This window comes from Callorhinchus milii, unplaced genomic scaffold, assembly GCF_018977255.1.
Source record: "Callorhinchus milii isolate IMCB2004 unplaced genomic scaffold, IMCB_Cmil_1.0 Scaffold31, whole genome shotgun sequence".
Taxonomy (NCBI): Eukaryota; Metazoa; Chordata; class Chondrichthyes; order Chimaeriformes; family Callorhinchidae; genus Callorhinchus; species Callorhinchus milii.
In genome coordinates, this window is record NW_024704772.1 from 2408019 (window position 1) to 2480107 (window position 72089).

General features: G+C 44.7%; 1 protein-coding gene and 1 non-coding gene across 5 annotated transcripts; both read right to left on the reverse strand.

Moving 5' to 3' along the window:
• Positions 1 to 8129: 8129 nt before the first annotated feature.
• LOC103189451 (kinesin-like protein KIF18A) lies at positions 8130 to 40309 on the reverse strand. Of its 4 annotated transcripts, none has more exons than XM_042345021.1 (18): positions 40190 to 40309; positions 37787 to 38179; positions 36090 to 36247; positions 35192 to 35296; positions 33897 to 34007; positions 33027 to 33224; positions 32008 to 32184; positions 29914 to 29988; positions 28202 to 28320; positions 23303 to 23465; positions 22745 to 22909; positions 22115 to 22236; positions 21176 to 21417; positions 12602 to 13226; positions 11632 to 11742; positions 10921 to 11003; positions 9357 to 9411; positions 9080 to 9195 (listed from the first exon to the last, which is right to left on the reverse strand). In XM_042345021.1, exons 2-18 carry the CDS (start codon positions 38109 to 38111, stop codon positions 9153 to 9155), a joined length of 2877 nt encoding a protein of 958 aa, XP_042200955.1. In that variant the 5' UTR covers positions 38112 to 38179; positions 40190 to 40309; the 3' UTR covers positions 9080 to 9152. The 4 variants fall into 4 exon arrangements, with proteins under 4 accessions (XP_042200954.1, XP_042200953.1, XP_042200955.1 ...); XM_042345022.1 differs by having other exon boundaries at positions 9144 to 9192; XM_042345020.1 differs by lacking the exon at positions 9357 to 9411 and having other exon boundaries at positions 8130 to 9192.
• trnat-cgu lies at positions 19968 to 20039 on the reverse strand. Its single transcript has one exon. It is a non-coding gene; the product is annotated as a tRNA-Thr (tRNA).
• Positions 40310 to 72089: the final 31780 nt, after the last annotated feature.

The window sequence follows — 72089 nt, forward strand, 5'->3', positions numbered from 1 at the left end:
TCCTGTGAAGCGCTTTGAGACGTCTCGAAGACGTGATAAGGCGCTGTATCAAATGCCGGGATTATTATATTATTGCCGATGATAATTAGGCGCTCGCCTCGCAATCGAGAGAACACGAATTCAATTCAAGGGCAGGGCAGGGCGAAACCTTAGGCAAGTTTCCTTACTCCACACTCCTCTGTTTACCTAGCAGTAAATTGAATCCCGGTTTTTAGTTGATTGGCGTATCGTTTTCCGGGGTTAATAATCCCTCCCCCCCACCCCCCAAAAAAAAATATGTTCACCCAATCCATGACTGTTTGTGGCTGTCACTGTGCCCAATTGGCTGCCGCGTTTCACCCACAAAATACACCGTCAGTTCATAAGGTACAGTATACTCCGTGAAGCGCTTTGAGACGTCTCAACGCCGTGATAAGGCGCTGTATCAAATGCAAAGATTATTATTAACACTTGTGAGCAAGCTCCCGGCAGCTGATTAACAAGGCCCGCGATTCACATGCCAAAATAATCTGCTGGATGTTCCCCTCAACCCAGCGCTGTGTGACTGTTTCCTGACTCGCTCTGCACGCTGGCCTTTGTACTATTCTGCATAAGCCACTGGAGTCATTCACCCTCCAGCAAAGGCCTAACCCCTTTTACTCTCCGTCTTTCTCCCTCCCTACCCTCCGGTCTCGAACGTTCAATAAACATAAAGGGGAGGGGGTGATAGAGGCATCTCTTAACTTACCAACCCGCTTTGGAGCGTTCCTCTTCCACAAAGTAATCTTTCCTTTGCTCAGAGATGGTGTGCGTCCCAAAACTTTGTCTGACTGTAAAGCATCACGGTGTGGGCCGACGCAGAGAAGCCCCTGTTGACTGACAAAGGTTGCCTAAAGGTTTCTGAACTGTGCAGCTGAAGGGATCGATAGCCCAGCACTGTCTGCCCACGCCAGGCACCCAGAGTTCCTGTCATTCCCATTTACCGTCAAGTCCTGTTGGGGAAGGGAAATGGTGCAATTTATCCACTTACACAGAACTCGCAAGCCCACATCGATTTGTGTTCATACATTGCTGCGGTGAACTCAAATCATTTGTCACAATATTTTTTTGTCCGACAGAAATACTTTGTACGTCTGATTCGTCGCCAGTGCGAAGTGTAAAGCCCTCCCAACCCCAGCGCGGACCAACAGATTTGTCACAGTGCAGTGAGTGGTGAGAGTGGAGTAGAATCCTTGCATTTGATACAGCGCCTGATCACGTCTTTGAGACGTCTCAAAGCGATTCGCAGAATATATTGCAAAGTGAATTGACTGTATATTTTGTGGGCGAAACGCGGCAGCCAATCGCGCACGGCAGTATTCCACAGACAGTCGTGGATTGAGTGATCACGTTATTATTATTATTTTTTTTGAAGGGATTATTATCCACGGGAAAGCGATCCATCAATTGAATAACAACCGGGTTCCTATTCACTGCTAGGTAAGCAGAGGCAAGTGGTGTAAGGAAACTTGCCAAACATTTCAATAATAGGACATACCAACCCAATGTAGCACAACATGAGTAGCATTTTAGACTGAATACAATGCAATTTATGATTCAGCAATTACACCCTGGATCTATTTGCAGTGTACACGTCCTGGAATGTCAGTCATTCATCCAGCAATTAGCCATTTTCTTGGTGGGTTCAAATAACTCCATGTCCTTACCCCACCCTCCTCTGCCTCTCCCGCCCACCCTTCTCGACCATTATTGCCCAAGCTCTCAGTTATTATTTCCCTTCTCTGCAACTCTCTCACAGAATTCTGCCCCCCTCCCTGATTTCAAACATCTTCTACAAAAACCTTCCATTACGCTTCCAATCATCTTTGACGTATCTCCCACCTTGTTTGGGTTCCAAAGCACCTGATGTTCCTGAGATGGTAAAAGCTCCCAGCGTTAGCTACGCGCCAACTGCATTCAAGGAGTTTCTGGCCTGCTGTCCCTCAAGGCGCTTGGGAGATTAAATGCATACGCTTTGAAATGTTTAACCCACACAACAGGGCCTACAACTCTGCCGGGCTGTTGTCTAAGTTCTCTGGAGCCATGTGATAGCTGGGAGGCACGGCCCGTCAACATAAAAATGAATCACTGCATCGCAGCACAATGCTACTGTGCTGGAACGTATTCAAGCACATCCTGATCACGAATTGTTTTCAGTCTCTGAGAGCGAGAGACAGAGATTACCCTTTTGCGCGCAGAGAGCAGCTACTGACTTGTTCTGCACGCGCTTTGTTTCATTGTTCTCTTTCAGTGGGTTAATCCAGACGCCAAAGGCCGACTCAGATTCGGCGGGGATTTGAAACGGCCCGCGTGTGCCCTTTCCATTGCAACGAGTCAACAAATCAATGCGTTTTTTTCTTTACATAAAAGAAATGGTTATTAAGAAATGCTTCTCCACAAACACTACTGGTTGCAGAGTGGGATGGACCAATTTATGACATGAAGATGACATGTAGATCTACCCTCATTCTTCAGATATAATCTGCCTTGTGACTCACTCTCTTGACTTTTCCTTGTTTTTTTTTTCCCCACCAGATCGGGTTAGGAAAAGGTAAAGCAATCCGATCACATCACAGGCTGATCTAAGACTGATCGGTATGCAGTTTCCGGTCAAACAACAAGCTGGATCCTAAAAGATAGACAACCATAACTTTTATAATAATAACCCTTGTATTTGATATAGCACCTTATCACGTCTATTCGCGTCACAGAATATACTGTAAAATGAATTGACTGTGTATTTTGTGGGCGAAACGCAGCAGCCAATTGTGTACAGTGGCGTCTCACAAACAGTCGTGGATTGAGTGACCAAGTAACTATTATTTTATTTATTTATTTTCGAAGGGATTATGACACCCGGAAAAGCGATCCGCCAATCGACTAACAACTGAGTTCCCAACTTACTGCTAGGTAAACAGAAGCGTGTGTGGAGCAAGGAAACTTGCCCGATATTTCGCCCTGCCCGGGAATCAAACCCAGGACTCTCGCTTGCGCAGTGAGCCCTCTAACTACTCAGCTACACGAGTCCATAATCCACAGATCATGGCTGATCTGTACTTCAACTCCAATTACCTGCCCTTGCCCCAGATCCCTTGACCTAACAAATAGTACCTGAACCAGCTGGTACAGGGGAAGATTTTTATGAATCATTTTGTCGCACTCAGCTGCGAACTCTTAGAAAGAACCATCCACCCACAGCATGAGACGCATGTGTGACCTCTTGAGCAGGCTTATGTTCCACTAATGCAACATATCCGATGTCTTGCTTTCACTTCGTTATAATCTGATCACAACAACGAACGGGCAAAAAAAAAAAATGACAGTTTTGAAACCCTACTGAGCTCTGGGTTAATGGATGTCGAGCGAGGCTAACACGATATTGGAACCAGATGTTTGCAAAACAAGGCAATGTCCACAAGGCTTCATTGTCTAACCCATCAGTCCCTAAAGACTGGTGTGGATCATTTTATTGATTTCTTTTTAAACTGGGAAAACAAAGGCCTTTAAGGAATAATAGCTAAGTCAAGTGGTGGCAAGTAATAATAAGCCTTGCATTTGATATCGCGCCTTGTCACTTCATTGAGACGTCTCAAAGCGCTTCCCAGAATATACTGTAAAGTGAATTGACTGTATATCTTGTGGGTGTAAAGCGACAGCCAATGCACACAGCAGCATCCCACAAACAGTCATGGATTGGGTGAGCAAATGATTATTATTTATTTATGAAGGAATTACCCCCGGAAATGCGATCCGCCAATTGACTAACAACTGGATTCCTAGTTACTCCGAAACAGAGGCGTTCAGAGTAAGGAAACTTGCCTAAGGTTTTAACCTGCCTGGGAATCGAACCCGGATCCATCGTGTTCCTGATGGAGAAATATATAATAATAATAATAATAATAATAATAATAATGAGCCAAAGAACCACCTTTGCCCAAATGCCTTGTGTCAGACCACACACTGGACACTGCGGCAATAATAATAATGATCCTTGAATTTGATATCGCTGCTTATCACGAGGCGTCTCAAAGCGCCTCATAGTATATATTGTAAAGTAAATTGATTATTTTCTGGGCGAAATGGGCAGCCAATTGCGCACAGCAGCGTCCCACGAACAGTCGTGGATTGAGTGACTAATTTTCACACATTTTATCTTGAAGGAATTATTATGCCCGGAAAAGCGACCCACCAATTGACTAACAGCGGGGTTCCTACTTACTGCGAGGTTAACAGAGGTGTGGGGTGTCAGGACGCCTGGGATTGGAACCCAGATCCTTTCACTTGGGAGACGAGCGCTCAAACCACTACGCTACAGGACTCCTGATTTTTAACTGTGCACAGATGTGATTAGGTACTGAACAGGTAAAGTATTCACATTCTAACAACTCTGTCATGACGTTTCTTCTAACCTCCCTCTGTTTCCTCTCGGTGCTAATCAATTCATGTCTGTTGTCGCTCAGGCGGTGAAAATTCTCGATTTGGAGGGCATTAAAAATGCAATTTACATTTCGATTTACAAATTCGAATTTACGGTAAGATGGGAATTTAGTGAACAAACAATCTTGTCCTTTTTTGGACTAAAAAAAAGGGATTGAAGCAAAGGCAAGAAAATTGAATGACGCAGGTAAAAATAATCCTTGCATTTGATTTTTAGCGCCTTATCACGTCTTCGACTCGCCTCAAAGCGCTTCACGGAATACACCGTAAAGTGAATCAACTGTACATTTTGTGAACAAAACGGCTAAAACGTGAACAACTTTGACTTCTAGAACAGGAAATAAACGCGCAAACGTATTGGCTTCAGAATCGTTGCGCACGTTGAAACGTTTTTCGAGACGCTGCTCTGTGTGAACTTACGTGAGGTTGTTGTTGATGCCTGGGAGGGCGGGAGGGGAGGGGTGCCTGACAAAAACCCAACCGCAACTCCATCCAACCATCATCTCCATCGACCGCCCTCTGTGCTAATTTCCACTCTTTGCAACCGCTCTCCTTTTGTGCCAGGAAATGGGTTTCGATGAGGCCACATCGTTGGCGACAGCTGCAACCTCTGGTTCTTCGGCTGAGAGGATGGATCCCTTCTGCACATGGCTTGAGCTCCTTTGAAGGATCACTGATGAGAGAGAAAGGGCAACGGCCGAACATTGGCAGCAAAGTGTGCGGCGTCAACATCGTGAGAATTAAACTGCCCCAGACCTCCGCGCAACATGTCATTTGGGGAACAGTTCACAAGTGGTTGGTTTGACAGACGCACTAAGTCAAAGCAAACCAAACCCTACAACTTTTGTATTGCTGTTAAGTAGCTGTTTTGCAACGACGGAACGTTATCTTGACGCTCCGTTGGCTTTACCGCACCGCGGGGTCCGCATAGAACAGTGAATAGAGATAAAAATAATAATCCTTGCATTTTGATATAGCGCCTTATCACATCTTCGAGACGTCTCAAAGCGCTTCAACAGAATATATGGTAAAGTGAATTGACTGTATATTTTGTGGGCCAAACGCAGCGGCCAATTGCGCGCAACAGTCGTGGATTGAGTGACCAATTTATTATTATTTTTTTGAAGGAATTACTACCCCCGGAAAGGGAATGCGCCAATCGACTAACAACCAGGTTCCTACTTACTGCGCGTGTGTGTGTGTGGTGCGTGTGGGAGTCAGGATCTTAGCTCTGCCCGGGAATCGAACCGAGGTATGTCATTTGCGAGACGATTGCTCTAATCTCTGAGCTACGGGACTCTCGGAGATGGGATGAAACTCAGTTTATTATTATTTAGTTTGGCGGATTTTTTTTTAATGCAACACATGCAACAAACTGTAATTCATCATTGCTTTGATATTCTAAGTAGTTAACCTTGTGCTTGAACACAAAAAGTCAGTGTCCAACGTGGCACAAAGGGCTCGTAAAAATACGTTCACTGATATCACTTCATGAAATTCGGAGACTAAGAGGAATACTTGTAAAATCTCCAGGAATTTACAACCGCCAACGGAAACCGAGGCAGTGAAACATTCTCAGGCTCGCTATGTACAATAAAATGATCGTTATGCCGGGGAGTGAAGCACTTGAAATGACCCGACCTTGGTTTCTCTGCCTACCCACAATTGGTAGGTTGCGTTCTTGGCTAAGAGCTCAGCGCTGCTCTGAGGTTCAGAGGAAGCCAGAGCACTTATGTATCACTACCTCCTGTACTGACCCCCACAACAATGGGTGTCGCCAATGCGTGTGGGATTCAGTTACCTCGGTCTGAGCTCCAGATGTCAGGGTGGAGTTCCTTCGGCTATTCCCTCGCTTTGTGAAGGCGGGCAAAGATAGCGCGGTCAAAACAGTGTCGACCCAACAGCTGTCCATAAGGATTTCCAGATAGAGACTCCATCATGCAGTGAGAGTTCAACAACCCATTCATTATATTAATAATCCTTGCGTTTAGTATAGCGCCTGATCATATCTTCGCGATGTCTCAAAAGCTCTTCATGGAATATATTTTAAAGCGAACTGACTGCATATTTTGTGGGCGAACTACAGCAGCCAATTGCACACAGCGGTGCCCCACAAACAGTTGTGGATTGAGTGATTGTTATTGTTTTATTTAATTCATTGGCCTTATACAAACCTTTCCTGCTTAGCCATTCAGTTGTATTTACTTCAGCACTCTCCACAGAGCACCATTAAGCATAAAACAACTTTTAAGGTCAGCTCAGCAAATAGGATAACTTGACTGTTTGCATTTCATGGCTGCTGCTCTCCCAACAGATCAAAAAAATCATTCACATTTCTTCCAGTGTTGCGTCGACGGGGTTTGCTCTTAAGCTCTCCCTTTCTCCAACTACTATGCAGCGTGCTGTTGCAAGACCAAACTGTGAGCTTGCACGGACAGCTTGTAAAATTGTGAGCGCACCTAATGAAACATTGCAATTCAAGCCGTTACAAACAAGCTTCATGTAACTGCCTTCAAGGTAACGAGGTGAATCAGAAGTCTCCGGAGACAAGATAAAAACAAAAACAAACAAAAAGATTCCAGGGCCAACAGCCCGTTGTGAGAATACTGGCATCTGTACAGAACACGTGGGATAAATGACCGCAAAGCTCAGAGTTTGACTGAGTCACAATGGCTCCATTTGCACACCTTACACATGTATAAAGACAAAATCTCCATTTGTTAATAACGCCTGCATTTGTTATAGCACCTCATCACGTCTTCTAGACGTCGCAAAGTGCTCCACAGAATGTACTGTAAAGTGAATTGAAACACAGAATGAGATGTACATCTCAACGATTACGACCGTTGTTACAAGCTGCTTCAAACTCCTGATCTAAAAAGCTCATTTCAGACATCCATATTTTTAAAAGAAAGTTTAATAACAAAATAGTACAGCTCTGGTTACACACTTAACATTTACAACAGTCTAATAAGACAACGGGTCTGGCTGCACGGCTAACACATATACATGTTTAAGAAGAAATAACAGCTCCAGTTATACTTCAACAGAACGTTTAAAAAACAGACCTTATAAGTCACTGATCTGTGTCTAAAGATCAGTCAATAGTCAGTGTACAGGACTTTAAGTGTTGTCAGACTACTCCAAACAATTGTATTCTCTTTTGCACTTTTCTTTTTGAATTGTCACGGCAGGTGCTGCATTTGTTGCAACGTCTGAAAAGGAACTCCTACTATGACGTGTGGGTATATGGTGGTCTTGGCTTATCCATTCGCCCTCACAGCACAGTTTGCAAGGAGCGGTAGTAAATCAAAATACCGAGGGGAGAACACGCGAGCTAACAATTTATACGCTGTACGCCTGCCAACTGTAAATAAAATCCAGTTATCTTCTTATCCAGTGTTCTCAGAATTTAAATGAGTGAACCGAACTGCTGGAGTCATGGACGAAACCCGCTCGAAAAGCAGGAGGCATGATTTTTTATTTTAAAAAATCTGAACAAAACAATAATCCTTGCGTTTGTGACAGCGCCTGATCACTTCTTTGAAACGTCTCAAAGCGCTTCACAGAATATACCGTAAAGTGAATGGACTGTGTATATTCATAGGCAAACGCATTGGCCAATTTGAACACAGGGAAGTCAAAGTGAATGATCAATTTTATGGGGTGGGGGGCGCTGTTAACCAGGACACCGGGAGAAATTCCCTTTTTCTTTTCTTTTCTCTTCTCGACAGTGTCACAGGATTGTTAGCAGGCAGACAGGATTGTGGTTTAGTGTCTCATCCTTGGCATCTCTAGCAGTGCGAGGCCCAGTACTTCATTGGAGGGTCTGTCAGCCTAGGCAGTCAGTAAGTAAGTAGTACGCAGCATCTGCTGCCACTGTTATTACAAACAGTAACTATTGCTACGCAATCTGGAGTTGGCAGTGGTTGGAAATGACAGCCTTGCTTGCGCTCATTGGCAACTTGCCTTGAGGCCCAATGGGAGTCTATCCCATAGGATTTTTTTTTTTTTTTCCTTTGCACCCACTGCGAGGCTGTCCTGGACTCTTGACATCGTTGCTGACGGAATTCTGGTCACATCTTAAAGGACGAGAGTGAAGAAGCCGTTCATCCAATTTGTCCACTTAATACCTTCCACTGGGTTTATCCTTCCCAGTTCTTGTGATTAATACGCGGCTTTAGCACAGATGACTGGGGGAGGGGGTTGAAAAGGTCAGTCGTTTAAGCTCCACTGGTGTAGTGCCATTCAAGTACTGTGTAAATTAGACAATTATCATCAGAAGCAGACCACTAAAGAATTGGTCTTGCAGAACTGTGTCACGTTAATCAGCTGTGGCAGACATAGGCAGTGATCAAGTCCTGCATCGAAGATCATTCTAACTTCCCCCAAACAGAGGGATGAAGCAGTTATACAAGACATGCAAACAAATTGTGAAACTTTACCAAAACTACAAGAGACAGAGAGAAAAAAAAGGGAGACAGAGGTCCAAGGCAGGAATCGGACTGACTTTGTGAACAGTTCTCATTTCAGACATGGGGAGTTGGGGGCGAGCGAGAGCTGTTTAGATACAGGTGCCATTTTACGTCATCATACCAGATTTCTGGCGGAAGTTAAACAATGGTTTGAGATTCTTCACGTTGGACCGTGGCAAGTCTTTGGCGACTGAAAAGGTTGGCAGCTCACCGGAGGCCGGGCTAATCTTTCTGCTTGAACGAGGACGAGGACTGTAGTTTTCTGCTGCGCAAAGGAAGAAGGCACTTTAGTCATGGTTTATAACTGGGTCCAAAGCTACGACTACTGCACTGATGTGCGTGCTCTTATTTTGTGGGACCAACGATAGTCAGTGAAGCCAGTGATAATGTACAGCGGTAACAAGTGCAGAAAAACACAGTGATTACCACACTTGATGGTTGCTTGAGGCAGGTAAGATCTTGAATACGCTTCTTCGGAATTCTACACAGGGGGAGTGAATAAAAGAGCTTTTGAGCCATTGCTGAAACTCTACACTTGTTCTTTGTGTTGTGACCTTTGCTTTTCTTAGAGTAAGAGAAGACGGGGATGGGGAAATGTTACTCTTCTCCCTCTTTGCTCTTGGTGATAGGCACTACCGAGTCAGTTACAAACGGGGTGAGACGGACTTTACTTTACAAGCTGACATGCCTTGATCTCAACCGTTGAGAAGCACTCTGCAAATCCACGGCGAGGACGTTCCTGTTTCCTACATATTTCTATAGTTTCACTCAGTCTCAGTCTAACTGGATTTGTAACTATATTGTCAGCAAATGTGTGTTTGTGTGTGTGAAGGGGGCAGAGCACACAGAATTAGCAAGACTAACTCATCCGGACACAACATCTCTACCCCACTTCCCTCTCCTAAACTACTCATCTGAAGCGCTTGCCAGCTTAGGTTTCTGGAGCATTCTTTCCAGCATCTCTTGCTGGTTAAAGGGAACCTTTATTCTGATATGACCTACAGGAGCTAAAAGAGGTCTACTGCACTTCGGGCTGGTTCTCAGAGAAGCGCCCCCCACACACGTTGGCTGAAATATAATCCAGTTAATGCTGAAGCATGGAATAGTAAACACAGATGCTAATGTTTATTCCTTTCTTGGGTTGATCCCAAGCCTGATTCTCCAAAGGAATAAATGGTTACATCTGTGCAAGACACACTTTCGAGCATCAGTTCCTCTGTTTGTCAGTGCTTCTGCGACAGACAGACAGAAAGACAGGACAGATGGTAGACACTACAGGTATGGTACATCATACCTGTTGTATATGGTACATATACAACAGGTATAATGGCAGGGTACATTTGCAGAGAAGCTGCAACAGCTACACATCTCCAGTATAGAGGCTATAGTTGTTGTCGTCGTTGTGGCAGCAACAAGGCTTTGACAGCAATGAGATTCCAACAGAGGCCAAATCCGAGTGAGGATTGGATGGTTGTTTGTGAAGTCCAAGACCCACAACAAAAGTAGGCCTACCCTATTTTAGTGAATGACGAGTGGGACTGCGCAACCTAAATGAGCGAAGGAATCATTGATAAAAATAAAATCACTGTCAAGCTCAAAACTGTGTAAAATGTGCTGTTGAAAGTGCTGCTGTATTTTACTATCAATACAGAAATCTCAACTTCAAACACTCATTTTATCATGGTGGAGAGGTGTTCCGTGAGATTTATCTATTTTCCAGAGAACCTGAACATTTTATGTTGTGACTTCCCAGAACACAAGCATTAAGTAAGGAATAATATTGATCCCTGTATTTGATACAGCGCCTTATCGCGTCTTCGAGACGTCTCAAAGCCCTTCACGGAATATACAGTAAAGTGAATCGACTATGTATTTTGTGGGTGAATGCATCTGCTGGGTTTTTCTGAACAAGGTGGTTTTGTGTGTTCTTCACGATGGGGGAGCAAGTTGGGGGGTTGCGGGGGGGGGGGGGGGGGGGAACCTACTGTACCTGGTATTGGTCGACCTCTGCCAACCGGGACTCTCCTGGGCCTATTCAGGTGTGGCTGGCTTTTGACCCGCAAGGAGCCAGCACTGGAAAACAAAGCAGTGTTAAATGGCAACATCGTGGAACTCACTACTGCGTAGTTGTGGTTGAAGAGAATAATGTCATTGTAATTTATGAAAAAAATTAATGCATACACGAGGAGAGAGGGATAAGGAGGCGTGGAGACTCAAATGGACATCGGCAAGGTCTAGCTGGACCAACTAGTCTGTTATAATAATCCTTGCATTTGATTATAGCGCTTTACATGTCTTCTAAACGTCTCAAAATGCTTCACACTATATATACCGTAAAGTTAATTGACTATATATTTGTGGACAAAACGCGGCAGCCAATTGCGCACATCTATGTCCCACAGTCATAGATTGAGTGGCCAAATTATTATTTTATTTATTTTCTTGAGGGGTTATTATCAGGCACGTGGAGTAAGGACACTTGGCCAAGGTTTAGCCCTGCTGGGATCCAGGTCTCTCGCTTGCGAGGGGAGTGCTGTAACCACTGAGCTACAGGACTCCAAGAGGAAGATTAGAGCTTCGAGCTGCCCTCCATTTTAAGAAGGGACATGCTCTGAAAACTGAGCAATTTGCGAGAGTCAACTTTCAAGGAAGTATTCAATTAATAAGAGTCCTCGGTTCCTGAACTCTGCTGCGAACTAACCTCAGAGATCGCCTCCTTCTTTGCACTGCTGGCCTGTTAGCGATGACTTGTTGCCTGCTTCTGTACAGCGATGCAGACTGGTCGTTAATGGGGAAGTCCGGTAGCCCTAACCTACAGGGGCAATAGGAAGAATGCCAAAGAATGAAAAATGTAGAACAAAACGCACACATTTTCTTCTCTCTTTCCCCCCCCCCCACCCTTACAAACAATGGTTAAACTCTGGAACTATCTCCCTCAATGCCTTTGCCTGCTCTCTCCCTCCCAACTTTTAAATCCCGCCTAAATGAAAGTGGAAGGAAGCTGGGTTCATTGTATGTGAAGGATAAGTTATAGTGCAAGACACAATCAAAGTACAGCAGGCAATTCCAGGGAATTGAGATTGGAATTCCATAGTGGCTTGCGTTCTCTCCCTCTCCCCCCACCAGACAAAAAAACATTTAAAACTCAAGCCTGGCAGCAACTCACTGTTGCTTATACACTTCTCCACTACTCTTTTTGAAGTTGGGATCATCCTTGCTTTGTGAGGTTGAATCATTCAGCTGGGTTTCTCAATTTAATTGCAGCAATATCTATGAATATCAATTTCACCTATAAAATACGCAACCAAGCCACTTTAAAGTATATGCCGTGAAGTGCTTCAAGATATCCTCCTGAAATGAAAGGGGCTCTACCAAATGAGAAGGATATTCTTATTATTAATATTAAGTTAAGTTATTGGGAGTACAGAGGTACTGAGTGCTGGATCCCAAAACTACAGAGACAAGATGGGCCGAATGGCCTCCTTCTGTGCGGTATAGTTAATTCTAAAAAGAGCACAAAATCTAAGGCAGGACTAGACTACACACAGTGTTGAAGCAAGACAATTTCTGCCTGGGAAGATCCTCATGAGACCTGTGATTCTTTTAATGACAGTCAGAAGAGCTCAAAATAAATGACGGTATTGAGTCAACATAAACAAAATAAGATTAACCTTTGGAGAAAGATGCTGTCAGGCTTTGGAAAGATGGTGTGAGGCTCTGCGACCCTCATTCCCTGAGGAGCCACTGAACCAATGGTTATTGTGGTATCCAAGTTCGCTTTCTCACACTTATCGGTGAGGTCAAATGTTGCGTTTAAATCTTGGTTGCTTGACGGTACGGTGACGGGTGGGTCAGAGGGAAAGTTATAGCTGCTGGGAGTGGTGGTGGCTAAGGGCGGCCTGGCCTTGGTGACTGTTTCCGAGTATTGTCTCTGAACGGCCTGTTGAATCGGCGTCATTGATTTAGCGACTTCACCACTCAGGGTGTTGCTCCGGTTCGAGAAGGGTTTCTTGTCTTTCGGGGTCCCAGCGAGAGCGTACACTTTGGGCGCAATGGCCCCCGGCCGAAACGCAGCCTTCCTGGTGCGCTTTGATTGCATTTCGGGCGTGAAAAGGTTTTCCGAGGCCATTTCGTTCTCTCTCCTGCGCTTCAACGATGTCAGAGGCATCCGCAGAGGATGGCTGGGCGATGGCTTGAGCTCGGTTAGGCACCGCTTTGCAGGTAGCCGCTTGCGCAATGGAACTTCCAACTTCACGCTTTCTGTGGGTTTCCCATTTGGAACTTCTGCAGATGGAGCTGAAAAGTAGATTTGATAGTGAGCTACAACAATAACAATAATAACCCTTGCATTTAACATAGCGCTTCATCACGTCTTAAAGACGCCTCGAAGCGGTTCATAGAATATACTGTAAAGTGAATTAACTGGATATTTTGTGGGAGAAACTGGCAGCTAATAGTGCCCAGCAGTGTCCCACAAACATTCGTAGACTGAGTGAACAAATTATTTATTCATTTATGAAGGGATTATTATCCCCGGAAAAGCGATCCGCTAATCAACTAACAACCAGGTTCCTACTTACTGTTAGGTGACCCCGAGGCGTGTGGAGTAAGGACACTTGCCCAACGTTTCGCCCTGCCGGGAATCAAACCAGGTCCTCTTGCTTGCGAGTAATCGCCTTTGACCCAATCCCTTGATACCCTGACCTAACAAAAACCTATCCACCTCAGTCTTGAAAATTTGAATGGATCCAGTGTTTAACCTCTATCCAACAACTCCTATTGGAAAGTGTGCCTGGAGGGCATGTCTGGTTAGGACAGGATTGGGTTCGGATACAATTCCCTCCACTCAGCCAATACTCATTGTCATGGCCACTTGGGCGAGGGCCTTGGAAAGCAGCCACTGTCCATGAAACTGGACCTCAACATAAATCAGCAACCTAAAGTGAGCAGATAATTGGAAAGTAATAAAAAGCAGCAGTGAAGATTGTATTTAAGAGAGGATTTTTTAAAAAAAAAACAGAGCTTTGATCGATTGAACGAATGGATGGCACGGATTAGAGGTTTAGGAATCTCTGAGAAAATTTGCAATTCTCTGGGAAGTTTGTTGGTAACAATCAAATAGTTTATAAAACCAAGATATATACTGACAGTTTCATGGCTCCTGGTCTGAAGCAATACTTGGGACAATATGTTTGACTAAGTTTAAACAAAAGCCACACAGACATCTAACCGGGACTCTGTTTATAGTCGGCTTCAAAACTGCTGAGAATAGCGGTTTACCAACAAAAAAACAATTTCTGTTCCGAATTGTTGATGTGAAAAGGGATCCCTAGAGAAACCGGACCTTTTCACACAGCAAGATTTCTCTGTACAATGTGCTCGCTCGCTTGCTTTCTCTCTCATTTCAACCTGCGGTCATTAAGCGGAACAGAAGACACTTGGGATACATATTTGTCAAAGAACTGGAAATATTACTCTGCAATCAACAGCGTGAACTAGAATTTAATCATGATGAGAGGTCACTTCGCCCTCACACACCATCCCCACCCCCCATTCTCTGGTTCCCGAGCCAAGGTTCTTTGAAATTTGAGCTTGGCTTTTGACAGTATTTGTAATTCTCTATCAACTCATCCAACCTTTGTTAATAGCAGATGAAATGCAGCTGTTTAAGAGCCTTAATTATGGTCGCAGTTACCCCCAACAGAGCCATCCACGGTTGCAGTCGCTTTTCAGGCCCCATGAAAACTAGAAGGTACCTGCTTACTACTCTCCCAGGGCGCTGAGTGGCACTTGTGGCAGAATCAATTTAATGCAGCCCCCTCCCACTCGCTTTAATTGAAAGTAATGTGCCTGGGATGTGGAGGGTGCCTGCCTTCATTACTGAAAACATCTGGGAAATGAAATGTGTTGGGAGCTAATAGGCAAAACACAGGTCAATTGACAGAATCATTCTTAATGAAGGTGTTTCTGTAAGCAACCCAAGGTTGCTGGAATTCCAGCAAAGATCGGATCGTTTTCTGGGATAATAATCCCTCCTGAAAAGATAAATAAATATGAATTTGGTCCCTCAATCTTTGACTTTTTGTGGGACATTGCTGTGCGCAATTGGCTGCTGTGTTTCGCCCACAAAATAGTCAATTCACTTTACAGTATATTCTGTGAAGCGCTTTGAGATATCTTGAAGGCATGATAAGGTGCTATATTAAATGTAAGGATGATTATTATTATTTTCCATCTTTGGCTACATGAGTTCCAAGTTCCAATGTGGGGCTTCAACCTACAACTTTCTGACCCAGGCTGATGCGCGATAGGGAACCACAATTTATTGAATAATAATGGGAGTAATTCAACCGCTTGTTCCTGATTCAGGCCCAATGAAAGCTTTATTACTCAATCACTATATGTTGCTCTTGCTTATCAGACATAAAGCGAGTACTTCCACATTGAATCATTCAACATACCTTTCAACATGTTGTGGGTAAAAAAAATTACACAGCTGATTAAGCGATAAGTGTCAGCCAACATCATTCCCAAACCACAGCTTGCTCAGGAGCCAAATAGGAAGCATTAATTTGTTCAGTTGTTGGAAGCCATTGGCTGGTTAGAAAATGAGCTGCAGCCACACAGATTTGATGACTGGTCAATGCTGAGGTTTCAGCTACAGCAGGAGCGGTCCCAGTGAACAAAATTGCACCCGAAAGCATGGAATATGCAGGGGATTACTATGTCCAGGATCAGACTCAGATGCACTACCCTAAGGTTATCACTGATGAGTCTGCCTAATCATAAAGTGTGGGTGAAGAAAATGTGGAAGAGAATACTGGTGGGTGAAGACGATGCGGAGTTACTGACAGAAGCTGGGATGGAAGCAAAAAGCATCAATATACTGTAATGAAGAGAAAGTGTTATACATATTTGTTTGCCGACAAAATACAGTCGATCCACTTTGTAATACATTCTGTGAACTGTAAAGCGTTTTGAGACATGCCAACGACATGATAAGGCTACATCAAAAGCAAGGATTATTATACAATCGTTAGTCAGAAGGGAATAGAGGGGTACAGGTGAGGAATAAGAGGGATGGAGTACAAACATCAGTTGGGTAATGGGTTTCAACAAATTAGACTGGGGCTTGGTGACCTTAACTGCTGATGGTGGGGCAGATATGGCAGGAGACATGAAACAGGCCGGTGTGCGCTGAGCAAAGGGAGATAACACGTGGAAAATGGTAAGAACCGGAATACACAGGTCAATTTTTTTTACTATTTGCTGTACATTCTAACAACCCAGCAAAAGCATCTCTGAATTTGCATTGCAAGGTCTTCCACTTAACGGCGAGACTTAACTTGGCTCCGAGATCACCTTGTGGTAAAAGAAAAAAATGCCTTTCACAACCCGCATTGCCTCATTCAAGGCAAGTGAGCCTCACTCAAATCTACTATCTAATTGGTTTTGACGTTCAGACAACACTTTAATTGATGAGGGAGGACTCCAATGTTTTTTTATTAACTACTACGTTGAAGAAAAAGCAATTATCTTCAATGCCAAAAGGAATTATATTAATGAAAAGATTTAGAACAGATACAATTAAATCGTACATTTACATCAGGACCTACAAATTTTGTTCTCACTTGCACCAAGAAGTTCAGGTGATGTTCGGGGAACAAATTTTCAAATTGTTCAACCCATTGAAGGCTCAAAGTGACAGCTGGTAGAAACTGGGACAGACAGAACTGTCTTGTGTGTATATTTGTGTGTGTGTGGGTACGAGACAATTTCAAATGGGGAAATCGAGCCCTGAAGCCTTGGGTGGACCACTTGTTGAAAGTTCACACATGTTGTTAAAACTCTGCTTAAGAGACAAACAATGGTATAATCATGAAGCTCAGGCCGGCAATCACATTACAGGAATGTCTGTGGCTTTACTTCACTACAACCCCATTCACCAGCTGTTACCACAGCAGCTCCAATGGGAAGTAATAAAAAAAAAGGTGCCAGCCAGAGCTGAATAGAAAGTTTATATGGTACCATAGCCAGTTGGACTCCACTTACAGGAATGAACGGAATGAAGTATGCTGTGTATAGCCTAAAACAATGAAGTTAAAAAACAGTAATCCTTGCATTTCATAAGCTGCTGATTTGGTTTTGATTTGATGCGCTGTGACCCAAAACTCTAGAACACTCTTCCTCTATCCCTCCGCCTTGCCCCTTCCTTCATCATTTTCAGATTGTGCCTGAAGACCTTCCTCTTCGACCGTGCATAGTCACCTCCCCCAGGATGGGCATCTTGCTCCACCATTATAATAATCCTTGCATTTTATATAGAGCTTTTCACATCTTCTAGACGTCTCAAAGCGCTTTACAGAATGTACTGAAAGGTGAATTGACTATATTTGTGGGCGAAACGCAGCAGCCAATTGGGCACAGCAGTGTTGCAGTAGTACCTTATCACGTCAGAGACATCTCAAAGTGCTTCAAGCTACACTAATGCTGTACTCCTGTAAAGGAGGAGCACACACTCCAATACCAATAATTTTTCCAACTTTTCCCGGGTTTTAATCATTACACTTCAATGTAACTTCTGTAAAATGCTTTTAGACATCTGTGACCATCTGCACATATAATTTTTCCAGAACATTCCTCTTTCCAAAAGGTCGTTAAACAGAGTTCTTATCTATCTTGCAATTCAAATTTTAATCGAAAGAATTTTAATCACTTTTTTTGAAGCTTGCTACAGAACACTCTTGACATAAAATAGCAAATCCTTCCTGTGGATCAACCTCCAGGACGATTTATGTCCAAACTCTTAAATATAAAGTTCAGCTGGTGCACAAACTATCAAACGGATATCTTTTATATAGTAAACTAAAATAGAGACTGAAATGCCAGCACCTTACACTAATAAGCATTCATGACAGAATGATTTACTGTAAATGACTTGCTTTGTAATGTGACGGGATTGACATTGCCATGGATAAAGTGAGAATGGAATCAGATTGCAGCCAAAAGTGCAAGAATGCTAGCTTGGAAAGGGAAAATGTAATAGAGCTTTGCAAACATTTAAACATTACTTAGCCACTGTAATCCAGCAACACCCACATTATATCAGAGGGTGGGATCAAACTGAATGTAATCGGTGGCCATTCTTAATTACATAATCAATGTAATCCATTCACTCAGAAGTGATAGTGTGTGTGTCCACGTTGCCTCTCCTCCACCCCCTCCTCAATCCGGTGAAGTGCTTTGAGACGTCTCGAAGACGTGATAAGGCGCCATATCAACCGCACAGATAAAATAATAATTTACTTGCCCTCAATACAGAATGATGATCAAAATTAGCCAAATATCAGTTGGAATACAGCTGGATTCTAATTAGCTAAAACTGCATAGCTTGCCATTGAAAGCAATGTCTGGCAAATTTTCCCACAGCTTGTACGGCTAGGACCACTCTACCCGTTAAGGCTTTGGCTTGCAAGGTTAACAGGAGCAGAGTAGGAAAAATCCCTGCCTCTAAGTGACTGGTGTGCCCTTCCAAGGCCTGCCGATGAGCCAGACTGGCCTGGTTGTTATCAGTAGCGCCCTGGAAAACTGTGGACCCGCCTGGCCAGGACTGCTGACATTACATTGCCAAACAAGTCATCTTGGAGCCAGTTCAGTTTCAAGGAGCCCACATCCCATTCAAGGAGTATTTTTTTTATTGAACCCAGGTGGCAGGGCAGACAATTTTAAAATATACCATTAGTTATGTCTCAATATACTTGAGACTTATTCTATCTCATGATTCTCAGCCAGCCACATTTACAGCCAACGACAAAATGCTTTGCATGTCTATTTATTGGTTAAAGAGCAGTGCATTGTTGAAACTTTAGTCTCTAAAGGAAACACTCTTCCAGAATGATTACACAGATCCTTAGTCTATTTTTATACTGTACACAAAGGCCCAATAAAAGGATAACAAGGTATGCACATGCCATTATTCAGTGCAGGGCTATAATGCATCCAAAATTGGAAGGTACCATTGTATATTCCACGGAGGCTTGGTGTTACCAAACAGCAGAGATGAAACCAATTCCGACAAAATAAAATTCAACATCAACAAAATTACGTTTGTACAGTGCCTTTCACACCGGGAGGATGTCCCTAGGTGCTGGACAGTCAGTGTTTTGGACCCGAACTGGGGGTCTAGGGATGGTGGGGGCGGGGAAAGGATGTTGATCGAAAGTACGGTCGAAGAGGAGGGTCTTGAAATGGGTCTTGAAGGAGGCAAGGGAGGGGATGAGGCAGAGGAACTGCGGGATGGAGTTCCAGACGCTGGGGGCAGAAGGCCAACCTGCCAATGGTGGGGTAGGCGAGGCGGGGATGTGACGGATGTGGGTAGAAAGAATAGTTGAGGGTCAAACAAGCCCCTAAACTATTCAGATCATTAAGTGAAACGGAGCACTGTAAATATGCTTTGCTTTTCAAAGATAAGTGGCACCAGACTTCTAACAGTTGCAAGCAAACATTTGGAGGCAAACAACTTAAAGCTGTGGCAGCTTTAGATTGGTGAGTCTGCCAGCGCAGTGATTGACACTTCAGCAAAAGTTTTGCAAAACATTACAAAGTTAGCTCTAATACTGGAGTGAAGATACCAGTTAGATATCGAAGGCGTGCGTGCTGTTGGAGGTGCAGGAATTAATTGAATGGCGATTACGATTTTTTATCATGCATTTTAAAAGGCTGAGCGATCATTAATAATAATCCTTGCATTTGATATAGCGCCTTACAAGAGACATCTCAAGCACTTCACAGAATATACTGTGAAGTGAATTGACTATATTTTGTGGACGAAACATGCCAGCCAGTTATGCAGCGTGCGTGTGTGTCACAAACGGTAGTGAAATGAGTGACCAAATTATTATTTTTAAAATTTTTTTTAAATAAGGGATTATTACCACCGGAAAGCGATCCGCTGATCGACTAACAACCAGGTGTTCATACTGACTGCTAGGTAAATACAGGCGTGTGGAGTGAGGAAAGTTGCCTAATGTTTTGCTTCGCCCTGCCTGGGAATTGAACCCAGGTCTTCTCGCTTACGAGGCAAGTGCTCTCACCACTAAGCTGCAGGACTCCATCATTAGCTACACTCTGCCTGTAAATCTGTATTAAGAGGCGGCTCGAATTCCACTGATAAAAATGTCTCCTGCTGTCAGGGCACGGATTTGAAAGATCAAGATTTTTTGCTAACTAATTGCTTCAACTTTCAGATAATCCTTTAAGAGTCTTACAGCCCATTTGTGTTTAATGCAGATCAGCAGCCACACTTTTAATGAGATGCAGTTAACATTTCAGAGCAGTGTTTGCCCTCAAGAAATGATAAAGTAAACCACTTGAATATATATTTGCAATATATACACACGCACACACACACACACACACTGGTCACCGTGAAGTGACACAGCACAAGATGAGGCACTGATTGCTAAATGACAGTACGGCTCAATGCAATGTTAAACCTCACAGATCAACGAAACACACAACAAAGCACAACCTTAATACGTCTACAAACGAACCCCCCCCCCCCACCCCCGAATCCAATAAATTCTCCACTGAGGAGATGAAACACTCCCACACATGACTGGGCATTGCATTCAGTGTCTTGCAATAGACTGTGAGGAGAATGTGAACCTTGGCTCTTTCCTAGCCTAAGAACACGAGCAAGGGGAGGAAGAGACACTAGATTCCGATCTTTCATATGCTAAGTGTAAGAGGCAAGCAGTTATATGTCTAAAACCCATAAAATCAGAGCAGCATACCATAAATGGCTTTATGTGGGATTAGAGATTACATGACTTATTGCCCCACACAGAGCAGTGGGTGTGTGGGTCAGGCTCCCAACAAGGAGCTTTGTTGCTTTTAAAAAAAATCAAAGCTTCTGGTTGAGAGAACATTGGAGGACATAAGAGGGATGGGTACAGACGGGGATGGATAATGGTTTCTGGGCGGAACGCAGTTATAATTGAATATGAAAACAACTTATATTTCTACAGAGCTTTTCACGTCTGTAGGACATCCCAAGGCCCTGGACAGTCAAGGATTTGGACTCGAGCAGAGGATTGGGGTGAAGAGGGGTAGAAGGTGGGGAAGGGGTAGAAAGGGTGGCCAAGGAAGTTCTTGAGACGTGCAAGTGAGACTGTATGCCAGCTAGTCTGGGTGTATGTAGGTTGGTGCATATACAATGCCTGAAACAAAGAGGAAAGACTCACCATTTACATCGAAGGACTTTTCAAACAGTTTGGAAATTGTAGCTAGGGCTAGTATTTTGGGCTGGTTATTCTGTTCCTCTGGCTCCTCCTCGGTTACTTGATCTGCCCACAGGACCGCTTTCTCCCCCCGCACCTGTCGCTCGAGGTCGTTGAATTCAGACACGGTCTCAGTGGTCGCGAGGTTGGCCCCTTTCAGTGCATGGAATTGTTTCCGTACCACCTGCAGCAGACTCGTAACCAGCCTAAAGATGGAAGAGTTTTATACAGCACCTTATCACATCTTCAAGACGTCTCAAAGCGCTTCACTGTAAAGCGAGTTGACTGTATAATTTGTGGGCAAAACGTGGTAGCCAATTGCGCATTTTTAGTGTCAGCCTCAAACTGCAGCCCCAGAATTGTCCTCCAAGCTCAAACTAAAGCAGATTTGGTTCATCGCTAACTCAACAGCTTGCATTTATAATAATAATAATCCTTGCATTTGATATAGCGCTTTTCATGTCTTCTAAACATCTCAAAAAGTGCTTCACAGAACATGCTATAAAATGAATTGACCGTATATTTGTGGGCGAAATGCGGCAGCCAATTGCGCACAGCAGCGTCCCACAAACAGTCATGGATTGAAATTGACCAATTTTTTTTGTTTTTGTTTTGGAGGGATTATTATTAAACGTGTGGAGTAAGAAAACTTGCCCATGGTTTCGCCCTGCCTGGAATTGAACCCAGGTGTCTCGCTTGCAAGTCGAGTGCTCTAACCACTGAGCTACAGGACTACAGCACCTTTCACTCAGGGTGGAGTCTCATAGCACTTAAAACTCCACTGTGAGTCTACTCTGTAAGTTGGTTGTCACTGCTTGAACCCTTAAAAACAGGTAGGTCATTTAATTTACTCGTCTTAAACCGGGTCTCGTGCGTTAGTTGCTCAAGCTGTGAATTCCTTACCTCTCAGTCTGCCGGCTGTCTCGTTCCTGGAGCATCATCAAGTTGGTCATGTGGCTGATCTGTTGCTTGAAGTTCCTCACTTCCACCGCTGACTCATGGTTTCGTAATCTCAGCTTCAAGATCTGTTCAGCAACAAATCGGAGATTGGCTCACAATACAACACGTTCCCTAATTTTGTTCCCTTCACTTTCACTTTCTTTAGCTCTACCAGTGTTACAGTGTGACCACGCGGGTTGCTCAGAAGCACACACGTTCCAAACTGGAGGATAGTGGCTTTCCAGGCTGACTAAATCACCACTCATGATAGAGTGAGAGAAGGTGGACCTCAAGCGCTGCTAAAACAGTGACATGGAACTCCTCGGTTCAGCTCCAGGGATTCCAAGCAAATATCAGTAAAGGAGCATGTCTGCATCAGTCTTGGTATCTGCTCACTGAGTATCTCATACACCTTCAGCTCTCTGCCTCCACCCACAATTTCAGGCCAAGATATATTTTGAGAAAAACCGAATGGGTGCAGAAATCAGGAGCACAACAGGAAGCAATTATGTTTGTCAAGATCAAATATGATGCCTAAAGGGAACTGGTTTGATTTACATTCCATCCTAAATGGGAGATTAACCCCTCCTTTACCTCAGGCTCCGAGGTGCTACTGCCAGCCAAGTTGATTTCATTCTCCATCTGGCTTCGCTGATTCTCGTTTGCTTTGAACCTCTCTTCGGCTTGCTGCTTTCTCTCTAAGAGGTGGGTGTGGCGCATCTTGGAAGACGCCTGGCTTCGCTCAAACTTACAGGAGGCCTGTCAAATTAAGAAAAACTATTAGGGTGCTACTCATGCGATGTATGCTTGTGCGCACATATTCTTTGTCCTGTAAGTACACAATAGGTTATCCAGGTTACACGGTACTTTCGCCCATACAGTCAATTCACTTTACAGTATAATAAACCTTGCATTTGATATAGTATCACATCTTCGAAATGTCTCAAAGCGCTTGGCAGAATATACTGTAAAGTAGTGTCAGTATCACAATCTGCAACATGGGCCCAACCACCGAGCAGTCAAGAGATATTGTCTCTCTTTTACCCACTTACTCACCAGCCAATGATAGTTTCCAAGTCAACATGTCGATGAGGTGCAAACTGACCTCAAACAACAACCCTTTTGAAATTAGCGAAAGAAAAAGGACTTTACCTGTTCCACCTTCTGTTCAGTGCACAATAGTTTAATCCGCTTTTGGTCACGCAGCTGAAAACATGTTTTCAGTTCCATCTCTTTCAAACGAGACTCCAGATCCATGCGATCCTTGCAAATCTCTTGGTGGCTGGTGAAAAACTCCTGCAGAACCTTCTCAAGCCTAGACAATACAGGAAGAAAATGGTTGAACAGCCATATTAATACAAATGATACTGTGACTTGGACATACAGGAAGCAGGCTGCATCCTCTCCACTAGACTTGAGAGACATCAACACCTTCCTGAGTTCACATCATCCTATGTTAGATGATAATAATCCTTGGATTTGATAGGTGCCCACAATTTGATGCTCAGTTGCGTCGCACTCAGCCGAACAGCCCGAGAGGAATGTCGCATCTCCTAAATTGGGGAAAAAGTGCAAGTCACAGCAATGGGAACACCTCCAGATGTTTTCTGTCCATGGGATGTGGTTGTGTTGGGAATTACTACTCAAAGAAAATTGGTACAAAACACGCTTTGTACAATTTCTTTCAGCCATTTTGAATCTACTTCTCACTCCAGATTTGCTAGCAAACAATCTCTCGGTGCCTGTATGTGGACAGTTATCTGTTAGCTAGTTAGCTGCAATAACCAGTTGAAGATTGGCTATTTAGATGAGTGCTGGAGGACTGTTAGAACAGCACTCAAGAAAACATCACTACCTTTTACGAGAGGAGAAAAAAATGAAAGAAAATTTAGGGAAGGGGCAATAATTTTTTTAATATGATTTCAGCAATAGTTTTAGGCAATATAATTGTGAGCTGAGGCCAATCAGTGTAAAGAGTATCATAAAAATTGTTGCAAATGAGCAGTTTGGGGCCTAGAGACTTTCAATTCAAAAGGTGCATTTAACATGCTGAAGGCACGTTACAAAGTGAATAATTGTCAGCAGTTAGACATTAGAGGATTGATTTGTTAAATAAATTGGATGCAGACAGTCCAGCAGTGCAACACATTAAATACCCCACCTGGAACCTCAGGATCAAGCCCCTATTCTACGAACATTCAAACTGATTTCACCAGGGGACATTATTAGCTGTGTCAACAGGTATATACCCCAAGGAAAGTCTAGTCAATGGGTTGGCAGCATGGGTTTGATCTATGGCCCTAGCTCGTACAGAATCACCACAGGCACACAACTGAAATGTTAGCTGTCACCATCACATCCTCTCAGCCGGAGTCCTGGGCAAGTGGGACAGGAGCCAGCAAGCAGACAACATTCCCAAAACAGACAGAATGCCGTCTGCACTTTTCCCTTCACATAGGTGGCGGGATGTTGAATGCAGGCTGCAGCTGGTAGTTTGTGAAGCAGAGACCAGCAGAAAGAGCTCACTCACACCTCGGCATTCCTGCTGAGGACAATACGGTATAGTGATGCACAAGTCTTGCTGGAAGACAATCTATTCCTAATGAACAAAACCTAAGGTGCTTTTTTTAAAACAAACACACGTGTAAGAATCATTCACGCTCACAATAATACCAGCTTCATTCAGTTCCTCCAAACTCCCAAGGCCACTTGTTCGGCAATCAATCATTTTAACAGTCTGTAAAGGGAAATAACTTTCCCTCAACCTGGGTGATCGACCGAAAGCATTCTTCAGATTTTTTCAGACAACCCTGTCCAAGTCACCTCTAACACCGGGTCAACGACAGCTGATTCAACACCTGTCAACTTGCTCAACGTGGGAACAAATACTTCATCATCAGACTTTAAGCATGGATGGCCCCATTCCACAAAGTAGTCCAACAGGAACTCCTCTTCCCCCTCCACCCAGATAAACTGAGGAGTGCAAGGTTTATTACTAGGTTATGAGGAGTCATGTCAGACAGCCCACTCAGCTACCAGCTTTCTGCAACTAATTTAAATGCACCACTTTAATACACATATAAAAAAAAATAGAAATAGAAGGTGTCCTGGCCAACAATCCCCCCAAATAAAAGGCTGGTTATTCTGCACTGCTCTGTGCAAGAGGATAGTACGATGTCCAAATTGGTTGCTGCATTTACCTAAAATTACAGTTAATACACTTTACTTTGAGACGTCCTCCAGATATGAAAGGCGCGATATCAAATGCAAGAATAATAATTAGGTATTGGTTCCTTTTGGTTACTAAAGATTGCTATGAAGGACTGAACCAGACTTTTCCCTTTCTTTTAAGTTACAAACAAACTGAGTTTATTCATTGCCTTTCCCAGCATTGCAGAAATATGCATTGAAAAGTTTGAAGACACAACTATTTGACAAGCGCAGTCTCATTCAGGTGCATGCTGAGCAAGTGAAATGTACATTCCTGACTTTGAGCAGCAGTCCACAATCAAAGGGCACAAATCCAATCGCACAGCAGTGCGTTCTATACAACTCACCACAAAGAGAAGCTCAGCCTAATGACACATAGGTTGCTTGAACAAACTCAAACTGCACACCCAAAAATGCCTCTCATCTCCTCAAGGGCCAAATTTGCCCGGGGCAATTGTGCAGCACTTTTTATTAAGTCTCCTGTATTCATTGAAAAAGAATGGAAACAATCCCTTAGTTGGTTTGTATATTATGTTGTGACCCACCGTCCACAAACAGAGATGTTTCAACACGAACTAGGCTTTAATTGGATCTAATGTTACCGTTGATGAGACTGAAAGAAATCCCACAAACGCAGGAAAACAATAACAGAAACCGATTTGGGTTCCTGAGGGTACAAATGAAAGAAGATATTATCACTACATCATCATATCCTAGCACTGGCTGTACATTTCTTGGAAATGTTTTGAACTAAGCAACTACAAACACAAATTGTCCTCAGCACTCTTGCTCTACAAATTGTCCTCAGCACTCTTGCTCTACAAATTGTCCTCAGCACTCTTGCTCTACAAATTGTCCTCAGCACTCTTGCTCTACACATGTTCATAGAATCAAATAACATGGAAGATAGACATAGATATGGAAACATAGAAGAAGGCAACACTGATACCAGCTCATCTACTGGAATCAACTATTCTAACCCAAATTCCCTGCTCTCTCTCATACCTAGCTATATATTTTTCCTCTTCATACGATTATATTTTTCACTGCCAAGCACTCTGGGATGCAACCCTGTGTGAGGGGCGCTACGTAAATGCAAGTTGAAGTTGATTTTTGAGGTTTGGTGGGAGAGGAGAGTGAGGGCAGCAGATGGGCGTGAACAAAACCAAAGAGAATTTAGACCAACTCCCACTCTGATCACTATCCAATCCAATAGCAAACTAGCATTGCACCTGGTTGACTGCTCCTGTGGTCAAATTGTCCAGACAGTCACACTCTATGCCCACCGTGAAGAAAATCAACTCTGGTGAGGTATGAGAGGAATAATCCCTCTTGAACTGTAACCCAGTATGAGTTACTGCCAAATCATGAGGGGAAGCCGCTTACATTTACAGGCTTCCTTCTCTTACATTGCCTTTGGAAGTCAGTAAACAGTGGAATCCTGTAGCTCAGTGGTTAGAGCACTCGCCTCGCAAGCAAGAGGACCTGAGTTTGATTCCTCGCAGGGCAAAATGTTGGGCAAATTTCCTAATTCCACTCACATGCCTGTTTACCCAGCAGTAAGTAGGAATCCGGATGTTAGTTGATTTGCGGATTGCTATTCGGGGGTTAATAATTCCCTTCAAAATCAATGTTAAAAAAACAATTTGGTCATTCAATCCTTGACTGTTTGTGGGACACTGCTATGCGCAATGATCTGCCGCGTTTTGCCTACAAATTATACAGTATATTCTGTGAAGCACTTTGAGACATCTCAAAGATGTGATAAGGTGCTATATCAAATGCAAATCACTATTACTCAGATATATAGCAGTGAGCTCCTCAGAGGAACCATTTCTAATAGAAATCAAGACTTTTTTTGGTGAACTGAACTTGCTTTCAACTGGAACCAATTATATTCCCAAAATACCACATTGCCTTTTCTCCCCTGAACTACCACCTTTCAACATCACAATGTCAACAAAACAAAGTAAGAGAGATGACCGCGATTCAACTTATAAATCCTTTCTTTCCGTCAGTACTGAAACTAAACAAGGAATTGTCCATTTGAAGAGAGCTTATGATCAGCCCCTTAGGATAAGATTTGTATCTAAGCAAGCCTTTCAGAGAACCTTGAATACATCTGGAACTCTTTAAGATCTAGCCTCCAGGTTTGATTATATTGGAGTGAAATTATAGCCAAAAGTCAAACCCTACTCAGCAATAAGCTTTTGAGGTTTCTATATTGCCCTTTAGATGCATCAAAAAACATCCCTCTGTTCAGGTCAATCTGTGGTTCAAGACCCTGGGACACTCACGTTATTTGTACATATACACACCACGAGCACACTGTGGTGACATGACTAGCAGCACACATCCATTCTATGATGGAACCCAAGCGAGGGTTTTGGCCTTCAACTTCTGGTGACATCCTCATCAGTTCTACATAACAAGAACACAAGAAATGCTAGACGAAAAAAAGACCAGGATCCATCTAGTTCGCCTTCCACCTTTTTGGCGGTCGTATGCCACAAACTACCCATGTGCTATATCCCTTAATGTTATTTCGTAAAAGAAAACTATCTCATCTGTTTAAAGGAATCAATATTTCCTGCTTCAACTGTCTCCCGAGGGAGTCTGTTCCACTTGTTTCTACTTGCTCACTAAAAAACATTTCTGTAGATTTGTTCTGAAAATACCCATCTTCAATTGCAGGCCATGTCCTCTGGTTTTACTAATCTGATAAAGGTCCTCCCAAAATGTCTTCTGGATGCTCTCCTGAGCTGCTGTGGAACACCAGTGTTTCGATCTCTGTGTCAGATTGCCAGGGTTTGCAGTGTTCCTCGTGCCTCTATGACCTACCTCTGTTGCTGGACCTGTTGCTGACTGGAAATCACCTTCCGGGCTGGACCTTGGTCACTTTCACCAGTGGCTGTTTTTCCTCCCTCATAGACCTTCAGCTTATCTTTCAGTTGTGTGATCTGTGAACAAGCAAGATTTCAAGGGAGTCAGTCGCTACCTAATCACGTAAGAATGTGTTACTACCCCAGCTGCTGCAGGCTGCATTCTAGACAGAATTCCACAGAAAGCAGCTATACAATCTCACCTCTCTGGTCCACCTGTGCCCTGAGGTTTCTCAACTCCACAAGGATACGAGGAATGACTAGTTTAACATCTCTGGGGAGTGTTTGAAATATTTTTCAAGATGGCTTTTCCTGTGCAAAACAGTGCACGGTATGCAAAATAAAATAAATTTCAACCCTTGATGCTCGGAAGAGGATTTAAAATGGAACACAAAACCGCAAACACGTTTTCTTTTAAAATTACAATTTACATTTCTAACATGCAATATACTGCACTACAAGTGTTATTATGCGGAAAGGACAGGAAAGTGGGACTGAAACGATTGCTCTTAAAGGATTTGGCACGAAACAATACCCTTCTTCTGTGCTGTAAATTTCTACGGTTCTATTGTGGTGTTTTGGTTTTCACAGCAGAGGGGGTAACTTTTACAGTGGGAAAACAAGTGACTTTTACCAAGGAGAATAAGCATGAAACATAACAAAAAAGTCTTCACTATAAGATGACCAAAAGCGTGTTCAGCTCCAAGTGAGAATATGTGAGCTGAGGGGAGAGGAAACGTGACATACGTGAGACAAACAATTCTGATATTCTTTTTCTAATCTGCCCAGAAAGGACATTGTGCAAGCAAAATTGATCAGGATGTTTAAAAAGAGCACTTCACAGGATTTACTGTGCTGTGAAACGACTGTGTATTTGAGGGTTAATGCAAAGATCTGCTATAAGGTAACAAAACCGACTCGAAAGGCTGAAGTATCAAATTAGGGTGAAGCCCTAAGGATAAGGAAGTGCTTTCAATTAATTTACATGCTTTGGGACACTTCCCTGTATGAGGAGCTCTATATAAATGCAAGTTGTTGTAATATTGAATCTTGGGCAGACACTGTCGGGCAAATATGTTATTTATTTCCTTTCAAGGGTTCACAGCGCAACTCTACAGTTTTTACTCCTCGAACGGCTGTTTATTCAAACCACTTATTCAGTAACTGGTTTCACAGACTTTGCTTTGGTGTCTGTGGGTATCTTATTTCACAGCTTCTTTGCTGAATTGCAGAAGTGTCATCAGGTATCCAGACAGGTAGCCCATCAGTCCATACTACTATGCAACTTAGAAGCTCTGCTTCTTCTTAAATCTTTTTAAATGTTGGGCCGAACCTTTCCAACAGAGCTTAATTGTTGTTGTTAATAAGATATTTTTTAGCTGTGGTGGGGGCTGGGAGCAAAGCGAAAAGGGAGAAAATGGGAGGATAATTAGCAAAAAAGTTAAGAAAACAGAAATCTAAAATCAGGCCGGCCTGGAAAATAAGTGCAATTAAATCATATTGTTGGAGTATCCAATTTCTCTGGCAATTATGATTTCTGCTACCAATCACTTAATAGATCTGCTGCAGAAATCGAGTGAATTGAGCATATTGTTGCAGTTAAATCTCCGGACACGGACAGAGTTTAGATCCTTATTTTAGTCTGAAATGTTCAACGGAGACCAAACTTGCCTCTCTCTTGAGCTCCTCGCAAATGGCTGCATATTTGCTGATGTGACAGTCTAGGCTCACAACATTACTCTTCAGCTGAAAGGGAAAGAAACAGAGACAGTGTTAAAAACACAAACTGGCGTGCTCTGGAAGCAATATTACACCAGGGAGCGAAAAACAACCTAAAAGGGACAATTTTAACAATCAAAAACTTTGCCAATCATGACTAGCATTATTTTTGAGTTCTACCGTCCATTCCTTTGCTTGTTACAACACAACAAGTTGCATTTATATAGCGCCATTCACACGCGATAGCGCTTCACTGTGGCGGAGTCTGACAACGAGCCATGGGGAGAGGGAAGGGGAAGGTGACTCTTTAAAAAGGAAGGTGTTTAGACGGGATATAAAGGTGGGGAGGGAGGGGGCAAGGTGGAGGGATTGAGGGAGAGAGTTTCAGAGATTCGTGGCGTAGTGGCTGAAGGCATGGCCACTGATGGTGGTGGAACTGAGGGCATGAGGGCCAAATAGGAAGCCGGAGCCAGCCGAGCGGAGGCAGCGGGTGATGGAATGGTGGGGGTAAAGAGGTAGGATCAGTAGGGAGGTGCAAGGGATTGAAGTGATTTGAAAATTAGTGAGAGGAAGTTGATCTGGGCGGTGATTGGGAGCCAGTGTTGCCTGGCAAGGACTTGTGTGAGGTGTGATTACTTGTTAGAGCTTAAAGAATTACTGAAGTCAACTGTTAGCTCACGGGCAGAGATTTTAATCACAAACCCAGGCATGTGCCAGCCAAACCCAAAAGGTCAGACACAGAAGGGCCAAGGTTCAATCCTTGATGTATCCTATAGGTGCTACAATTGACCTCAAGCACCTCAGGCTAGGGAGGGGAATACCATTCAGGATCTCTGCTCTCGATCACTATGCAGTGATCTTTTACGATCATGTGAATTCCTGAGGAGGATAGGATCAAGCTTAATGCAATACTACCACGGTTGAGCAGCCTACACGCCCAGAATCCGAAAGAGGTAGAGCGAAGAAAGAAAAAAATAAATATGATTTTTCTGTTCAATACCCAGGGCGGCATCAACTGCATAAGAGTGACATGGACTAATGAGCATAATACTGGAACGGCGGTTGGAAAGAGCCTTTTCAATATACATCAGCCGTAACCTTAAAGGGAGTGTATAATAATTATGATCCTTGCAATTGATATAGCACCTGATCACGTCTTTGAAATATCTCAAAGATCTTCGCATGAAAACATAGCAGCCAATTTCACACTGTGTCCCATAAACAGTCATGCATCAGCCCCAGAAAAGTGATCCGATGATCGACTAACAACCGGGTTCCTACTTACAGGATAAACAGAGGTGTGTGGAGTAAGGAAACTTGGCTATGGTTTTGTCCGCCCAGGAATCCAACCCAGGGATCATTTTGCTTGCAAGGCAAGTGCTCAACCGCTAAGCTACAGGACTAACCACTAAACTACACATCTCAAAGGACCATGATGTTTTCATTTCCCATGACTTCATCCGAAAAGCCCGAGAGATTTATTCAATTTGATGCTATCAAATTTACCACATCTCATTGACGAACATAAAGGTCCCCTGCTCAACATCGTTTTCGACGACCACACTGTACAAACCTTTTTTAACTGAGGACTAACCTTATTTTGGTCTACTTTGGACTTTAAAACCAGATGCCAGTAGTGAGTGATTGAAAACTTATCAAAATCTTTTGTAACTCAAACACACCGAGAATGCTGAGTAATGGGATTAAGGAGGGCTTTGTCAACAGATCAACATTTGGTCAACTTACTCTGCACTGATAAATTTGGGATCCAATGGCCTGTTTCTGTGCTGCAATGTTAGAGTGATATGGCACAGACTAGTTGGGCTAAATGGCCCGTTTCCATTTCGTATCATTCTATGTGATCATAAACCATAGAAACAAGTTATTGACCACATGAAGTTCTTTCCTCATGAGTCAGCCAGTTTTATCTCGAAGCTGTATCAAATGCAATGATTATTATCTTGTTTTCCTGCTCACTTCAGATACCTTTTGATATTCCTCTTCATCAAACATACGAGGTACTAAAGGTATGTGAGAATAACTTACTGAGGATTTGATATCCTTTGCTCGGTTTGCGTACTTCAGTGTATTGTACGTGTCTTCGTAACTCATGGCTGAAGGGCTGATGGCAGCAATCATCACCGTCTGGCAGTTACCCCCCAGGGAGTCCTTAAGGAGTCGGGTCAATTTGCTATCTCGGTAGGGGATGTGAGCCTTTTTTTTCTGAGCACGACGAAAAAGTGAAAAGCTTTCGTTAATAACTTGCTCTGAAACCGCCCCGCCAGACTTCTTAGCAAAGTATGGTATAATATCAACTTGTGAACGCTATTTCCGGTGTGTCAGTGTCTCCCCCACTTTCCCTCCCGACAAAGGCACTGCACTTGGACCAGATGCTCAAGAACTCAGCACAACTCTCTCAACTCTCCCCCGCAAATGAAGAGCATGCCTATTTTCAGTAGCTCATAAGGCAACATCATGTTTCTCTCATCTCAGCCTTGTACCCGAGTGTAAACTGACTCCGGCCACTAAACATTTAATTGGCTTTTGATACCGAAACAAGATCGACTTGCGACAGGAGGTAAAGAATACGCTGCGGATTTGGTTTCAATTACATTATCTCAGCAACGTCCGGAGATTGTTCAGGGTAAAAATATTCAAACGCTTGAAACTCAACCCAAAGTATCAGGGAGCCACCAACTATTGCATGTTATCCTTTTCTCAGTTGCCTCGCATGCTGTGGGATCAGAGTTGGAAGTCCTCAATGGTCCAACATGTAGGTTGGCAAATTATTTGAGGTACTTAAGGGTTGCCTGTACCATTCGGAAAGCACCCGGGCAAGAGTCAATAGGAAGAGAAGAGTCATTCTCAGTTGCTTTACATTCCATGAGCTCAGCTGTGATCTCCTCTATGATGAAATATGCCACATATTTTCGCACATCCATGCACAAAAATAACTTTGTGTTTCAATGCTATTTACAATAATCTGACTTTGTTTGGAAACAAAGAGAAAAGTTCAGGTTCCCCCACCCCCGAACGGTACAAATTCATAAAATAATCTGTCGTACCTTGAGGTCTGCAAGAGCATTAATCACGTTTCCTAACGCAAGCAGTGAGCGATTGATGTTTGCCCCCTCTCTGAAGCGTGAACCACATGTCTTTGTGGCGCTCGCTCGTTCGGAACCAGCCAAGTCAATCAGGCACATTTTAGCCATACGCAGGTTCTTGCTGAGGCCGGCGATACGATCTTGTTGCTTCACGTGGACCTGTCAGAGATTTCTTAAACAATTTTATGCTTCAAGATATCAGGTAGCCTCATAAAATACAGCAAATACAGCATCTGCTTCCCAACCAAACTTGTACCCTGTCAGTCAAAGGAAATATCATCCCTCCTCACACTTGCTTCTCTCTGGTCCAATGCACTCCCCTTGTTCTAAGACCTGTTTATTTCTGTCAGATTTTCTTCCAAACTGCAGTGTTTATTTTTCTCTTTATGAGTCTCTGTCCATGTCCCTGACTTCCTTCTACAAAGCAGGGAAAGTTATTCAAGAAGTTTGTATGATGCGAAAGGCATAATATTAAAGCAAGTTGTTGCTTTTAACTTTATCTGAAAGTCAAGAACTTAACTTTCACTTAGTGCATGACGCTCATTAGAAACCAAGGCACATATCAGCACCATGCAATGGTTCAGTAGAGTACATTGGAACATACATGAACTGCACTACATACTAGTCTAATTTAGTTAGTTTAATCCTGAACAGGCAACAACTGAGGTGTGAATCAATAAAGGGGCAATTTATAACCGACAGAGGGAACAATCAGGCAATTCCAATTGAATTCATATTCTGCAGGTTCTTAAATCTATGACGGAGCTGCGCATAAAATGTTTTATATATTTGTTTCTAGTTCTGATGGTTTGGTTTTGATTCTTTACTGACCTGAAATACGGCATGGGATCGGGAGGATGTGGCATTGGCGTCGGTTGGATGCTGTGTCCTGTTTCTGTTTCCACTTGCCAGCATTTCTAAAAGTTCTGCAGCAGATTTAGGCTGTAGGGCAAACAGAACAAGAAGCAGTCAATCAGAAGGCAGCAGGAAGACAATTAATGAATTCAACATCTTAGGAATTACTAGGACAGTGAGCAATCCCCATAAGCATTCAGAATAAACGATTGGTACTGAAGAGACCTGCTTATACTTATCTTACTCTCGATTACTTGTGAATGAGATTTACTGGCACATTGCTTAAAGGCAAGCGTACTAGATGGAGAAGTACTTTTGAATGCAAAAAGTCTGAGGCACAGATGTTACAAAACATGCCTCAAATGTTGTGGTAAATGTATACCCACTGAGAAATCTGATACCTCAGGTTAGCGAGAAGATCAGACACACAGTACTTGATCATTTCCGAGTTATTTTTAGATTGTTATCAAGGAAGGTGCAAAGTACCAAGTTCAATCAATTTGATTTAGACTCTCACTGACGAAATCCATAGATGAAACTAGCTGAGTGCACACACTACAACATAAATTGATATTTAGACTGCACCTCTTACATTGGGAGGAGTTGCCAAGCACTTAACATAACCTGCTCAGCATCCCAGCTGGGGGTGGGAGCTGAGGGGGTGGGGAAGGGAAAGATGACTAACTGCTTGGTCAAAGAGTTAGGTCCTGAGATAGACCTTGAACGAAGAGAGGGAGAGAGCAAGTTGGAGCAAATCCGTTGACTTCAGAAACAACTGCCCGCCACTCAACCCTCTCCTTCACAGGTAAATAAACTGATCTGAAAGGTGAAAGAAGCCCTGTAAAACCTTAACTAAAAATATTCAAAAGGTACATCAAAACAGCACCCATCAACCCAATTACATACCGGCTGTAATCCTTATCCATTAGGCCCCATCCTTTAACCATACAGTATGCACAACAACCTTAGCACATTCCAAGTGCTAACATAGAAACAGGAGTAGGCCATTCAGCCCCTCAAGCATATTCCACCATTTATTAGATCATGGCTGATCTGTACCTGATCTCCGATTAATCAGTATATATCTACACTTTCCAAAATGCTGCATGTACATGACTAAAAGACACCTGTAAACAGTGTAACAGTAGCAAGACTACAAAATATAGTCAATCCTTTTACATATTTTCTGTGAAGCGCTTTGAGGCATCTCGAAGACATGATAAGGCGCTATATCAAATGCAAGGGTCATTATTATAAATACTGTCTCTTACCTGATGGTAGCTCAACCTCTGGATGACTGCTCCTTTTTGAGGATCCTCTCTCAAAGCCAAAGGACCTTTGGGTTCAAGCAGATCCTGAATCTGTTCGTTGTACACCTGGTATCATGGAGAAAAATAACCAACACAATAAGAGACATCACACCAGCTCCTCGGTTTTATACAGGTCCAATGCTGAGTTAGCCTAGCAATAAGGGTGACAGTTAGGACTTTACAATGGGTCAGAGAATAGTAAAAACTACCAGGATATCTGCTCTTTCTATCCAGCAAGTTCAGATATGATTTCAGTTGAATTGTGATCACTGAACTGACACCTTTTCACAATATCACAAATCAAATTTTCAGTAAAAGATAATAATAATCCTTGCATTTGATATAGCGCTTTTCATGTCGGGAGGATGTCCCAAAGCGCTTCACAGAACACACTGTAAAGTAAATTGACTGTATATTTGTGGGCGATCAGTGATGCATCAGTTATCAACTCCTGTATTTGCACTTACAAAATTTACAGCCATTAACTTTCTAGTAAACCCTATGAAGTGCTTTGACTATCAATTGTAGGGATTATTAATAAACACTGCTGCTGGATGCCTCAGTGAAATCTTCCTTTTGGAATTTGAATGATTGAGGCCTAAAAAGGCACACAATTGCAATGCACCTGGATGAGAACTATGTATAAGACTTGCATGTGGGTATCTAATTCTGTAGATGTCTTTAATACACTTCATATGCAAGTACATATGTCAATACTTTGACTCCACTTACCCTCCTCGTGTAATGTTCCTCTAATTTTCTTAACAAAGAATGATACTTTCTTATGTTAATCCTCTCGTGCAATGATTTAAAAAGTCAAAAGCCTGAATCTTTCGGGCTGGATTTCTTTTCATCTTACCTCCAAATACGAGACTGCCACTTCGCAGCTTTTCTCATCTTTAAGCTGTTCAATTCTCTTGTACAGCTCCACCATTGTGAAGTACATTACTCCAGGCTGCTCTGCAGTGCCCAGCATTGTATGAGTTTTTCCAGCTCCTGTTGCACCATAGGCAAAGACTGCACAATAGAAGGACAAGATTACACAACTCGCTTGATAACAAGCAAACAAGCAGCCTTTACTAAAAGTATCACCCTTTCATATTGAGACCGCCAATTTTGAGACAGATGAGGCAGCATTCCCCACAGATGTCACAAGCGTAGGCATTTGAAGTGTGTACATGGCATGCTGGAAGGAACAAACTTTATAGGCTGAATGAAATTTTATTTCACAATTTTAAATTTGTAATACTTTGGTTATTTCTGCCCAATGGAACTCCTCAACAAAATAATGGAAGACATTTGAAGATTCAAGAGTTGAAGCCATGAGTTGTTACTCTACTATGAAAAGTCTTTGAACTTTGCACTAATTGATCTAAATTGGCAGAAATGCCTATTAGTAATGCCTAAGCATTCAACTAAAGGTACATTACCCCATATCTGAATCGACACCAGATTTACATCAGCGTAAGCGTGCAGGGAAAATACAATCACCGGCTCATTTTTATCTTTAAAGTATTTCCAACTAGTAATGGATCAATTGTAATGCTCCCTCAATCGTAGCTAATAAAGCACCCACCAGAACGGGTTAACACAAACAGTAATCAAACATTCCAAGACTAATTACGAACGTATTCAAACAGAATATTGGCTGTACCACACAGACCATTACTAAACTCAAACAATTTTAACCAGATTCCTGTTATCCCAGGGGTACTAACTTTTGGTTGAGTGCCACAATCACTAACAGCGACTTGCTCGAGGGTCACTCGCACAAACTCGCCATAAAGTAACCCAATGTTCTTGCTTTAACACAGAATATGCACCATATGCAGAGACTTAACAACAAAAAATATCAACGCCGGGCTCCGAGTCTACACCAGTTTCCATCTCACTTGGCACTCTGTTCTATGTCTGGTCCCACTTTAAGAGGCATCCGAGACTAAGATTCAGTCCTCTTATTTTACTGAATGTAACCGTCTCGATTGTCTTCTTCCATTTCCGCTCCACCACCCCATTATGATTTAAAAAGGTGCTACGAACTGCAGAAACCTGAAAAGCACTTGTCTGAAATGCTGTACCATGTCCAGCGCCATGGGACATCCTCCTGACGTGAAAGGCGCTATACAAATATAATCTTGCTGTTGTTGTGGAGATATAAAGCTGGAGACATCTCTCAAATCAATCCTCTACGTGACCCCTCCTAGGTGCAGTAACTGTTATGGAAATAAATTAATAGTTCCTCTTCACCCCATTCCTTAGGTTACTTGTTCAGGCCGTATCTTGTGAGCATCTCAGCAGTCTTTTTGGTATAAAACTGCTCCTGATCTAGAATGTTTTAAATTGTGAATTCAAAATATTTAGAAGGCATCTAGAAGCATGTTGGCATTGCTGGAGACCTATATGAAAGGTCTGAAGCACTGTAAATACCATAAATGCTAGACTAAAACGAAGGAAACTGGATACTGTTGGCGTAGAGAAAAAGTGAGCAAATGTAATTCATGACGTACCAAAGAGACACACGGTTCTGAACTTTATAGAGAGTTCTTATCTCTTTACCTGAGCAGTTGTAGCCATTCAGAACACCTTCTAAAATATTTTTAGTTGCAAATTCAAAGAGGTCTTCTTGTGTTGCACTTTGATCAAACACCCTGTCGAATACAAACTTCAGATCTTTGTTTTTCCGACTCGGCGCTGCTCTGCCTCTGAACTTCACTTCAGCGAACACACCTTCGCTTGTGTCCTCCTTCGGGTCAAAGACCAGAACTTGCTCATCGACCACCTGCACAACTGTGTGGTGATTGCCGTCCTGCTCCCGGTGACTCTCGGGCCGCACCCGGACGACAACAGTCACGTTTCCTTCTTCCTGTTTGACAGCAGCCATGATCGTAGCTCATAGATTACAATGAACAAGAATGTGACATCAGTGATATTTTCCTTATAGACCTGTAACTAAAAAAACACAGCCATCAGCTTTCAGCTATATGGATAAACTCTTTTACATTTTCTCCTCAAACCACATTGGGGAGTCGCTCTTTCTTCCCCCGCTTTCAAATCCCTTCAAATAACCTTTGCACTTCACCCTCAAATTCTCCGAATTAATCAGTGATCTCCCCCCATTATCTCTGTGAAGTGCTTTAACATGTTCATTCTGTGTGAGACGTATTGTGTAAATACTAGTTCTTGAACTCAGTTAAACATTAGCTTTTTTTAAGCAGTGTGTAGCAGGGGCAATAAAAGACATGAGGTAGTTAGTTCAAGTACCAATTTGCAACATCAGGTGATGAAAGAAAAAGATTTGTGTGTTTGAGATGTCTAGAAGACGTGAAAAGTGCATACCAAATACAAAGATTATTATAATATTATTTTTATAATAAGGGAATGGAATCAGAGCAGAGTAAAATTTAATTCTCATAAAGATTAAAGGGAAGTTAAAATTCACAAAATACAGTCACTACACTTTGCAGTAAATCCTCTGAGGTGTGCGGAGATATCTTCCTGAAGTGAAAGGAGCTTCATCAATCACAAGGATTATTATTCTTACTACTACTCCAGCTGGCCCTACTTCCTTGCTCACTGTCTGGTTTACATTTGGTATACTGTAACACTAAATATTGGGTAAACACAAATTCCTTAACCCACTTATTTCCAGACTACACATCTCAATTGTAATAATGATATAATTTATTATATTAATAATAATCATACTAATTATGTAATAATATAATTATTATTATTATACATCTCAGCTGGTCCTTACATTTCAGTCTTTAAGGCTCTATTCTAGACTTTATTCTGGCCGCTGCATCTCGCCCACAAACTACACAGTCAATCCATTGTACAATATATTCTGTGAAGCGCTTTGAAATGTCTCAACGACGTGATAAGGTGCGATATCAAATAGAAGGATTATTATTATTACTGTTATTGACGCAGGTAGTTTGTTTGTTTGTGTGTCTCGAGGCAGCAGAACTGAAAGCAACACTGTATTGTGGGCCTCTGCTGTGCGATCCACCACACAAAATCCGCACGTTCGGTTCATTTTACGGTATCTTCTGCGCGGCATTTCAACACAACCTCAACGCCATAGCGCTTCGCCCACCAAATTACACAGCCAGGTCGCTTTGTGACGGCGCATTCCTTGAAGCGCTTTGCGACGTCTCGAAGACGTGATAAGGCGCCGTCTCAAATATATGGACTGTGGTTGTTGAAAGGGCACTGGATTATATTATCCCAACCGTAATCCGACCCCAGTGCACCTCAGAGTTTAAGAGCAGTCTGAAGAGAAGAGACTTTGAACACCGGACTCGGATTTCCTTTTTTTTTGTTGCTTTTTTTTTAAAAAAAAACATACAAAAAAAACACCGCAGCGTGAAGCTGAGATGGGGGACCTTATGGCATTGTGATCGGAAACGTCTCGGAAGAGGCGATGAGGCGCCGTATCTATCAAACGCGAGGATTTGTTTTAAAAATAAAATAAAAACTATTGTCATTTACAGCACAATAGTGGGGAGGACGTGTCGGGCGAGGATTCTGGAAGAAAACCTCTGCCCTCCCCCCCCCTTTATTTATTAATCGCAGCTCGACACCTCCTCCTACACCCCCCCCCCACCCACTCCCTAACTGCTTTGCCTCTCTCTCTCTCTTCTCTCTCTCTCCCCCCCCACTCTGTGTTATTACATTAAAAATAATCTCGCACGACAGCGTCCATAACGAGCACCAACCGCAAAGCCCGGGCTGAAGCGGGGCGGCGGGACTAGGCCGCGGTCCTGACTGGACGCGGTGGGGAGGGAGGGGTGTGTGTGTGGGGGGGGGGGGAAGGGGCGCAAATGAAAGGCCCCGATAAACCTCCCGAACAAAAGGGGGTTAACTGTGTGGGGGGGAGGGAGGAAGAGCCCTGATCTCCCGTGTCCCGTGAACGAGGAGTGAGTGGTCTCGCCCGCCCCCAAAACGGCCGGTTACCTGAGGTAAAAAAAAGCCGCTCGCGAGCCCCCGCCCCCGGTGGCCGCCTCTCCCCCGCGAGGCTCCTTCCCTTCCCTTTCCTGTTGACGGTTTGAAAACCCGCGCGCTCCTCGGCCGGGCCGCACCGCGCATGCGCCCCAACGGCCGCGCCGCCGCGCATGCGCCTCGCGCGGCCGCCGCCCCCCGCCGCGCTCTGGCGCGAGCGGTCCCCGCCCACTGCGCGTGCGCCGCGCCGCGCCCGCCCGCCCCCCTCACTCACCCACCGCTCGCCTGACGTGTCCCGCCAACTGCGCGTGCGCCTCAACGGCCGCCCGCCCGCCCGCTCGAGCGCTCCCCGCCACTGCGCGTGCGCCCCAACGGCCGCCCGCCCGCTCGAGCGCTCCCCGCCACTGCGCGTGCGCCCCAACGGCTGCCCGCCCGCCCGCTCGCGCGGCCCCCGCCACTGCGCACGCGCACTCCGCACGCCGAGCGGGAGGACTCGGGAGAAAGTGCTTCGCGACCCCAACGACGACCACTTGGGTTTATATTAGGAGCGCCCCCTTCCCCCCCCTCCCCCCCTCCCCGCGCCCGACGGACGACGTCTCAGAGCGCTTCACAGCAAACGGATCCCTGGGGGCCGAGCCCGGGGGGGGGGGGGGGGGGGGAAGGTGACCAAAGGCGCGGTCGAAAAGAAAGGTCTTCAGCCCAGACCTGAAAATGGGAAGGGAGGAGGGGGGAGTGAGGAAGGCTGTTCCAGGGCCTCGGGGCGCAGTGGCCGAAGGCGCGGCCGCCGAGGGTGGAGCGGAGGCCTCGGGGGACGAGGAGGTGGGGGAGGAGGCCAAACCCGGAGGAACGGAGGCAACGGGTACTGTGCTGAGGAGAGAGGAGGTCAGAGAGGTCTTGGGGGGGGGGGCGCGGAGGAGCGCAGGGACTTGAATACGAGGGTGAGGGTCTTCAAGTGGATCCTCTCTGGGACAGGCAGCCGGTGCGGTCTGGCCAGGACTGTGGGGGGGGGGGGTCGGGGGAGAGGGGTTCGGTGCGGGTGAGAATGCGGGCGGCAGAGTTCTGAATGGGTTGGATTTTATGGATGGTAGTGGATGGGCGACCGGCGAGGAGGGAGTCCGAATAGCCCAGCCGGGGCGGTGGCAAAGGCACGGACCAGAGTTAAAACATTCTGAAGTTTTTCACACCAGCGCCCCTTTCATGTCGGGAGGGCGTCCCCGAAGGCGCAGGGCAATCAGGAATTTGGACCCGAGCGGGGGGGGGTTTGGAATCGGGAGGGATGGAGGGTCGGTGTAAGAGATTCACCAATGTTGCAGTCGAAGAAGAGAGTCTTGAGGCGTGCCTCGAAGGAGGAAGCAAGGGAGCGAGAGCGAGGCGAGGGCTCTGTGCGATGGAGATCCAAAAGGTGGGGCGACCAGCGGCTTTTGGAGTGAGGTATTGGCGGAGACAGGAGATGCGCCGGAGGTGGAGGAAAGCGGTGCTGGTGAGGGTGGGGGAATTATGTGGGGGAAGGAAGGATAATCGGGGGTCGAACCTGACGCCTCGGTTGCGTACGGGTTCGGAGAGTTTTAGGGGGAGGTCGGGTAGGTGGGGGAGGTAATTGCAGTCCGGCGTAGTGACCGACACGGCATCTAATTTACCCCAAACAAGTGAACTATAACGATAACAATCCTTTCATTTTGATTTAGCACCTGATCACGTCTTTGAGCCGCCTCAAAGCGCTTCACAGGATATACTGTAAAAGTGTAGTGACTCTGCGTTTTTGTGGGCGATTCTTTCAAGAACAGATTCGGGCAATAACATTCCGGGATACGATGCATAGTTTGGGACACGGCTTGTCACGGGATGGTGGAAGGCAACCTGGATAGATTTTTGTCTCTTTTCGGCCTCTTTTTACTAAAATTGCTGCATAATTTTGGCAATGGAAGCCTCAGCATGAACAGTCATTCAGGTCTACCCACCAGAAGAGCTGTGTTCAATCACACCCTAGCTGCGGTTGGGATATCAGGTGTGAAATGGAGAACGAGGGAGGGAAAAAGTTCTGCGCTCCGCACTTTCATCCGTGTCTTGACGGTCGTGGACAAAAAGAGCGAAAATATTTGTGGCTCTAGTCTATTCATAGTTGGAAAATTGATACCCCTTAAAACATTGTCCCAACACATCATCCAGGTGTTCAGGTATCACTGTTATCGATTTAGCTCAAATATTTGAACTTCAAAAGCTTGCGGGAACAATAGAACTGTGACAAAATTTCAACTTGAGCGGATCACGTTTCGTTATTGTGCAGTACAATAAAATGTACTAGCAAGGGGATAGCTTACCTGAACTGTGCATTAGCAGTCGATTAATATTCATAATCTCTTTTAAATGAAGTATCGGGAAACCTAAGATGGCTGAAGGAACTTGAGCCGGACTAGGCAATAATATTAGTACCTGAAGGTTTACAGCTGACCTCTGAATTCACGCAGTTTCCAGCGCAATGCTATGATAGGCGCAAGGCCTCAGACTTGCTGCTTGCTTGTTTTTCTGCAGTATCTGAAGGGTAATTTTTTAAAATAATATAGGGAATCGATAGGGTAGCTACAGAGAAACTATTTCCTCTGTTGTGTGGAGGCTAGCCAGAACAAGGGGGCATCACCTTAAAATTAGAGCCAGGCCATTTAGGGGTGAAATCAGGAGGCAGTTTTTCACCCAAAGGGTAGTGAAATCTGGAACTTTCTCCCCGAAAAGGCTGTAGATGTTGGATCCATTCATATTTTCAAGACTGAGTTGGATGGACATTTGTTAGGTAAGGGAATCAAGGGATAATAATAATCCTTAATAATAATCCTTGCATTTGATATAGCGCTTTTCACGTCGGGAGGACGTTCCAAAGCGCTTCACAGAACACACTGTAAAGTGAATTGACTGTATATTTGTGGGCGAACGCGGCAGCCAATTGCGCACAGCAATGTCCCACAAACAGTCGTAGATTGAAAATGACCAATTTATTACTGTTTTGGTTTTGGAGGGATTATTATTAGGCTCTGTGTGGAGTAAGGAAACTTGCCCGAGGTTTCGCCCTCTGCCTGGAATTGAACTCAGGTCTCTCGCTTGCAAAGCGAGTTCTCTAACCACTGAGCTACAGGACTCCACAGGGATATGGGGCAAGGGTGGGTAATTGGAGTTGAGATACAGATCAGGCATGAATGGAGGAACAGGTTCAAGGGGCAAAATGGCGTACTCCTGTTCCTATGTTCTTGATTTATAATTGTTTAATAGAATCCCCTTTTCACAGTAATTTTGTTTAACAGGCAAGTAAAATCCTAAATTTTATATGACCAATAGATTTATCCCCTGGACTGAGAACTAAACTACTGTATACAATTTTACATCTGCATTTTATGCCATGAGTTGACAGCTGCCTGATTTATTTATTTTACAGGCTATATCTTATAGGCTTGTCCTACGCCTGTTCCAGTAATACCCTTGTTACCCTTGCCCCAATTATCTCAGGGTCGTTCTCTCACTTTGGCTATAGGGAAAAACCAGACTGAGTGTTGGAGATTGTGAGCTTGTCGTGTAGAGGGGCCAACTTGACATAGCATGAGTAGAATAGTTACGGGCAGCAAGTTGGCCATCCCTGATGTAGAGGATTGCAAATATGAACTCAATACACTGACATTGTTTAAGCTATTTAAGCTGTGTTTTTTAGTACATGCAGTCAATTTCTTTAAGTTGGGTGTGAAAAATAGTCTGAAAACAATAATCTACTTCTGTTGCCATTGGGTTTGTCACACAGCAACAGGTAAATAGCGACACCGTGTAACTTACACAACAGATTGATAAAGCTACAGAATGTAGTTTTACCCCACCTATCTATGTTCTAACACAATTTAAATTGCGCTCACCGAGAAACTTGCTTGTGAGCGTTTAAGATTTCAGCACAACATTTTCCACTTCAGATCATTTGCTACATTAAGCCAATGTTCTTTATGCTGCTTAACCCATGGTCGATCCCTTCTACCCTAATTGAATTCTGTGTCCTGGGTGGAACTGATTGAATTTATTTTTCCTTTTAAGGTCTTGCCAGCCAAGTTTTACAGACCAAGAAGATTCCATGTTGAAAACATGGATTGTTAGCAGAGGTGTCTCAATTGGATTGTGTCTCTGGACTTGGGGGTGGTGGGGGGGGAAGAGGGAAGAAATTGTACATTGATCGCATTGCGTTGCTCATCCCCACCCCCACCACCCCCATTAGAGAAACCATTGGAGCTTGGATATTGGTGGGAGAAAAGGATTACGTCTGGCTTCATTGCCCATCATTCGCCTTAACCGTCCAGCCTCGGGACGTCCTCTCAATATGAAAGGCGCTGTACAAACGTCATTTGTTGTTTTTGTTGAGCAGTAATAATAAATCGTGGATGTGATACAGCATGTTCCACATCGGGAAGATGTTTCAAAACTCTTCAAATAATTCACTGTAAACTGTAGTGACTGGTATGCGAAGACGACTACGATTTTACACACGACTTCCTTCAATATGTGGTTCCTTGCTGGCTCTGTTTGAGGTTCTTTACTTAAAGGGACAGTCAACGGAAGCTTGTTAAGCTTTTGGGCGGGTTTCTGTGTACAGCTTTGGATAATTATACTTTTCATAGCGTCACTTTTCATGTGACTAAGTGACGTTTATTTGACATTTTTCTGATGAGTTATGGCATGCAGAAACAATGTTTGGGGAAACTCGTATCAAAGAATTTCATACTGGTTTCCATGAAGCCTCTAAACTTCGATTAAAATAAACAAATAAAAGTGACAAATATAAATGTAAAAACACCATCATTTGTTGTGCAACATCCCTTAAATTTGGTTCTCAAAGTCTTCAAACATGGATGCTAAGTGGAGACTACATTTACTAACTTTTTGCATAAATAAACATCTGCCCAGATAGATTTTAGCTGAACTTTCATTAATATCACCAACTGTCAAACAATGGCCTCTGCGCACTCATTATTCAATCGTTTATTTTAATTAGTCTGTTGAACACTTACAGACACACTGTAAATCGCCTGTTAATATATCATAAACCCTTTCAGAACAAGCACTTTGGAGTCTTGGCTTTTTTCTTTCTGTCTCGAATCTCAATCCAGTGGGTCTTTTGCTCTTTGGCCCCAACTCCTGCCGTTGTGTGGTTTTTTCCCCTTCTCTATGCTCAAACTTCTCCTGTAGTAATGAGGCATTTTCTCATGCTGTGTGCTCCAAGCGTTGCTGTGATATTTAGCTGTGCTGCTATGTCTTCTGCAACAGGTGCTGATTACCTTTGTGACTCCTTCGCCTTTCACACATAGGCTTTGTCTTGGAGGAGCCTGCCACAAAAAACCTTTCTCATACGTTTACCTTCACTCCGGCGTTAATAAGTTTACATCAAAGCTTTGCAACATCTGAATTCTTTCCAGATTTACAGCTGTTTTGAATTAAGTATAGTCTCAAAAGTGTGAAATCGCAAGCTCATTTAACATTGTTAAAATTGCCTTATCGTTTCTTTCTAAGGCCAGGGAGAATATTTCAACAAAAAACAGTTTCTCTCTTCACCCTAATCTTTCATCAAAGTGACGCATGCTGTTGCTTTACCTATCCTTAACTGCCATGGGAGTTAAACACCCCCCAGATCAAGTTCGCCAACAAAAATACCGTCGCCCTACTTTACAGTAAATTCTACAAAGTGCTTTGAGACCTCCCGATTAGATCGACACTGTGTCAAATGTAAGGATTATTATTTCTTGTACCAGCTGTCCTTGTGAGCTTTGAAATGATCTCCAGTTAATACCAATTTAGATAGTTTTGTGAGGCCGTCTCAGAGGCACAAACATGCCTCGTGTTGAACACTGTTCGTTTGCACTGCCAGTGTGTTCCGCTGCTGTGAAGTCACAGGGCAAGTCTGAAAAGGTTCTCGCTTTGTTTGTAAAAGGATGCGCTTTGCCAGTTTAGAGCGGATTTGTTTGAACATATCGGTTTAAGAAAAGTAAGCGTTCTACTTCAGTTCCCCAGCCCAAAGCAAGCCAACCCTCCGAAGCAGCTGTGAAGATGTAAATTGGATTATAAAGTATGCAGTGCAGTCAGCTCTGTCTTGCACTCCACTAGAGGGTGAAGGCACACATTTCTGTTTCAAGCAACTGCTGTACTATCATAAGAGAGATACAGAAACAAACATTGAAGGGCAGTTGATTCTGAAAACTAATTTTATCTCCTTCACCTTCTAGTTGCACTGAGATTGTATTGTAAATAGAATGTAGGAAATGCCTCTTATCAGATCCCTTTTGAAACTCAACCCAAATTAGACAGTCTCTTTCTATCATCACCTGCATTCATATCATCCCACTATCATTCTCTTGTCTTCTTTCTTGCAACTGAACCAATAAATAGATAAATAAATGGAAGAACGATCTCTTGAAAAATGTCTGAATGAGTTTGTTAGTTCAGTAACCTCAATTTCTTTCTAATTTGTTGACCAGTGGAATAAAGTTACAATTGCTATGGGCAAGCAAGACAAAAACAATGTTGTGGTGAAGCACTAGCTCTTGAGGGATCTTCCAGGTCCCAGTAAATCTGTTTCTCATTAGCTGGAAGATTGGAAATTGTGTGGAGAGCTGAATTTCTATCTGTCACTTTCAATCATCGCTCTTTGGATGAGACATTATCCAGGCAGGTCAGGGCGAAACCTTGGGCAAGTTTCCTTACTCCACACGCCTAAGCCTGTTCAGGTGAACATTAAAGTATTTGGCTGCCGTGTTCACCTACAAATACAATCACTAAACGTTGCAGTGAACCCTTATAAAGTGTTTTAATGCTGTGATGAGGCGCTATTTTAAATGCCTTGATCTGCAACTATTACCCCAGGAAAAGCGATCCGCCAATTGACTAACAAATGGGTTCCCAGTCACTAAGCAGAGGCGTGTGGAGTAAGAAAACTCGTCTAAGATTTTACCCGCTGGGGAATTAAACGCGGGTCCTCTCGTTTGCGAGGCGAGTGCTCTAACCAATACTCTACAAGACTCCATATGTTTTGAGACGTCTTGATGATGTGAAAGGCAACATATTCAATGCAGGGAATGGGCAACATCACAGCAGAACCAGCCTCGTCTTCATTCCTTTTTAGCTTTCTCAAGTTCTACCAATGTTCGATCTAATAACTTCAGCTGTAATAAGACGAGTGTGGGTTTGATTAAAACCATGTAGCAATTACCGGTATAACTGAAGTCAAAGTGTTTGTCAGGTCTGCGTTGAACATTCTGACATTTGAACTCAGCCACGAATCATCTGTTAAATATTGGCTGGTGGAATGGAGAGCTGGAAAGCAAGTTGGTAAAAACAGCTGGATTTTCAGATTGACTCCTGATCGTTCTTCAGTGTTGCTCGGTTGGTAGCGCTCTCTGGGTCAGAAAAAGTCAGACAAAAAACTCAAAAAACTCAAAAACATCAGGTTTGAGCTTCTAGGCTGGCTCTCCAGTGCAGTATTGGAAAGTGCTTGCAATATCAGGTGCCAGCCTTCGGATGACTAAACTTTTGCAATCCAACTGGCTGCCTCACTTATCTACAAAAAAAAAGTCACTGGCTTGACAGCAATTAAAACATTCTGAAGTTTTATGCGATATATTAAATATCTCAGCAATTTTTTTTTCATTACGTTTGTGGTCTGAGGGTAGGCTCAGACTACTATTGCTGGTCGGGCCTCCAGCCTCTCCGCCCAACCTCTTGGATCTCCATCGCACAGAGCCCTCGCCTCGCTCTCCCTCCCTCCTTCGAGGCACGCCTCAAGACTCTCTTCTTCGACTGCAACATTGGTGAATCTCTTACACCTACCCTCCATCCCTCCTGATTCCAACCCCCTGCTCGGGTCCAAATTCCTGATTGTCCTGCACCTTCGGACCCCCTCCCGACATGAAAGGCGCTGTGTAAAAACTTCAGAATGTTTTAACTCTGGTCCGTGCCTTTGTCACCTCCCGGCTGGGCTATTCAAACTCCCTCCTCGCCGGTCGCCCATCCACTACCATCCATAAAATCCAACACACTTTGCCGCCTGCATTCTCACCCGCACCAAACCCCTCTCCCCGATCCCCCCAGTCCTGGCCAGACTGCACTGGCTGCCTGTCCCAGAGAGGATCCACTTCAAGATCCTCACCCTCGTATTCAAGTCCTTGCACTCCTCTGCACCCCCCTACCTTCTGACCTCCTCTCTCCTCAGCACAGTACCCGTTGCCTTCGTTCCTCTGGGTCTGGCCTCCTCCTCGTCCCCCGAGTCCTCCGCTCCACCCTCGGCGGCCGTGCCTTCAGCCACTACTCCCCGAGGCTCTAGAACTGCCTTCCTCACTCCCTTCGTCTCGCTCCCTCCCTTCCCATTTTCAGGTCTCTGCTGAAGACCTTTCTTTTCGACCGCGCCTTTGGTCACCTTCCCACCCCCCTCCCCGGCTCGGTCCTGGGATCCTAAACTGTAAAGCGCTCTGAGACGCCGTCTGGCGTGGAGGGCGCTATGTAAATCCAAGTTGTTGTTGTAAATGTATTGTATAATTGTTGTATATTTGGTGCAGGACAGCACTTTAAACATTCTGTGGATTCATTTGTTCAGTAAATGAAGGTTTCAAGCCTGGAAGAGCTTTCTGCAGTACCAAGTGTGTGTCAGATGCAAGTACGTTACAGGGAAAGTGACACTGGGTTCAACAAACTGAACGAGTTCAAACCAACTTCATCTCGCATTGTGGAGTGTCACTCATTCCAGTTTTTGCTTGGATGAACTTGTTGCAGCTCATTTAAGATTTTTCAAATAAAAAAAAGATTTGGTATGTGATAAATCACACTGGTGCATTGAGATTTCAACTTGTTTCTTCATGAATAGTTGACGGAGATTCCTGAATGGCTTATGGGACACCTGGTTTCCATCAACGTTCAAAAACATTCATTCTTTTCCATTAATTTCCCTAATGCGATTTACGGTGGTGGTGAAAGAAACCTGCTTGCGATTCTTTTGATCACGCTGCTAAGCAGGTATTAGCTGAATATGCCCTTCACTTCAGGGTAGGTGTGAGGGGCTCCGAGACACCGTCCAGCGTGAAGTGCGTTATATAAATATGTGTTGTTGGGGTGTCACGATTCATGCTCGTACCCGTGATTCAGGTCATTTTCCAACTGCTGATGTATTCTTAGGAGTGAGGCTTAGTGTTTATGGCATGTGAAGGGACAAGGCTGGAGGCTGTTGTGTTCTGTCGCACAACATATCGTGGGGGTTTGTTGTGGGCATCAGGCTGTCTTCTCTGCCTGGCATTAGTGTTGGATTTAGCAAGAGGGAACACACCAGTAATACAATACAAAACCGTTAATACACTAACACAATGCAATTTACACTTAACGGACACCTTTCATGTCAGGAAGATGTCTCGAAGCACTCGAAAGGGTAGGGGAAAGATGATCGAAAGCTCGATCAAAGGTGTGACTTTGAGAGAGGGGAGCGAGCGAGGGAGGGAATCGGAGGGACTCCAGGATGGGGTTACAGAGTCGGGGGCAGAATGGCTGAAAGTCAATCTACCGATGGGGGGGAGCGGTTAGGGTGGGACACGTGGAGTTCGCTGAATGAAGGGAACGGCAGGGTCAGTATGATTGAAGGAGCTAAGGTGGGCAAGGCCACGGAGGGATTTGAACGACTACAAAAGGAGCAAATTTTTCCCTCAAAGAGAAGTGATGGGCTTTGAACTCCTAATCTGGGAATTGCTTTCTGACTTGTGAATGGTAACCAATACAATTGACTGACCCACCCTTGTCTTTCCTTACCCTCTCCCCCACCCACAAACAAAGCGCCTTAGCTGTCAGGTACACTGAAAGATGGCATGTGTCAGCTTCAAATCACTGATGGGTACACAAAGGACAAGCCCTCCTCGCCTTGATCTGAACATGACCCTGAAGTGACGACCAGAAATCTTTGTCCTGGGGTGATTTTGACATTGATCTCCGCAACTGAAGCGCAGCGAGGGTGAATTTAACCCTCGAAACTCTCCACGGGATGAAGCTAAGAGCCCTGTGGTAAAAGCGTCAGATTACACTCATCCTTGCAGATCAATAGTGATGTATTGCTGAACGGATTGCTGTCCCTGTTTCTGATAACGAATGCAGAGATTTGTGCCCCTTTGGAGAAACTGTTTCAGCCTTTGATTTATTCGACGACGTTAATTGCACTGACAGACGTGCTCCAGTGCTGGTTATGACTAGTTCAAACATGGTCTATTCGATGGGTCTTACGCTTGATGTGTGTTGAGCTCAAGTGCTAAGTAAACGGGACTAGCCATAGCATCATAGTGAAGCAAGAAAATATTACAGAGTATGTATAAGTGTACATATGCCAATAAGTGCATTTTGTCTGTGCCTGTGTGTTTGTCTGTAGGAAGGGCCATTGTGTGAACAAAAGTCTCTTTATATAACTTGGAGAAACTTGTTGATTTAGTTGATATCTCCGTCCTGCCCTTACTGTGAAATACGGCAGTATTTATTTCGTGAATTAGCTTACTTGGGATCTCCCCATCTGTTCTGCAAATGGACGCAACTTCACCCAGTGAAAGGGCGATAGCTATCCTGCTGCCTCATGTCTGGTGCTTTGCTGCATTTCCTCCGAAATTTGTATAGCGCCTTTAACATCTGGACGATGTCTCAAAGTACCGGACCGTCAAGGATGTGCCGCTCTTTCGCTAGTGATCAGCAGGTTCTTTTGGATGGCTGGTCTCGCCCTCTTTCTCTCTCTCTCTCTCTCTCTCTCTCTCTCTCTCTCTCTCTCACCCCCACTCGAAATGCTACACTGTGTAAATGGCATTTATATATGTAAGTTGTTGTTGTTGTGTCTGTTTCTCTCAGCTTTTCCATGCTACTGACAATGCAAAAAGCAATAGCCAATCGCCTATAAACCAGGTTCCTACTTACGGATAGCTAAACAGAGGAGTGTGGAGTAAGGAAACTTGGGTAAGGTTTCGTCCCTTAAGATGGACATATTGAGGCAGAACTTCTTTGATTATTAGAAACATTATCAGTGGGGGGTTTGGCAGGAAGGAAATACTTTGCAGTAATTTCCTATCCACTACATTCACATCATTATGGTCCTCTCGGGAATGAGCTGTAGACAGAGTCCCAGAGCGTTGTGCAGAACACTTGTGCCTTTTTCTCTCTTGTAGCTTAACCACATCACTTAATGACTTCATTTTGATTTCCGTTGGAACAGTTAACTTCTTTCCAGCCTTTCACCTGCACATTTTGATCATTATTTCTCCCAACTTTCCACGGACCGCATTTATTTAGCTTTTCATCTCCCGAGTTGACAAAGGCAATATGCGTGAGTATATTCCGTAAAGATGTAACTCATCAAACAAAAACTCAGTGGGTATGGATATCTTGGAGTGCAAGCACAAGATTAGAAAGTGTATACTCTGCCACAGCATATTTACCAGAGAGGAAGGTATGATTTGTTACTGTACTTCCTGGGCACTGTTGAAAACTAGACAGATTATTTCAAATAGTCTCATAGGAGCACATTTCAAGTTCAGCTATCACAGATAAACCTAATGGAAATATCAGGATTCACATCCTGAACATCACTTAGCGGCCTCCTGCCTGAACTGAACAAACTAGACAGTCACTTCACAGTCACTGCACATTTTGCCCACAAAGTCAATTCACTTTACAGTATATTCTGCGAAGCGCTTTGAGATGTCTCGAAGACATGATAAGGCGCTATATTAAATACAATGATTATTTATATAACAAACAGTCATGTTCAACATGGCATTCAAAATATGTCAGCATGGTTCAGTGGGTAGCACTCTCACCGCTTAGTCAGAAGGTTGTGGGTTCAAGCCCTCATGTCGGGACTTGGAACTCATAAACTGACACTCCAATGCAGAAATGGGGCTGTGATGTTCTGTTTGAGATGCCGTCCTTCGGATGAAACGTTAAACCAGGTCTGGTTTTATTATCCATCTGTACAGCCAATAGACAATAAAAGAGATTCTCCCGGTGTCCTGGCCAATAATCCTCCAAATAAAATCAGTTTGAGACGTCCACCTGACATGAAAGTCAGTGCATCACATGTAAGGATTATAAGGGTTATTATTAAATGACTCCTCGGAACCAAGCCACGTCTAAGAACTCAATGAGGGCAACACGCCTAAATCAACAGTAGCACCCAGAATGTCACCACGTCTTTCATGAGCAACAGTCACGTCTAGTACGTTACTCAATGACTCCACACCCAGGTGCCACCCAAAGGCCTCAATTCATTGAACTGACATTCACTTCCTAAAAGCCAGACGCCCAAATCTTTTGTCAGTATTGAGAGATTCAACTTGTAGGGCAAGAGGTAGTGCTCACAAAGTTTTTTCTCCCAATAGATCGATTTCAAGATCCTCTGACTCGTTTTCAAATCGCTTAATTCCCTCGCACCCCCCAACCTATCCGACCTGCTTACGTTCCCATGTTACCCTCTTGTATTTATTTATACAACGATGTGTCTGGTAAATCAAGCAACCGTAAAGATAATCAAAAAAATCTTGCTAATCCTGATATTTGTTTCTCACAGTAACCAGGGTCTGTAAGAGCGCACGCATTTGCAGTTAGCTAAGTTTGTAATAATAGGTTTAAGATGGAGAACACAAGTTTTCAGTCGCCAGAGGCGCAGTGACTAGAAAAGTTAATTATCATTGACCCTTAATCTTACCATGATGCAACGCATAATTTCCATGAATTATAAATCCATTTCTGTTAGCTTTATTACCAGCCAATGCTCCTCTCCTGAGTCACAGATGATTTCATTGTGAACCCCTATTGTATTTTTTTCCACAATTGCAAATAATTGGTGTTAAAATGTTGTTAATGTCTCCGTCAGCGAACTCAATAATAATAATCATTCAATGATACTTTTCACACAGACTGGATCCCTTGGAGCATTTTAACAACAACAAGTGACATTTGCACAGTACCTGTCATGTTTGGAGGATGTTCCAAGGCACTGGACAATCAGGTATTTGGAGCCGAGCTGGGGATTGGGATCAGGAGGGATGGAGGTCAGGGAGGGTAGGGGTAAGAGGATGACCAAAGGCTTGGGAATCAATGGTAGGATGGAGGGAGGGAGAAATACGCAAGGATCAAAACTGGAAGAGAGGAGGGTACAATAAAACACAAATTCACATTTACACAGTCCCAGGGAGAAAGGATGACTGTAGAAGCAATTGAAGCGGTGTGTCTTAAGATGGGATTTAAGATAAAAGGGGTGGAGGTAGACGGTTTGAGGCAAGGCGTTCCAGAAAGTAGTAGCTGAAGTCTTGGCCACCAATGGGTTGGGGGATGAACAACAGGCCTGTGCATTCACTGATAACATTTTTAGTTTGAAGCTTATGTCAATGTCAATATATAAAAGAGTTGCGTGCATTATAGAAGAATAGGTTACTTCTTTTACGCAGTCGCAAGAATAAATCCAGTGTCAGAGATTCTCAGCCTCAGCCAGTGTCGAAACAAGTGTTCCTCATTCGGTGTCTAGGTTTGCAAACAGTTTGTAGATGGTTAGTACCCTGACTAGATCAGAGCGTGATACCATCTCATAAAACATGGTCTGAAATGCTAAGGGCTCCCCAGAGACAAAGGCTTTGGCAACCTTTCAGACCCCACAATGAACTCAGTGGCTTTTGCGAGCCAACTGAGGCATGCAGTGCCACATAGCGTTCACAGCACTGTGTAGAGTTAAAGCAACCGTTTGTTTTATTTATTTCACCTTTTGCTCTTGGAGCTTAAGCCTTGCACTACATTATTGATTATAATCCTTAAACAGTCCCGTAGCGTAGTGGTGTGAAACCTTACTCCACACGCCTCTGTTTATCTAGCAGTAAGTAGTAACCCATTTATTAGTCGATTGGCGGATCGCTTTTCCAGATCAAGGTATTTAAAATAGCGCCATATCACAGCATCCAAGAGCTTTATAGGATTCACTGTAAAGTGTAGTGACTGTATTTGCAGGTAAACGCAGAGGTAAATAGTCTATTTTGAGCGGGTATGGTGCTTATAAACTTCCACAGCTTGGTATTCAATAAACTATATCCAATATTGGGAAACTGTGAGAAACTTAGTTTTGTAAAGGACATTCTGTTCCAGAAGCAATTTGGAAATCCTTGAAGTGTTCATAACTGATAGGTGCAATGGGGAGTCATTCACATTTTCAACCAAGTATGAGGTCGTTGAGCTTATGATAACATGTGGGTTTTTATATATTGAGAAACTAAATAAAGCATAGACTTTTTAAAAATCACCAGACTTTATAAATTGCAGAAAAAACATTCCAATTGTTTCCTGGCATACGTTTCCATTGTCTTCACTCAAATCTAAATGATTCAGAACTGTAATCTACAGGCAGAGAACCACTGTGCTTTGTGGGCAATGCTTACATTTTTATAGTAATACAATACTGTTCCTTGTATTTAATATAGCACCTTATATTGTTGAGATGTCTCAAAGCGCCTCACAGAATATACTGCAAAGTGAATTGACTGTATGCTTTGGGCGAAACACGGCAGCCAATTGCGCACATCAGTTCCCACAAACCGTCATGGATTGACTAACCAAATTATTTTTATTATTTTTTGGGCGAGGGATTAAGGAAACCCGCCTAAGGTTTCTCCCTGCCTGGAAATCGAACCCGGCTCCTCTCGCTTGCGAGGTGAGTGCTCTAACCACGACACTATGGGACTCCGCTGATATCCATTAAACCAAACTGCACTGGAAGTTGGAGCCCAGGGTTCTGGGATTTGTGGTATTTATTTTAATGTAAACCCACTGGGCCACTTGCCAGGCAGTGTTTCCAACCATTGAATATTAGTCGAATCAAGTGGGACTGGTGAAGCCTTTCAGTAGCAGAGTGTTCATTTTGACTGAAAGGAGAATTGTCACTGCCAGCACCCATGGCAAAAGAGCTTCCTGTTGGGTAACCAAGTAGCTAAAAGCAATATATCTGATTGAAGCAAGATTTGGTTGCAATCTATAACACATTGCGCTTAAAGTACTAAATTAACTTAGTTTTGCCTTGAAGTACTGGAAAATTTTAGACCCTTTATTTTTGCTTCACTCACAACCCTTTGATTATCGCAGCGCTGGAAAGGATACGTAAACAACTGTGTAAAATGATTTCCTATGCCCATTTGCCAGTCTCTCATGTGAAGGGAAGCTTAACATTGGAGGGGACTGTTATTGTCTTCGAAGAAAAGTCACCACATCTAGCCCACAGCTGGAGCTGATTTCCTCCACATCTGCAACTCAGTATTTCAATTAGATTGTCTGGTGTTGAAGAATGAGAGAGCCCTTTCTCACGAGAGAGATTGGAGCTACTGAAGGGCAGATTGTACTCAGCGGGCAACTCACTCCCCTTCAGCTTTTGCTCACTTTCTGCACATGTGCTCCAAGTGCCAACTGGTGGTTATCCAACAGGCTGCTGACTTGCCGTGCACTTGGTTCGTGGTTCTTTATGACTTCTACCTCACCAGAGTGATGTGCAGCTGCACTGTGGGATTCCCTGGGCCTCTTTGACAGATGAATCAGTCAACATTTGGGGCTTGAACCAAGAGGAGAGAGCGCTCTGACTGGACCAGGTTGACACGTTGTTAAGCACTTTTAGACGCTTAAACTGCGTGAAGGGCTCCATATAAATGCAAGTTGTTGCATTAAGATTTGACTGACTAAATATTTGGGGGTAGATTTACGATAACAACATGACGTACAGTACTTTTTACCCCCTAAAGCGATCCACCGATAGAATAACAACCAGTTTCCTATTTACTGCTAGGTAAACAGAGGTGTGTGTGGTGTAAGGAAACTTGCCTGAGGTTTCTCCTCGCCCAGGAATTGATAGAAAATTAATAGTTGTGAAGTAAGGGTATTAGAGGTATGCGATAAGCAAGGAAATAGGATTCAAAGATTTGCAATGATCTAATAAACTGGCAGAACAAGCTTGTTGCATTGATTGGCTTGTGTTCCTATAGACTGGACTCAATCCCAAGATTGCTTTGCGATGACATCTTAGCAATCAATCAAAGCATTTGACATCTGTCAGGCGACTGTGGAAGCAAACTTGGGACTGCCAAGAAAAACATAATTACGATAATTGGTGACATTTGTAAAAGTGAAAGTGATCCGGTCTCCTGTATTCTGGCAAGAGAGGTCTGAAAGAAAATAGGTGGGGCATGTGATTCACTGAGGCTGTGAATGGCGGGAGGCTTCAACCCTCTGCTGCAGGCTGAAGGCCCGACTGCCGATGGTGGGGCGGGCTGGGCGGAGTATCTGGAGCAGATCGAACGAAGCCTGCTGAGCGGAGGGAGCGGACGGGTCAACGTGGAGTTAGCAGGCCACAGATGTAAACAAGCCAGAGGATGAAGACAAAACGAAAGATGTCGAAGCTCCCCTAATAAGTATGGAAGGTGTCGTAAGGTTTGACACGCTGCGAAGATGATGGAAAGCCGAGGGAGGAACAGAAGAGGCCTGAGGCTAAGGAACGGATGTTTTCGAGAGACAAATCTTGGAATTAGGTGTGGTCCAGGATGATATAACCGGGCGTCTCAGCCCCTTTGGGTTTGGCGAGGCAGTTTGATCCCAGTCTAACGACGCTCCACAAAGTATTGGCTCAGCTTTTAGAAAGAGCTAGTTTGTTGTCAGCTCAACGATTCCGGGCAAATTTGTTTGAAGGTCTTTCTTTATCTCGTTTGAGAATCGTTTGCTCAAACCCAGGCTCCTTGGGGCGTCCTTGTTCCGAAGATGTGAGAGCTTTTTTGTCACAGTCACTGAGCAAGGGGCTGTTCTCTGTAAGATTGTTGGAGAAACATCACATTAGCTGCGTGGTGATGTGCCCATTCCCAAGCACAGCCGAGCTCGGGCTTATCGACTGCAATGAGGAGACAGCTGCCTGATAAGTGGGCAATCCCGTCCTCCAGTTATCACTTAGCCAGGTTCTCATTAAAAGTCATTGTGCTTTGGGATGCTGAGGGCAGTTTGTCACTCTTACTATTATTACGCATCAAAACAACTTTAAGAAACCTCTTCGTATTTGTCTGTTGCGCAACCATGCTGGCACTGAATCAAATGATATCCTTTTGTCTGAATTCTGCTGCGTGAGCAAAGTAACATAAGCCAGTGCTGAGAAATTGATCCTTTTTACTCTGAACTGTATCAAAGGCACTATCCACGTCAGGCGCAGCACCGGGTCTTAAAGCACTTCACAGAATATACTGTAAAGTGTACTAACTGTGTATTTTGTCGGCAAAACGTGGCAGCCAATTGCTCACAGCAGTGTCCCACAGACAGTCGTGGATTGAGTGACGAATTTTTTTTGAAGGGATTATTACCCCCGGAGAGCGATCTGCTAAACGATTAACAACCTATTCCTATTTACTGCTGGGTAAACAGTGGAGTACGTGGAGTAAGAAAACTTATCTAAAGTTTCGTCCTGTCCCGCCTGGGAATCAAACCCAGGTCCTCTCGGTTGCGAGGCGAGGGCTCTTACCACTACACTACAGGGCTCCACAAGAAAGCATTCAGCCTATCGTTTAGATCTGTGCTCATGTACTATGTTGGTCTGTTGCACAGACCATACAACATAGATTCCTAACTCCATTAACCTGCATTGGGGGTGGATACACCGGGTGTAACAGGACCATGGGATGATGGACATTTACCTCAAACTCTCACATTTTTGAGCGAACCTGTCAGTCAGTTAATTATACGATAGCGTGGCTGGAGGCAGGGGAGGACCTGAGCCCTTATCACTCTTGCAACTCACCAGCTCTGATGCTGTGTTACATGTCTGCAGCAAACCTTTTATACTTTCGGAGAGTTTTGTGCTACTTTACAACCTCGTGCAAGTCACCGAGTGAGAGTAGAAGCATGGATACTGGCTTGTTTCAGAGCTTTACCTGTCGCTTTTTTTAATCGAGCCAAACATTGTTTTAAAGAGTTCCCCCTCCATTCGCAAAAGGCACAGAGCAATTTCTGTGGTGTGTCAAAGCCCCCACTCCCTGTGCCAGTCTGGCGCAGTGAGTAGCACTCTCACTCGCTCCTGAGTCAGAAGGTTGTGGGTTCCAGCCCCCGTGTCAGGACTTGGAATCGTATAGTCAAAGCTGACGCTCCAATGCAGCGCTGCGGGGGTTGTTATATTGTTGGAGGCGCCGTCTATCTTATGAGATGTTAAACCGAGCTCCTTGTCTGTCTGTTAAGGTGGACTTTATAGATCGCACGGCACTATTCAACAACAATAACTTGCACTTATATAGGGCCCTCCACGCATGGTGGCATTGCAGAGTGCTTAAGCAGTGATGCAGCCTGACACCGAACTGGGGGAGGTAATAGGGGGAAGGGAGATCATTTGTGGGACATTGCTGTGCGCAATTGGACCGCCTACAAATCCTGTGAAGCGCTTCGAGATGTCCTTCCGACCTGATAAGGCGCTTTAGCAAATGCAAGGATTATTATTATTATTTTATTATTCCTGGGAGGAGGGCTGAAATATTCGCGGTGATGTGGAACGATGCCCCAACGGGCAAGCTGGCCAAAACCCTAATAGGTCGGGTGGCCCTAGCTGGACAAGCAGCGGGAAAGCTTGCCAGAAAGCAACATCAAGCAATCTGGTTTTGACTCCAGCAGTTACCCCTATTGACCCTCCGGGAACCCTCCGAACATTGGCTCTTGCCAACCTGCGCCTAATACTCCCCAGAATTAGATAAGCAGGATGCATCCCTCCAGGGAGAAAGTGTGCCTTCCACTCCAACAATCTTATCTCTGGAATTTCCACGTGTAGGTGGGATGCATGGAAATCTCAAGCTTGGTTTGGAGACTCTTAAGCACGGTGATGGGTTTCCGCATGTGTCAGACACCCGGCTGATCCCTCCAAAAAATCCATAGCCTAGAGTTCCATCAGGGGGCAATCCATGTATCCGTGAGTGATTGAAAGGAGTCACGAACGAGCTCTTCGTACAGGAGGTAAGTTGTTAGACTATTTGGGACAGGAGGAAAGTTGAGGAATGCTGCTTCCAATTCCAGCTCTCCCCACCACCTCCCACTAATGTTGAGTCTGCGCTCGACCCATTTCCATTTCCTGTGTTTGTTTTTGCACCGCTTAGCTTCATATGGTTTTGGCTGTTCTGCAATTGGAACACCATGAGTGCATTGTGTTGTGTGACAAGAGGTGAGTAAAACATTGTGGAGTCCCGCAGAGTGGTGGTTAGAACACTTGCCTTGCATCCGAGAGGACCTGTGTTTGATTTCCAGCAGGGCGAAACATTGGGCAAGTTTCCTTACTCCACACGCCTCTGTTTATCCAGCAGTAAGTAGGAACCTGGTCATTAGTCGATTCATGGATTGCTTTCTGGATGTAATAATCCCTCTCCCCAAAAATAATATATAGTAATTTGGTCACTCAATGCACAACTGTTTGTAGGGCACCGTTGTGTGAAATCGGCCCCCACATTTCGCCCACAAAATATACAGTATATTGATGTGAAGCGCTTTGAGATGTCTTGAAGACGTGATAAGGTCCTACATCAAATGCAAGGATTGTTTCTGTTAGAAAATATTATCTCGGGATACAATGCATAATTTGGGACACAACATGTCAAGAGACTGCCAGGACGGTGGAAGGCAAACTGGGTGGACTTTGGTCTTTTGACTAGCAAATTCTTAAGTACGTACGATGTGAAAGGCGTTGTATCAAATGTAATGATTATTATCTGTAAATTAAGTACTTATGATGTGAACGGTGCTGTATCAAATTTAAGGGTTATTAACACTGTAAATTACCAAGGAAGGTGTGAAGGTCTCTGAATGATTAATTCTTGGCCCAGTTATGTTTTGTTTGACAGTTTCGTTGGAACCCAGCAGTGTGTTGTGTCATCTCAATAAGAGATATGATTAGAGAGTCTGTAATGGTGCACTCACTGGTAATGACTGATGAGGTGTTTCATTGTGACTCCTTGAGCGATTGGCAAAGCACAACAGCGTCTCCGCGCTGGGGTTGCAACAGCCAAAGCCACCGCTGTTTTGCATGCAGTGTGACTCAGAACGGGATTCAAGGAACGTTTAAAGCACGACACAATCAGAAAGAAAAAGGTGTCCACTGCAAATTCACCACCATCATTCCCGACGCTAGACCTTCACACTTGTACAGTAGAAATATGTAACAGTAATCCTCGCACTTGATGTAGCGGCTTAAAATGTTGTTGCGACGTCTCAAAGCCTTCACAGATTATATGGTAAAGTGAATCGACTGTAAATTCCGTAGACGAAATGCAGCAGCCAAGTGCGGACAGCAGTGTCCCACCAAGTCGTGGTTTGAGTGATCCGACTTTTTTCGAGGGGCTATTACCCCCGGAAAACGATCCGCCAGTCGTCTAACAATCAGTTTCCTACTTTCTGCTCAGTAAACAGAGGTGTACGTGTGGAGTAAGGAAACCTGCCTAAGGTTTCGCCCTGCTCGGGAAACAAACCCGAACACTCTCGCTTGCGAGGCGAGTGCTCTCTAACTAATACACTGCAGAACTCACTCTAAATGAGTCTGTCCTGGGCTGATCGATCTTGAGCTCCCGAAGGCTGAGGTAACAACGTAGAGAAGTCCCCAGTAACAGGGAGCCTGGGAACGGGAGAAGTCCGCCGGGACACCCTTTCTTGTCGGCTTGTTCATTCGTAGCTGCACTTGAACGTTCAGATCCATTTCAGCTGCAAAACGCTCTTATTGTTGTTTAACACTGTCTGCATCTTGTTTCTTCTGAGGGCATTGCAGGATAAGATTACCTCGTCACCAAGAACAATCGCTTTGTGCTATTTCATTGTCATGGTCGCAACCTCAAATGCAAGTTTTATAAGGGAGAGACTTCTGGATACCAGCATCTGAACCGGCAGGGGGGGACATAACGATAATAATGCTTGCATTTGATATAGTGCCATATCAAGTCGTTGAGACGTCTCAAAGCGCTTCACAGAATATACTGTGAGGTGAATCGACTGCATATTTTGCGGGCGAAGCGCGGCAGCCAATTGCGCACAACAATGTCCCACAAACAGCCGTGGATTGAGCGACCAACTATTTTGTGCGATTTTATTTGTAGGGATTATTATAATATTAATAATAATAAAACCCTGCATTTGCTAGAGTGGCTTACCACATGGTCGAGGCGCCTCAAAGTGCTTCACAGAATATCATGTGTAGTGAATTGACTGTGTAGTTTGTGGGGGATGAGGTGGGAGTGTGTAGATGGAGGGGAGAGCTTCGTACTGCAAGGGAGAGGTCACACCGCAATAGGAGGGGTCCATTGTATTGTCGTTTGCCTAATACTCATCTGCTGGGTGTGAATCTGCTGTGATACTGAAATCCAGCGGGTTAAGAAATGCAGCAATTTCACTGTTTCTTGGCAATCGGAAACCCAGCATGAAAGCGAGTGTAATCCAGTGCTAATGGCTCCAATTAATCTCTGTCACAGAAGCCAGGAGGATGCCTGGTGCGAAGAACACAAGCGTCTGGTTGACAGTCAGTGGGAAATGCTTACTGCTTATCCACGACCCCTCAATCACAGTGTGATTCTGGGCACACAATACAGAGTCACTATACTTTACACCAGATTATTATTCATAATCCTAGCATTATATACTGCTCAGTAGTTTGACTTAGTGTAAAAAAAACACGCAAGATACTGCAGATGGTGGAAATCTGAAACAAAAACAGAGATCGCTGGGAACACTCAGCAGGTCAGGCAGCATCTATGGAGAAAGGAAAGTGGGTCAGTATTTCGGGACCATGACCCTTCGTCAGAACTTGGTGACTGTTTCGTGGCTGAACCTGCAAAGCTCTTTGAAGATGTCCTTTGAGCCTGGCTGTTTCAAATATAAGGATTACTGTCAGGATGTTGCTTAAGAGTGCTACGCCGCTGCACTAAAGCCTGAAATTCCAAACATTTTAGCTGCTCAGAACATTTTGTCTTCAGATTTAAGTTGGTGCAGAATTGTGGCGGATTCTTCAATCCAACACTGAATTTGGTTGTTCTTTAACCCCTGGTGGATTCCCAGCTTCCAAACAAGACTGAATTTAAGATGCTTCCACTATTCCGCTTGCCCCACATAAAATTTTAAGCCAATTGCACACAGTAGCGACTTACAAACAGTCATGGATTGAGTGACTAAATTCTTCTTTTTTTTTTGAAGGGATTATTACGTTCGGAAAAGCAAGTCGTCAATCGACTAGCAACCGGGTTCCTACTTACTGCTGCGTAAATAAAGGCATGTGGAGTAAGGAAACTTGCCTAAGGTTTCTCCCTGCCCGGGAATCGAACCCATTGAATTGAGCAATTTATTATAATTGGTAGGGAGCTCAGTTTATCGTCTCATCCGAAGGTTGCAACCCTCAGCGTACTCAACAGATCTCCACTAAAACATCTGCCCCATGTTATGCACACCAGTCTGTCGGGGGAGGCCTGGATTCTGACGCGAGGCACAAAGCGGTGAGATGTACAATTTCCCAGGGCTGTCACCTCTTACCTTAATGAGCAGCAAGTCACAAAGGACAAGGCGCTGTCTTATTATATTAACGAGAATCCTCCACTGGGTTCCACCCACAGCGAGACTCCCCTGAGATCATCCAATCGCTTAAATACTTACATCTTTTTGTTCACCGGTAGACCTCTGGGGTGTGGAGCTGGCTGGGAGATGGGCAACAGCGATGCATCAATAAAGATACCGTTTAAGACATTATTCCACTGACACCCATTAATCTATTCAGCCAGTCGGGCTATATCATTCAAAGCATTGCAGGAGAGAGGGGCGGGTGGTGGTGGGGGGACATGCTTCTTGTTTATAAGGGCTTTCAACTGTTCTTGCACCAAGGATAAAGCAATGTTTTTTTTTTTGCATCCTGCACAATAATAATAATTCTTGCATATGATATAATAATAATAACAATCCTTGCATTTGATATAGCGCTTTTCACGTCTTCTCGACTTCTCAAAGCGCTTCACAGAATAGACTGTAAAGTGAATTGACCGTATATTTGTGGGTGAAATGCCAATTGCGCGCAGCAGTGTCCCACAAACGGTCGTGGATTGAAATGACCAATTTATTGTTTTGTTTTGGAGGGATTATTATTAGACGTGTGGAGTAAGGAAACTTGCCCAAGGTTTCACCCTCTGCTGGAAATTGAACCCGAGTGTCTCGCGTGCAAGGCAAGTCCTCTAACCACTGAGCTACAGGGCTCCACGTCTCAAAGCGCTCAATGCGCGAGCGATGTGAATGTGCGACTGAGTGCGAGCGATCAGAGTGTGTGACCGGGTGTGAGCGATGTGAGTGTGCGACCACTGGTCGCGAAATCTGACTGTGCGTCCGTGAGTGATCTCGAGTATGTGAGCGTGCGCGAGTGTGTGCCCACGTGTGTGAACGATCTGAGTGTGCGACTACGTATGAGCGTGGATTGTGTTAGGCAGTGGGTGTGTAAACACATTAGCATTGAGCGTAGTGGTAAACTGTTAGGAGGGGAGGGCTGGTGGTTCCTGGATTACCTGGCGGTGACTGGCAGCACAGAAGGAACTGGAGAGATTGCGCTGAGATACAGATTTCTCACAGCACCATTTGTGCTTTAGCAGTTCTTTGTGGTAAGACTGGTTAAAAGGCTGTCCTTTACCTCAGGGACCTGCGATCAAATCTAACCCAGACACAGGAGGTGAAGGTCTCTCTCTGATGAATGGTCAGGCTTCTAAGGGAAATGATTGAGCTACTCTATTAATCTAGTTCAATGGATATCAGTTAACATCACACAACAAAGCCCGGTTCAGCTACAAAATGCTGGTACGCCATTTCAGACCTCTGTCCGTAAAGGAAAGGAGTTCGAGACAATGACAGTGTCTGGGAGCGAGTCTCAAAGGCAGGAGCGGGTATCAGTGAACGAAGCTTCACTTAAACTGTCTGAGAGAGCCCTGCGAAGTGGTCGGTCATCTTGTTTGCTTGAGAGAGAGGAACCACGAGAGAGGGAGGTGGTGGGTGGGGTGGGTGGGTGGGGGGGGGGCGAGGAGATACAACAACAACTTGCATTTATATAGCGCTCTTCACGCGAGGTAGCGTCCCGGAGCGCTTTACAATAGCAGAGTCGGATCAAGCCAGGGGCAGAGGGAGTGGGGGAGGTGACCGTAGGCTCGATCAAAAATGAAGGTCTTTAGGTGGGACTTGAAGGGAGGGAGGGTGGGGGGTGCAAGGCGGAGGGATGGAGGAAGAGTGTCCAGGGTTTCGGGGAGTGGTGGCTGAAGGCACGGTCGCCAATAGTGGGAACAGAGGGCACGAGAGACGAGCAGGAGGCCGGAGCCAGCCGAGGCGAGGCAGCGGGGGATGGAGTAGGGGGGGATAAGCAGGTCGGAGAGGTAGGGAGGTGCAAGGGCATGAAGTGATCTGAAAACGAGTGAGAGGGTCTTGAAGTCGAACAGGGAGCGATTTAAGAGAGACGTGAAAATGACAGCTAAACGCATATTAGTTTTGTAGAATATTATAGCACAGAAACTGACTCAGTGGCCTCCTGCTGCGATGTAAATGATCCTATGATTCTTCTGCGTCTAAGACTCTCACAGTGTGAGTGAAGCTCCCTGCACTTTGCCCAGCTTTGCTAGTGTGTCTCACTGCTACTCCTAGTATTAGACGTGTGGAGTAAGGAAACTTGCCCAAGGTTTCGCCCTCTGCCGGGAATTGAACCCAAGTGTCTCGCGTGCAAGGCAAGTGCTCTAACCACTGAGCTACAGGGCTCCACGTCTCAAAGCGCTCAATGCGCGAGCGATGTGAGTGTGCGACTGAGTGCGAGCGATCAGAGTGTAACAGTGAGGCTGTTTCTCAGAGACTGAGTGAAGTTAAATCCAGTTGGATGAGATGTTAAACCAAGGACCCGTCTGCCTGCTGTCATTCGCGCCACTCTACAGTGTATCCTGTGAAGAGTTTCGAGACATCCTCGGTGATGTGATAAGGCATAATAGTAATACTTACATTTGACACAGCACCTTATCACTTTGTTGAGACGTCTCCAAGCGCTTCGCAGGATATATTGTAAATTAAATGGATTGTGTGTTGTGCGGGCGAAACGCGTCCCACAAACAGCCGTGGATTGAGTGACCAAATTTAAATTATTTTTTCGAGAGATTATCACCACCTGAAAGCGATCCGCCAATCGGCTAACAGGTAAACAGAGCCGTGGGGAGTAAGGAAATTTGCCCAAGGTTTCGCCCGGCCCAGAAATCAAACCCAGATCCTCTCGCCTGCGAGGCGAGCACACTAACCATTACGCGATGGGACAGTAATTATCATGATCATTCGGTGCAACGAAGAACCCTAGCTTACTTCCCCGGCTCCCTATTCACACGGACAGAAGCGTTAACTTCACAGGGAGTCAGTTCACCTGAATCGAGAGTATTAACTTTGTCATATTTAGCAGCTGGTAAGCCTGAGTGCCTTCAATACTCAGAGGGGGAAATGGTAATCTGTCAATCAGCAGGACAATGCAGTCCTTATCGTATTCAGATATAGGGTGCCAGAGTGATACTTTAGTACTTAAAAGGGGAGTTTTATGTTAGCGACACAATGGGACACTTTTTTTCTGTCCCCTCAGATCCCTTGACAATCCAGAGATGGAGGAGATTAAATGAAACCCTGGGTATTATGCGCTCTCGTGCCTTCTGCCTGAACCTGGTTAATCAAGCCTTTCAGAACCTCGGCAGGACGGGCTCAGTTTACAGCAGGTGGGCAATCGATAGTGCCAGCCCCACTCACTGTTAGGGGATCAATAACAAGCTGGGAAGAAAGAAATCGCTCTGCTTCATTCCGAGCGAAGGCTGGGCAGTTTGAGGTTTTTTTTTTAACTCGTTTTCATATCTCCTTTTCTTCCATTAAACTCAGATTTATCCCAGCGCGGAGTGGGATTCGGGTGATTAAGCCAATACAGATCGAATTCGATGGGTAGTGGGAGGGGTGCAAAGGGCAATGGAGTGGTGAAAGGGGCAATGGAGGTCAAGTGGTCATTAGATCCCTATGAAGCCAAGGTATCGGTGGTCTGGCTTGGGTGGGGGTGGTATAGAGAAGCAGCAGGGAAATGGGATCAAAAGGTTTGCCGTACAGGAATAAATTGTGGAGTCCTGTAGCGTAGTGGTTAGCAAACCAGCCTGACAAGCGAGAGGATCCGTGTTTGAATCCTTGGCAAGTTTCCTTAAGCCACACGCCTCTTTACCTAGCAGTAAGCAGTAACCTGGTGGTTAGTCGAGTGGCGGATCGCTTTCTGGGGGTAATAATCCCTCCCCTAAAGAAATAAATAATAGGGTGACTCAATCCACGAATATTTGAGGGACGCTGCTGTGCGCAATTGGCTGCTGTGTTCCGCCCACAAAATACACATAGTCAATTCACTTTACAGTGCATTCCGTGAAGCGCTTTGAGACGTCGCGAAGACGTGATGTGGCGCTATCATCGAACGCGAGGATTATTGTGATTGTCGTTAAACCGGCGGGGCAGACTGAATGGCTGAACGGCCTCTTGTTTCTGCGCGGCGCCGAAGCTGAGGGCTCCGGCTGGGCTTGTGTTGCAGGAACTCAAATGTCCTCGCAGTGGTGCTGTTGGGAACGGCAACGTGAACAATGGAAAGCCGGCAACCGGCCGCCAGGTCGTGTGGCCGCAATTGTTGGGAGAGAGCACCACATGCAGGAGCCGAACATCACTGCAACTGTTCGAGAGTTTCAAGAAGAGATTCCCTCTTTCCGACGCTATTTGGCATCAACAGCGACAAAGACAGCAGCAGCAACTTGCATTTATGTGGCGCCCCTCACGCAGGGTGGCGTCCCAGAGCGCCATTCGCGTCAGGAGGACGTCCCAAAGCGTTTAATATTCCTTGCATTTGACATAAGGCCTTGTTGGGTCTTTGAGACGTCTCAAAGCGCTTCACAGAGTATACTGTAAAGTGAATTGCCTCTGTGTTTTGTGTGCACAGTCTTGCAGTGAGTGACCGATTTTATTTTTATGGACTTGTTGACCAGAGAGAGAGAGAAAAACTCCTTTCTCGTTTCAAATCGCACCATGGGATCTTTAACTTCCACCTGAATAGGCAGACAGGATCTGGGTCTAACAAGGGAATAACGGTCTTACGGATCCAAAGGACAGATAAGATGACGGAAAGCGCGGTCAAAGGGATGGTTCTTGAGACAGACTGAACGTGGGGTAGGGAAAGGGTCGGGGGGACTTCAGGACGGAGCATCCAACATGAAGGGCGCTATGTAAATCGATGTGTTGTTGTTGAACTCGGGTTTCAGCCCGAAACACGTAAGAAGCAAAATCAAAATGTAAGCTCGGGGATTCAGCGCATTGTGAAAACCTGCAGGGCTGCCGCTGAACAGCACCAGGCAACATGTTAATGATTATGTTTCCGTATCACATAACCAGGAATGTATGAGGGCCATGTGCTCAGGGTACGGGCTGAACTAGGAATACAGTCACAACGGGGGCCTCAGTGGGCTTTCCACGCACAGTTCTACCACACAGTGCATCTGGGTAAAAGGACTTCAGATTTTTACCGTTGGTCAGATAAATTACACACCAACAACAACAACAACGACAGGCTCCCAGAGCGTTTGACAGTGGCGGAGCGCGGGGGGCAGGGGAGAGGTGACTGTAAGCACAGTCGAAGAGGAAGGTCTTTAGGCGTGATTTAAAGGAAGGGAAGGAGAGGGTCAAGGTGGAGGGATTGAGGGAGAGCGTTCCAGAGATTCGGGGCGCATTGGCTCAAAGCCCGGCCACCGATGGCGGAATGAAGGGCGTGAGGGACAAGCAAGAGGCCGGAGCCAGCCGAGCGGAGGCAGCGGGTAGTGGAATGGGAAGTAAGCAGGTCAGAGAGGCAGGGAGGTGAGAGGCTATGAAGGGATTTGAAGACGGGATCTTGAAATCGATCCGTTCGGTGATAAGGAGCCAGTGGTTGACCTGGTTGATGTGATGGGGGAATTAAATAATAATGTTTGAAATTGATACAGCCTCTTAACGCATCGAGATGTCTGAAAGCGCTTCACGGGATTTTTACTGTCAAGGATAGTGACTGTGTATTTGTAGGTGAACGCAGCAGCCAATTTGCGACCACAAACAGCTCAACCCAGAATTTAGTGGACCTGTTATTGGCCTTTCATCAGAGCAGTAAATATGGGACCTTGCCTAGGCAGCTAATCTATAACACTAACGTTGATTGCATTAGAAAATTTCCGTCCATGAATTTTGTCGGTTTGGTGCAAGGGAAGCGCTAACAATGTTTTTTTATTAGCTTGTCCTCTGATTAACAGCTCCATTAATACTATTGGTTTGGATCAGGGAATGCGGTCGAGATAGATAGCTGTGTTTCCAGGGTAGAACGTGCGCCTTGTGTGTTGGTGTGTATTTCTTTGCTGTTGACCAAATCTGGTAAATCGCAGTCAGCAGAGGTTCGTGAGCAAAGGCTGACTGGAGTTCTTAGAGCATATAATAATGCACATGGCCGTTCAGAAAGCTTTTGACACAGTGCCACACCTGAGGCTTTTAAGAAAGTCTTGTCCTGATACAGCTCCTTATCGTGTCGTCGAGACGTCTCAAACTGCTTTGCAGGATATTTGCTGTCAAGTATAGTGACTGTGTATTGGCAGCCAATTTGTGTACAGCAAGCACTTGACGTAAGTCGTCGTCGTTGATGTTGTCGTCGTCGTCCTCGCCCGGCTCCACTGGCTCCCCATCCTCCAGAGGATAGAGATCAAAATCCTCGTCCTCAAAGCAGTTCACCGCCTTGCTCCTCCCTACTCTGTGACCTGCTAACTCCACATTGACCAGTCCGCTCCCTCCGCTCTATGGGCTCCGACCTGCTCCACGTCCCCTGCCCACCCCACCATCATCGGTCGGGCCTTCAGTCACTCTGCCCCCACCCTCTGGAACTCCATTCCCCCAGTCCCTTCGCCTTACTCCCTCCCTTGCCTCTATCACCCACGTTTCAAGATCCTCCTCTTCGACTACGTCTTCGGTCACCCTCCTAACCCCACTCTCCCTGCCCTCCACTCCTCCCGATCTCAAACTCCCAGCTCGGGTCCAAATCCTTGACTGTCCAGCGCCTTGGGATATCCTCGCCACTGTAATTTGTTGTTGTTTTTTTGTTGTTGCCACGGAATCCTTCAGTCTGACTTCAATTTGTCAAGGCCTTTCACGTGTGCATGACTTTATTACATAAGTATCTGGCCAGAGGGGTCTATAAATAGCCGTGGCTTTGCTATTCATCTTTGAACGGGAATCTCTTGCAAAGCCGTTGGATGCTGGGTCTTGAGGAAAGTTTCGCTGTAAGCTTGGGGCGATGGAAATAGCCTCAACGTGTGTCATATGATTGCACCTGAGCGCACACCAGTCCTGCCCTTATTGGGCCTGATTTGTTTAATCCGTACCCACTGATAGTAACTGAGCTATTTAATCCGACTCCATGACGCCTGTATCAAAGAATTGACGCATGTTCAGAACCGGGCTGGAAATGAGTGGAAAAGGTAGAGCCTATTTGCTAGCTCGGCTTGGTCACGTGGCCTGCTCATGGCTAATGCAATCATCAAAATAGTCCAACTATTCCCAAGAGAACAGTGAGATACGTACATAAGAATTTGCCAGGCGAAAGAAGATCAAGGTCCATCTAGTTCACCTTCTGCCATCCTTACAGTCGCTTGTGTACTATATCCCAGAGATATTATTTTCTAGCAGAAATCTATCTCATTTGTTCTTGAAACAGATAACACTTTCTGCTTCCACTGGCTCTCTCGGCAGCCAATTCCATATGTTTACTACTCGCTCGCTGAAGTAGTGTTTCCGCTGATTTGTCCTGAGTTCATCCCCTCTTTCAATCTCAGGCAGTATCCTCTGGTTCTATTGCCCAGTACAAGATATAACAGCATATCATGGTCTACATTATCTATTATTATACATTTTACATTTCACGGGGAAGATTGGTACAGGAGAAAGTCCGTCCGTTACCCACATTGATTAGGACCAGTCCAGATGGTGGTAAAAATAAACCGTGTAGATAATAGGTCAAGATTTGTTGAACAACCAAAACTTGTTCTATCAATGGTCACATTGTCATTGTAGTACTACGTGTGCCAGTCTTTACCTCTCTCTCTCTCTCCCTCTCTCCCTCAGAGATTTGCCATGAAAACCATGAAAAGATAAATGTGAATCTAGGCTTTATACCAGATCGCCGATTGCACGAGCAAGAGGTAAAGTTTAATGTTGACTTGGACATTACCTCGTCAGTACTTTCGCAGCCCCTAAACAGCTTGCTCTGTGTGCTGGTCTCTTTGTCCTGTAAAACCCTTGGGCTCTGGGACGCTATGGGGATGCTATATAAATGGGAGTTGCTGTTGAAAATGTACAACGCACAGCTCCAGGAAGCCAGACAGAGGCAGTTGTGTCCACCTGGCGCAATGATAGCGTTTTCGCCTCTGAGTCAGAAGGTTGTGGGTTCAAGCCCCCACTACATCTGGAGTTGGAATCACACAGTCTAAGCTGACGCCCCAATGCAGCAGTGGGGGTGGGGGGGGGGGGCGGTATTGCATTGTCGGAGGTGCTGTACCTGCGGATGAGACATTAAACCAAAGTCCCATCTGCCTGTTCAGGTGAACGTTAGAGATCCCACGGCACTTGTTGAAAAAGATAGAAGGGAGTCTCTCTCTCTCTCGTGGTGTCCTGGCCAACAATCCGCCAAATAAAATTGATCACTCACTTGATGACTGTTTGTGGGACGCTGCTGTGCGCCATTAGCTGCCGTGTTTCACCCACAAAATACACAACAACAACAACAAGTGGGATTTATATAGCGCCCTCCACGCCGGATGGCGTCTCAGAGCGCTTCCCACAGTCAATCCCGCTTTACGATACATCCTGTGAAGCGCTTTGAGACACCCCAACGACGGAGTAAGGCCCTGTAACAAACGCAAGGATTATTAGTATTAGAATGAAACCTTCCCGCAACTGAAAAAAACCCGCTCACTCACACCAACTTTCTCTGCTAACCGGCGAATTAACTCTTCCTGCACTAATGACCTCTAGGATGTCAAGAGCTGCTATTTCCAGCAAGCGTGTGTGGCCCACATGTTGTTTACCTCAAGGGGAGCGAGCGTGCTGATCTGACAAGCCTGGCACCTGTCGCCTGACCCAACACTTGGACGAGCTTTCCCCTCCGCTTCTCCGGTTCACTTAAGAATTGCCAAAAGACTTTCAGGGAAAAGGGATTCCAAGAACCGACGAGAACGGGCAGCAAAGAGTGGGCAAGGCTCCTGGCTTCGCCTCTCAACACCCGATTAATTGACACGCAAATTTGCGCAGCCCTGTAAATTCTCTGCGTCCGTTTCACTTAGCAAAGCTTGACTTTGTTTCTTCCCGCTCTCCCTCAATTTCTTCCATTGCTCCGGGCCAACACCCGGTGCGAAACAGCTTACGATAAGGGGAATTGTGTGTGTGTGTGTGTGTTCGTGGTGGGGGGAGCAAGTCAGAGTCGGGTCAGTAATATAGGAGAACAAGGGAAGGGGCAAATCTGACATGGCTGACAGTTTGACTGGACTGGTAGCTGAAAGCCCCAATGTGAGTCTTCACCCCTCAAGTGTGCAACAACAAGAACAATTTGCATTTAGGGGCTCCATTTGGGGTGAGGTAATAATAATAATCCTTGCATTTGACACATTATTGGGGTGAGAATTCCTGTGTATAAGGTTTAAGGATGGATTCAGTAATATTTTGATTATAGTGCGCAAGGAAATATAATTATAAGAATCCTTGCATTTAATCCAATCATAATAATAATCCTTGCATTTGATATAGCGCTTTTCACGTCTTCTAGACATCCAAAAGCGCTTCG

Bases quoted from the DNA above. Each gene is read 5' to 3' on its own strand.
- LOC103189451 (XM_042345019.1), bottom strand. From the start codon at position 38,111: ATGGCTGCTGTCAAACAGGAAGAAGGAAACGTGACTGTTGTCGTCCGG. The intron at 23,466-28,201 runs GTAGGTCATAGA...TGTATTGTCTAG, and splicing joins CAACAGGTCCAGCAACAGAG to GCTTGAGAAGGTTCTGCAGG. The intron at 22,237-22,744 runs GTAAAGGAGGGG...GTTGCTGAACAG, and splicing joins GTAGCACCTCGGAGCCTGAG to ATCTTGAAGCTGAGATTACG.